The sequence below is a fragment of the Monodon monoceros genome, unplaced genomic scaffold (genome assembly GCF_005190385.1).
Source record: "Monodon monoceros isolate NGI ecotype Baffin Bay Population unplaced genomic scaffold, NGI_Narwhal_1 Super_Scaffold_5, whole genome shotgun sequence".
NCBI lineage: Eukaryota > Metazoa > Chordata > Mammalia > Artiodactyla > Monodontidae > Monodon > Monodon monoceros.
This window is the reverse complement of record NW_021703782.1, coordinates 24,479,144-24,540,756: the sequence shown is the minus strand read 5'-3', so window position 1 is coordinate 24,540,756 and position 61,613 is coordinate 24,479,144. Positions and strand designations below refer to the sequence as shown.

General features: G+C 49.2%; 1 protein-coding gene across 6 annotated transcripts; it reads right to left on the bottom strand.

Annotated features, from left to right (window-relative positions):
* Positions 1 to 1,091: 1,091 nt before the first annotated feature.
* Positions 1,092 to 36,147, bottom strand: FGD3 (FYVE, RhoGEF and PH domain containing 3). 6 transcript variants are annotated; one of them, XM_029201927.1, is made up of 18 exons: positions 35,964 to 36,143; positions 35,686 to 35,814; positions 34,560 to 35,079; positions 24,727 to 24,816; positions 23,882 to 24,018; positions 22,144 to 22,300; positions 20,581 to 20,719; positions 19,940 to 19,998; positions 17,031 to 17,177; positions 16,594 to 16,686; positions 15,310 to 15,389; positions 13,902 to 13,932; positions 12,872 to 12,979; positions 11,752 to 11,814; positions 3,539 to 3,661; positions 3,100 to 3,240; positions 2,298 to 2,444; positions 1,092 to 2,035 (listed from the first exon to the last, which is right to left on the bottom strand). In XM_029201927.1, exons 3-18 carry the CDS (start codon positions 35,028 to 35,030, stop codon positions 1,793 to 1,795), a joined length of 2,229 nt encoding a protein of 742 aa, XP_029057760.1. In that variant the 5' UTR covers positions 35,031 to 35,079; positions 35,686 to 35,814; positions 35,964 to 36,143; the 3' UTR covers positions 1,092 to 1,792. The 6 variants fall into 6 exon arrangements, with proteins under 6 accessions (XP_029057760.1, XP_029057762.1, XP_029057764.1 ...); XM_029201929.1 differs by having other exon boundaries at positions 35,686 to 35,781; XM_029201931.1 differs by lacking the exon at positions 35,686 to 35,814 and having other exon boundaries at positions 35,964 to 36,147.
* Between the last annotated feature and the right edge of the window lie 25,466 nt (positions 36,148 to 61,613).

The window sequence follows — 61,613 nt, the reverse complement described above, 5'->3', positions numbered from 1 at the left end:
AGAAGGAGCCCCACTGAGCCCCACGCTCAGTCAGTGCATGAGGCAGAGAGCAGAGCTCCGAGGGAGAAGGGGCAGGCCCAGCGGGAAGAGGCCGGCTGGGCTCCAGGTCCCTTCAATGCCTCTGACACCTGCTGTCCCTGCCTTGGCTCCATGGGCAGGGACTTTGCTGTATTTCCTTGAGTAAGAGCACGGTTGGAAGGGCCTGGCCTCCCCTTCCCAGTGGGCAAGTTGCTGGTATCAAGCAGCTTCAGAACACCCACTGCAGGGTGGTGAGCTCTCACAGATGCAGGATTGAGGCCCAGGTATGCAGCAGGTATACAGCTGCAGCAGCATCCAAGCATAGCAGGGTGGGTATGTGGGGGACAGCGCTGACTCATGCCTAAGCTCACCTGTGCCCTGCCCACCTCACCTGGGTCTCTACTTTACCCGTGTCCTGTCCTACCTCACCTGGGCCCTGCCCACTTCACCTGGGTCCCAACTCACCTGTGCCCTGAGCACCTCACCTGTGCCCTGTCACTCCTTGCCTGGGCCCCACCCCTGCCTCACCCATGACCAGTCATCCATTTCTGGTTCCCACAATGACCCTCTCAGCCCACAGGTATGTGCCCTGCAAGTCTGCCCATGGCTGGGCAGTGACAGGCATCCCTTCAGGGTGCCTTGCGGATGTTAGAGGGATGGGGGTCCCAAGGGACTGGACACCCCTCAGTCATCAGTTCCTAGGTCCCTCTGCTCTCCCTCAAGGCCCTCGGGGCTCTGGTGCAAATAGACCTTCCTGACATCTTTGTGAGTAGCCAGCACTCCCACGATCCCGTATCTAAGTCTGGCTCCACTTGCTACAGGGGCAAATGGCCCTGTCTACCTCACTAGCATGACCAGGGACACAGAGCAGGTCTCCAGGCATGGCACCTTGTCTGAGGCCCCCCTGTCTAATGCCGCTACATCCTGGGGCACCCACAGGGGTGTTACTTGCACCCTGCAGGCCTGGATTGGGGTCCAGGGCATCATGACCGGCTGTGCCCATCTGTTACCCTCATTCTCCAGCCAACCAGGCCCACTGTGGGGAGACCCTGCCCCAAGGCTGCGTCCACCTGTTGGCTGCCAGCATTTATTTATGTAGATAAGCACTGTCCACCACCGACCAGGGGAGGCAGGCACAAATCTCAGGCCACAAATCACGACGCCTGGGTGGTCCCCCTGTAGTTTCGCAGCATGGCTATTCAGGAACCCACCACTCGCTCCCTTGGGCATCTCCAAATGGGGTGGCAAGCTACGAGGTGGCACAGGGTGTGCCCAGTCCCCGGGAGAGGAAAGAGGAGAGAGGAGGAGTCCAGGGGGCCAATATGGTTCAGCTCACATGGATGTAGATGGTATAGATGGGTGGGCAACCATCAGGAGGGGTGGCATGACTGCAGACATCCACCAGGTGTCCCTGGGCACCACCCATGAGCTCCTTCTGTCTTCCGGCGCAGATGACCCCTCACTGCCCACTCGGAGTTTTCTTGACAGTCACCCCACGCCCCACTCTGGGCCACACTTCTGGGCCTGCAGGCAGAGGCCCGGGTCTTTGAGGGACGTGCTGGGTGACCCTGGGCAATTGGCTGCCCCTGTTTGGGCCTCACTTTTCTCCTCTCTGACATGGAGGAACCCTCCAGGGCCAAGTGCTATGTGGCCTGTTGGTCCCTCAGCAATCCAGGCTCCCTTCATGCCTGCATGTGGCCTGATGCCACCTCTCAGATGAGTACAGGCCCTGCCACGGTGGCTGTTCAGCTAGGAGACACGGCAGAGACTCAGCTCATGGGGCAGCTGGGGCCTGGGGCTGCTGGGCCCCTGGGCTGGCCTGGGCCAGATGCCCGTGGGCTGCTGAGCTCAGGGCCTCCAACCACTGCTGCTGCAGCTCGGCGGACGGGGCACTCAGGTACAAAGACTGCTGGGCCTGCTGCAGCTGCCACATGTGTCCAGCATCCAGCCTCTCTGCGGGGTCTGGCACACTCACCCTGCAGCCAGAGAGGGGGATGGCATGCAGCAGCTGGCCATCCTGCAGGAAAGGAGAGGAGCGTCAGCACTCCGGCCTCTGGAGTCCTGGCATCACTAAATGGCCCCACAAGTGGGCAGCAGAAGGGTGATTCTGGACAGCCGGGGAAACTGAGGCCCTAGGGTCACATGAGCCACCCACCACGTGGGGTTGGGCCCAGGCTGCATGGCTCAGGCCTATCTGGGCGCCACGGGCTTGAGGCTGTGGGCTGCCGGAGCAGGGTGGACCCCCACCCCCAGTGCAGCCCAGCGTTCAGAGGACACACCTGGCTGCCTCCTCGAAGGTGCAGCACCAACTCCAGGGAGTCCGACTCAGAGATGGCAGCCCACACCTTGCTCCAGGCTGTGCCGCCATCCGACACCAGCAGGGGGCCACAGAGCAGGCTGGGCGGGGGGTCCACCGTGGCTGGCTTCTGGGGACACAGAGGACAAGTCAGGTGGAGTCTCCCTTGTAAGAGCCACTCTCCAGGAAGCACCAAGGCTGAAGCTCTGGGGGGAGAGAGGAGGGGGAGACAGACTGGACAAGGCCTGGGCCAGCCTGAGCTTCCCCAGGGTCACTGCAAGGCCACTTAGGATTGGGCTGGACCTTCTAGGCAGTGAGACCACAAGAAGGGTCAGGACAGAAATAAAGATAAGGTAGGAAAAAATGGAACAGCAGGGAACCAGAATGTGGCGGCTGTGGATGATTTCCCTGTACACATACACACCTCTCACACACAACATCACACACCACACACATTCACATCCTCCAGGACTATGAGGAAATAAGTTTCTGTTGTTTAAGCTGTCCATCCTGTGGTATTTGTTACACAGCCTGAGCTGACTAATGCACCATCTAACTCCTGAGTGCAAATGGTTCCCAAGCTCTCGGCCATGACTGGATCCTAAGAGCCCAACACGCACACACGTGATATTTGGCATTCAACTGCTAGCTGCTCTCAGTGGCCTATGGACCCAACTGAGCCCTACCAGTCCTGGTCCCAGGGAAGGCGACAGCACTAGGAGCACAGTCTGTCAAGGCTTCTGGGGTCTTGTGTCTGGAAGGCTCACCAGCCCCAGCCCACCCACCTCTGTGCTCTGCTTGGGCTCCAAGGGCTCCTCGAGGCTGGGGCTCGAGGGGGCCACCGGCTGGGTCAGGAAACACTCTCGGCAGACACGGCTCTGCCTGCCGTTCTCGGCCTTGAACTCGGAGCACTTCCCACAGATGACCTGCAAGACAAGGGCACCTGTGACCCCAATGCCCAGGGACAGAAGACTATCCAGAAGGAGGCTGGAAGGAGAGGTGTAAAGGCCTGTGGAGGGGAAGGGCTTGTCTGTGAGCCATGGGAGTTGGGAGCCTTGTCCACAGGGCAGAGACCCCAAGTCTGGCCCCTGCTGGGCCTCCAGAGCCTGCCTTCTTGCTCAGAAGTTCCAGGATCCAGGGGTCTGTGTGCATGGAAAGAAGATTTGGAGGAGGAACTAAGCACATGGAGGTCCCAGCAGCTGGTCTCCTCCCACCTGGACTCACCGCCCCGCACAACTTGCAGTGGTGCTTCCTTTTGGTGATGGAGTTGAAGGTCTCGCCGCAGCTGCTGCAGCCCTGCTTCTCCTTGTCACGTCTGGTCTTAGACGACCCTCTCCTGGGCTCAAGCTGTGGGAGGCAAACGGCTGCAGTCAGCTTCCCAGCGCATGTGGAGTGGCAGCTGTGCGATACACAGGCAATGCACATACAGGGCAAGAAAGCCGGACGTGCAGAAGGGAATTAAGCAGGAGCCACCCTGGCCATGGCCCCCTGCCCAGCCTCACTCCCCAGAAGCTGCCCTGCTGTCACACGGGGTGAGATTCCAAGGGGAACAGGAACTCTATGCTTGGAATGACTTGTCCCACCATGGAGGTCAGTGACTTTGCGTGTCTGCAAAGATAACAACCGGAACCCACACTGGGGGAAACGGTGGCTGCTCTGCACAGGAGCCCAGACGCCAAGGACTGGGGTGTCCGCACCCAGCATCCAGCCAGGTGGCCCTTGCTTCCATGCTCTGCCCTTTATTGGACCCCAGAGCATGGTCCCTGCTCCATGCCAGGCACTCAGAGGTGTGCAGTTGCCCGCCCAACACGTGTGAGAGCACTCTCCAGGGGTGGGAGCAGGGTCAGGGGCTGGACTCCCCTCTCTATCTCCTCCGATGCTGCCTGAATTTCCCACAAAAGAGGGCAGTGATGAGTCCTTTCAGCAAGACAATGGGAAGTCATGAAACATGGTGTGTGTTCAGAGAGGTTAGAAGATCTTTAAGACTAGTCACAAGAACACACTATAAAATGCTTTTACTTCTTTTTTGTTTGTTTGTTTTCTTTTACGTTTAAACAAGCTGTTTTGTGTAAGGTTTCTCAAAAAGTTTTACAAGAACCACATCAAACTCCTTGGAGCAAAAAGGAATTGGAGAGTGGCAGGCAGCAGTGGGAGAGAGGTTTTCATTTTATTCTATCACTTTACTTTTTTTTTAAAAAAAGTATTTATTCCTTTTTTAGTTAAACATATTTACAAATTTTAAAAAATCTAATGCAGTCTAAAACTAAGGAACAGGTATATAAATCATACATGGGAGGTAGATGTCAAGGCGACATGTTGGAAGACTGTTTAAAGGTGTCAAGTTATATTGCTAAGGGAAACAAGCAAGTTGCAAAATAATGTACAGTAGCGTATAATGTTTATACCAAAAAGAGTACGTGCATGAAAAGAAGACTGGAAGGAAGCACACCTGATGATCTTATTGGCTGTTTGGGGCAGAGTAAATCTTATCTACTCTTTTATCTGGATTTTCTCAAGTGTTCACCAAGAACAGCTTGTGAAAGAGGAAGAAAACCAATAGACACGTAGAAAAGCAAACCAGCCACTCACTGACCAGCCCCCCTAACCCCCCCACCTCCTGCCTCACATTCCCATTGAGGACTGTGTTCCCTCTGCACTGTGGACAGCGGTTTGAGAGCTGGGTGAGGGAACCTATGTGGTCCACTCTGGCTGCCTACCCCTGGCCATAGTGACATCAGTCGTGTCCAGGACCCCAGCCCCACCAGATGCAAGGGCTTGGGAGGTGAGCAGGAGGCAGGAGGGAGTGAAGGTGGGAGTGGGCACCGACCATGCAGGGTGAGGCTGGGGTGGGGGCTCAGTAGCGCTGTCTGATTAGGTTTCCCCATATGATTAGGAGTGGTGCAAGTTGGGGGACAGCTCCCAGGCCCTTGCCCTGCCCCTCATCAGCCATGAGACCCTGCACAAGTCACTTCTCCTCTCCAAGCTTGATTTCCTCATCTGTAAAGTGGGGTGAGGAACCGCCCCTGGCCCTGAACCCCATCACAGCACAAGAATCCTGACTGGTTTTGCTGATTGCCCTTACATGTTACCATGGCTCTCAGGAAATGCCCCGTTGTTTGATGAAACAGCTTTCTAGCTTTGAACCAACCCAGCCCCTTAGCATTTCCTCTCTGTGTGGGTAGGGGGCGCTGGGGTCCCAGCAGAAAACAGAGTCAATTCACCACAAACTTAAGATTTTAAGAAATGTCACAGATATGTATCAAATTCCCCAGAATGTCAGAGCTAGAATGGCTACTGGAAGTGCTTGTCTCAACCTCTCCCCTGCACAGATGGGGAAACTGAGGCCCAGAGACAATTTTTCTGTTTAAAAGAGAAACACTTAAAGTAAGTTTAACATTAGTGTTTCTGAGCAGAATAAAATGAGGTCTGAGATTTGTTTTAAAATATTCCAGAAGAAAGAAGAGTATGTGGGGGTGGGGTGAGGATAGGGGTGGAAAGACAGGTAAAACATGAACAGCACAAAGTTGAAGTTGCTCCAGGCTGGTGTGGGGGGTCTCGCTGTCTGTTATTTCTACTTGTGTGTGTCCAAAGCTTCCCTAATAAAAATTTGAACAAAATAAGCTAAAAATATGTATAATATAAACTCTGCAAGTTTAAGGAGAAAGAGATGCACTGGTTGGGGGTGAGGGAGACAGAAGGGAGGGGCTTGGGCATTGGAGGCTGTTACGGGCTGAATTGTGTCCCCCAAAAGTCATAGTTTGCAGTTCTAACCCCCAGCACCTCAGAATGTGACTGTATTTGGAGAGAGGGCCTTTAAAGAGGTGATTAAGGTAAAATGAGGTCACTAGGGTGGGCCTTAATCCAATATAACTGGTGTCCTTATAAGAAGAGGAGATTAGGACATGGTCACACACAGAGGCAAGACTATGTGAGGACACAGGGAGAAGATGGCTATCTACATGCCAAGGAGAGAGGCCTGTGAACAAAAAAAGAACAAAGAGTGCCACTCATCATCCAGTTATATAAGGGTTAAGATGCACCCACTGCAGTCACCCACGACAGTGCACACCCGGGAGGGAATTCAGGATGAAAAAAACAAGATGAGGCATTCTGTGTGTTGGAGAAACAGGCCCCGAGATAGAGGCACATCTCAGAAAGAATTTCAGTGACCCCAGATTCTTGCATCTTCCCATGCAGAGAAAATCACTTAAAAGTATTAGCTTAAGATATCTGCTCTTTGTGATATAGCAGGAATCTTTTACCAAAATGTATGCTTGACTACATGTATTTCCTAGCCAAAAAATTCATACATATACTGGCTCCTCCCCTCCCTCTTACAAGCAGTTCCTCAGAGCTGTCTCCCAGGCTATAGTCCTCAGTAAGATCCTGAGTAAAACTTAAACTCAACTCTAAGTTGTGTGTTTTCCTTTAAGTCGACAGGCCTCAGGAGAAACCAGCCCTACCAACACCTCGATCCTGGACTTCCAGCCTTCAGAACGGTTAGAGAATAAGTGTCTGTGGCACTTTGTTAGGTAGCCTGAGCACACTAATTCTGGCCTATGCTTCCAAGCTCTGCTGCCTCTGCTCATAGACCCCACTGTGGGCCCCACCACTGTGAGGCCAGTGCTGGCCCCCTGGTACGGGGAGCCCTGGGACCAGCTGGTGCCTCTGAGGGTGATAGGGACGCTTGCTCTGTCCAAGACCCCATCACCCTCCTCCTCCATCTCATGACCCCTGACCCCATGGACACTGGGTGTAAGAAAACCTTGGGCCCCCTCTCGGTTTATTCCATGCAGCTCAGGACCACAGAGCCCTGTGGGTGGAAAATGGGTGGCACAGACCCGACAAGCAATACTGACGCTCCGCACAGCCACATGCCTTACTGGAGGCCACCCCTGTCACCCGGCCTTGGCTGCCAGCCACACTCTAGCCCTGAGGCACATCTGTCTGCCCCACTCAGGGCTCCTCCCCTTGAGACCATCTCTCAGGACTGCTGGGGCTCAGACATGAGAAGAGAGAGGAGGGGCCATCCCTGGGTCTGCTGTGGCCCAGGAGCCTCAGCCCTCTACCAACCTTCATGGTGACCCTGCCATGCCTGTTTTCCAGGTGAGGACACCAAGGGCACTCGAGGTGGGAGTGGTCAGTGGCAGGTGGCTGGATCCGCGTCTTGCCTTCAAGCACTTACATGTGCTGCAGAACCTGGGCTCTCCAGACCCTGCCAACAGCGCTGCACAACTGCTGAGAACCCAGAGCGGCCCTGGGGGCTACTGGGGCATCCCTGAGGGGCAGGGCTGCCCACAAGATGGAGGAGAGGCTGTAGCGGGTCAGGGGTATGTGGCCAAGAGCTCAGGTGCTGAAGGTCAGCAGGGACCCCGTCCTGGTCAGAGGGACCAGAGGGCAGTTCCTAGAGCCGGGCATCTTAGGGCTGGGGCTTGGAAGAGCGACCCATCCTGGCTTCCTTTTTTTAGGCTGCAGTTCGGTGATCAGACAGGGTCTGAGTACCAGCTTTCTTGGCTGGGTACCAGCTTCCTCGGTGCTGAAGGCTGTAAGCCACCATGGCCCATGCTTGATGCAGCTCCCCCAGGCAGTTCCCGACACCGAGGGCTGGTGACCAGGTGGCTGAGGTGAGCCCACCTGCAACGTTGAGGACAGGTCTTCCTGGCCAACCATACTTCCTTTTTGGATGAGGATATAGAATAAGTCAACCAAAGGGAGGGGCTCAGATTTTCTTTTTGGATGTGGAGACATTGGAAAGGCCTGGGCCAAGTCTAACCAGGGAGGTGTGGAACCGTGGCTTCCCTAGTAACAGCCAAGCGACTTCACCCAAAGCGCTCCAAATGCACAAGCGTGGGCCTGGGAGGTCTGTGCTGAGGGCCTGTTTTATTCAATGTTTTCTCTTCAGCAGATTCACTTACAAAGCAGGGAAGCAGGAGGAAAATTCAGGTAAGAATTGGGTCCCAAACAGTGGCCCTGACAACCAGCCTCAGAAGATGGAGCCACACAGTTATCATCAGTCCTAAAGGGTGTGGACATAGGCCCGGGTCTTAGGCCCGGCCCTGTGGTGGGTGCAGCCCAGGCCCTCTGCCCTTCACAGGCAGCCCTGTCCTGGGCTTGGGGTGGAAGGGCAGCACTAAGTTCGTGCATGCTGAACGACGGGTGGCAGGGATGGGGCCTTTCACGACATCGTGGAAGGGTCCATATGTTGCCATGGTGGCTCTGGAGCCCAGGGAGGCCTTGACATTTCTGTGCTTCCGTGAAGAGAGACACAACTTTTGCAGAACGGGGAAGTCTTTGGATTCTGCAAGACTCCCTTGCAAAACTTCCTGGTTTGGGTTTAGCTTTTCTTAGGAAAGAGGGCCTAGTGGGAACTGTGCGTCTGAGGACAGCACCAGGAAATCAAATGAGCACATCAAGAGTGAGTGTACATTTCCTCTCCAAAAGCTTACATCTGGCATGTTGTAGCAAAGATCACTCTTTCTAGTGTCAGAATTAAAACCCACTTTGGGGTACTTTCCACAAATATCCACTGAGCACATCTCGGACTCGCCCTGTATGGCAGGAGCTTCACTGAGCTGCCCTCCTGGGTCCACCGAAACCTGTGCTCGTCAGAAACACAAATGAGAAAAACCATGGCCGGGCCATGTGTGCCGGGGCCGGAGCGGCAAGTCTGTTGCTGACAAGCGTTTGTCTGTTGCAGGGCCTGGGCCTGGCTTGGGGTGGATAAAGGAACTGGGACAAGGAGGCCTGAACTTAAATTGTGATCCCAAGCATCTGGCAAGTCAATGATGCTTCAGAGCCCTTGGAAGCCTGAGCCCCTGGGTAGAAGAAGGTGGGGTGGCCTGCATATCCACTGGCTGAGCGTTGCCATCGATGCGCAGCAAGTCTGCAGCCTGGCCTGGGCAGACCCCTGGACTGCGCTGAGGCCCTGAGCCTCAGGGGCTTGTAGCTACCTTTTCACCTGTCAAAGGAGTTGGGCAACCAATCGGAGGGGCACCCGAGTGGCCAACAGACACCTGACACAGCTTCTCTCTCTCTTCTCCCCACCCAAGGGAAGGTGAGGGCAGAGGGGGAGGAGTTGCCCAAGGCCTCATGTCAGGACCCACTCCACGTGTTAAAACATTAAACATGTGACCTTCAGGTCCCTTCCAGCTAGAACATTCTCCGATGGGCACTGCCTGTCGTGTGTGCCAGCCCCACCTCCTGCTCCTCTGTCTCTGCCTTGGCACTGGATCTTCCTCAGCCCTGTCTCCCTGACCACACAGCCCACAGCCACTTCTACTTTACCCTGCATCCATGGACTGAGGCCTGCCTGTGGACTCACCCTACAAAGAGTGGGGGTTGCTCACGGCCCTTGATGCCTTCCGGCATGCCCCAGGCCAAGGGTCGGATAGCAGAGGGCCCTGCAGGGGGTCCAGCTCAGCTCCTCTGCAGAGACAGGGAGAAGCTGTGCTTCATGCAAAGGGCCATCATGGAGGTTGTCAGAGACCCTGGCCAAGGGACCCTGGAGCTGATTGGAAAGCTGAAGAGGCCCCATGTGTCATTTTTCTCTGGGCAGTTAGTTACACAGATGAAACTTGAGTGTGCAAGCTGCTTTTCACGATGTTCCTAGACGTTCCAGAAAGGAGCCCAATAGCACACTGCCAGCCTCACACGCACAGTCTGGTGATTCAGAAAGCTGATGCTGGGTCGCTTCATGTGAGAAACACTTGTCAGTGACTCTGGGGTCAGCTGCGAGGGCTTCACAGATGAGGCCTTGGGGCACAGTAGGCATAATTGAGGCATTCTGCACAGAGGGGATAGCAGGTGCAAAGGCCCTGGGACATGGCCAAGTGAGGGAGGCCAGGGCATGGTGGGGGAGGGTGGGCTGGAAGGAAGGCAGGGCCAGACAGAGCCACAATGCAGGAAGCCCCTCAGGGAGTTTGAGGGGCTGTGACAAGACCATCTCTCCCCTGCTGATAATGCTGCCTTCAGATTTCCTGACTGAGTTCAAACAAATTAGCACAGACTCCCTTTGGTTCTCGCAGTGCCACCCTGTGGCAGCAGTAGCACTCAAATAAGGGGGTTCCCTCCTCTCACTTGGTCCCTGAAGCCCATCATGCCCTAGAAATGCTCCATCCCTCCATGGGAGCCCAAAAACTCCTCAAGGTTTTCCCAGTGCCTGGCAGTCAGAGACGCATCGGGTCAGGGGTCGTGTGGTGACCTGGCAAAGCTTCTGCTCTTGTAACAGAGCAGGGGACTGGAGCATCTGGGCACACCTGTTCTGGGGCCTCAGCTGGGGCCCAATGCTACCCAGCAGCATGGATTGTGTGGGAGGAGGGGACTAGTTTTCTTACTAAAAATCTAAGCCAGGACAGGAACATTTACTCCCCGTGATGAGCTAGACATCCGTCCCTCCCTCTGCTGCTGTCCCAGGAAAAGTCAAGTCCCACCACAAGGCCTTTGAGCAAAAGGCCAGGTCTCCTCACCTATCAAGCCCGTTTCCTATTCCTAAAATGGGTTGACCCTAACAAGTGCCAACCCAGAATGGCTGTGATGACCAGCAGGGTGGCCCTTGTAGCCAGGAAAGAAGGAGCTCTGCAAGTTGGTGCTAAATTCAGGCAGACTTTGCTGTCCAACTGGGGGGCACCTGCCACCAAGGGAGTGCTGGCCCAGATGAGGGATGTGAGAAAGAGAAGTCAGGGGGAGGGAAGGAGAGGCAGGCCTAGTGGAGAGAATGTGGGGGCAGTTCCGACCTACCCATGGAAGAAGTTCCCCTTTAGGAGCAAACCCCCTGTTAGGGGTCAGGCTGGGGCTCAGGCCTCCACTCATTCCTTCTGAGCCTGGAAAATTCAGGGATAGGGCAAAGCGAAGATGCCCAGGAGAATCCCCTCTCAGGATACAGGGCACAGCAGCTCCTTGGTAGTCTAGGCTTATAATTGTCATCAGACTTCACGACTATTAGGCCCAGTGGTTAATAATGATGCTTCCCTGTACTGGATACTCATTGCATGTGAGGCGCACACATTTACCCTGTTACTAATCTCCCAAACTGACAGAGCAGGAGGGACTCGGGCATAGTCCCGTGGCCTGGCCCTGTCAGGGTGGGGACATGCACACAGGCTATCTGACCCTGGACCACGCCTTCTCCGCCCACACTGACTGAGCCTCCTGAGGGCCAGGTACCGCCTTGACCCACATTTCATCCAGGCATACTTTACCTGTGGTAAAGAGCACAAGTCTTCAGAAGAACTCAGCTGCGTAACCTTCACCCACCCAAGGAAATGGACATTTGGGTCCCAGCGGGCTTGCCCCAGCCCTCCACCAACAGGCCCCAGAGGCCATCACTGTGAGGACCCAGGTCACATGGAAGGGGGAGGCTAAACCCTCACCCTCAGGTCACCCTGGTCTGACCCCAACTTCCACCTCCCACCCCTGTCAAAGCTGGGGGGGTCACTCACCCCTGCAGCACCCCCTCCACCAGTGGCTACCGCTGCAGGCACCTCTGAGTTGGCGCTCACCATCTGGAGGGGACAAGACAGCTGGCATGAGCAGAGGTTCTGTGGCCACATGCTGACATCCAATGCAGCGTTGGAATGCCACCATTCCTTCTGTCTGGTCACAGGGTCAGGAGGAAGACTGTCGGGGCCTGGTGTTTGCTATGACTTTGGGAATCTGTCCTCCCTGGCCTGAAGGCATCTCAGAAGAGTTATCATTTCCCAGCTGGGGTGGAGGGCGGTAGGCAGGTATGAACCTCCTTGAGGCCCACCAGGCCTAACCAGCTGCATCACACCACGTGAGGTGGCCCTGGCCTCTAGCTTTCCTCAGGCATCTGTGGAGAGCTCGGTGCCCTGCCTTCTACGGTCAGGCTCTGTCCCTGCACCAACTTTAATGGCAGGTATGGGGTGGGGTGGGGGGTTCTGTTTCCAGGTCACGTCTTTTCAAAGTAGGGGACAGTACTTTCCCTGCCCGGTGACAACACAAAGTTTTCTTCTAAAATAGTCCAGAAAGCAGACAAAATGGAGACTTGATGCAAATATTAAGTGGATAATGAGGTGGCCTGTGGCCCACAGACCAGTGAGACCACAGGGAGGGCCAGCCCGGCCTGGTGTCTGGGACTCAGGGCTGCTCAGCCAGGCTGGGCTGGGTATCCCTTAGCTTCAGGGATGTCCCTGAGGCATGGAGTGAGGGACCCTCACTGTGAAGTCACGTTTGGTTGTACCTAGACAGAGGGGATGGCCAAGGCCTAGGGGGGACCCATCTGGCCCTGGGTGGGGATCCTGCTTCCTGGCTCCCCCCAGGCCTGGGGACAGCTTCCCATGGGGAGCAAGCTACCCCTGCTGATAAGATCACAGCCCCTAGGTGCATGTGATAGGACAATGCCTCATGTAGCAGCTTTATCCAGGCCTGTCTTTCCCTCCCTCCTGTCCAAGCGTTGACCACCCCAGCTATAAGGTACAGGCGTCCCCACATGGATGCTCAATAAAGGTGGGCATGAGGAGAGCATGGGGACCAGCTTCCCCCCCAAACACCAGTCCTTGTGCAAAGGGCCTGGGTTGCCCCAGGGACACTGGCACTCACAGGCGGGTCTGGAGTGAGGGAGGAATCCTCATTCTGGCCGAAGGAGCCACTGAAGGCCTTGAAAGTCTGGCTGTTCTGCTTGTGCTTCTCAATGGTGGCCTCAATGACCTGAAACAAAACCACAGAGAACAAGGGCCCTCAGAGAGCATTCCAGGAGGGTGAGGACAAGGGTCCCGTGGTCATTGCGTTTTCCCCTGACCAACAGCCTCACATGTCCTCTGAGATGAGGAAACAAGGCTCAGGGATGTGCTCAGTGACTGACCAGGTGCCCACTCCAATCTCCATGGGTCCCAGTGCCACCCCACATGCAGTACTCCAAGCCACGGGCAGATGCTCTTGGAACATTTTATATGGATTCGAGGCCATGTTTCCACTTCCTGCAACAGCATTCCCATCTAATATCTGTTTGAATTTCCTTTTTCTCTTCTCACTCAGATTTCTGTCTTATGAATTTTGGGAGCCACTAATGGTGGCTAACCATCACTAATGGTTAGCGTTTGGCCTGGTGGTGGTCTGCCAACCCCGGTCACTGCCTTGGCCTCCGCTCTGACGTGGCCCTCCTGACCTGTGTCCCTACCATGGCTGGTTCTGAGCTGAGCCTGCTCTGGCTGCCCCAGGACACTGCCTGGCCTGTCTTTGGAAGCACAGGCTCCGTCCTGGAAGTCAAGCTGCTCGTCCTGCAAGACCCACCGCTCCTGCCAGCCATGGAGAGAAGGACAACACGGACCCACCTTGGAGCTGCCAGACAGTGGAGATCTTCCCCAGGGTGAGGGCACCTCCCTACATGTCCACCTCCAGGCCTTTATGTTTATTTGTTTACTGGGGAGCCCCAAATAAGAGAATGGATTCAAAGGTTTGTGGAGTCCGAAGGTGCTTATAAACTTGGCCACCCCATCACTTCAAGGTGGATAGGTGGGTGGGTAATACCTGGGGGGGACACGGGGCCATCCCATCCCTTGCTCCAACATGAAATGGCCATACCGCTCAAGAATTTGGTCATTTGGTTACTTTAAAACTTTAGGAGCTTCACCTGAATCCATTCTTTCTTTTCCTCTTCTGTCCTATAAAAGCCAAAAGAGTATTTTATTCATTTAGTCTTGGATACTGACTCTAAACCACCTGATTCCTCTCAGCCCTGAAGTACATGCCTGTGCTGCTCACTGCCTGGAAATGCAACTCACGGCTTGGGAGAGCGGCCCCAAAGGCTCTGGAACACTGTGGCCAGTACCACCAGGTGCAGTCAGGCGAGGTCAAGTGTGGCCAGGTGGAGTTAAGTGTGGCCTTGTGGGTGCAGGTGGGGTCAGGTGTGGCCAGATGAAGTCAGATGTGGCTAGATGTGGTAAGCTTGGTATGCAGAGCCCTCTGCAGTGGATGTAAACCAACGCTTCGGTGGGCCACAATGGGTCATTGCAAAGATCTCACGTCATTGGCGGAAGTGAGAGATGGGCTCTCCCAAGCCCCGCCACAAGTCACGCACCATCTTACAGGGTAGTGTGACAACAACCACCAAAATTTAAAGTGGACATGCTACCCTTTGGCCAGCAATTTTACTTCAGGAATCTACCAGATGGACGTAACGACACATATGTACGAAACTTCGTTCATGGACACTGCTTGCAGCACCATTTGCGACAGCAAGACCCCAGAGGACCTAGGTGCCCGTCAATGGGAACCAGCCGACGATCATATTGGAAAATTATGCTGCTTTAGAAAATGGTGCTCATATATGGGATGATTTCTGATAAATTAAATGAAAAAAGCAAGATGCAGAACAGACTAGATAGAAAATGGTCATCTGTGATTTAAAAAATAGATACAGGGCTTCCCTGGTGGCACAGTGGTTAACAATCCACCTGCCAATGCAGGAGACAAGGGCTCGAGCCCTGGTCTGGGAAGATCCCACATGCCGTGGAGCAGCTAAGCCCATGCGCCACAACTACTGAGCCTGCATTCTAAAGCCCGCGCGCCACAACTACTGAAGCCCATGCGCCCTAGAGCCCGTGCTCTGCAACAAGAGAAGCCACCGCAATGAGAAGCCTGCGCACCACAACGAAGAGTAGCCCTTGCTCACTGCAACTAGAGAAAGCCTGCGCACAGCAACAAAGACCCAACACAGCCAAAAATAAATAAATAAATTTATTTTTAAAAATAAATAAATAAAATTAAAAATAGATACATATGTATGGGGACAGAAATTCCGGAAGAATACTTCAGAGATGGTTAAGAATGTCTGCTGGGGGTGGGGAACAGGGTGTGGGCAGAGGCTTAATTTTCATTGACTTCCCCTTAGTACTGTTACATTTTAAACCACAAATAAGCGAGTAAAATGAACACAAACACATCGAAAGTTTATCCAGTTTAGAAAAGGAAGCCATCTGCTAAAATTTCAGGTCAAACATATTCACACAGCAGCAGACACCAAGGCAGCTGAAACCTACCGAGTTTGTAGCTCCAGGGACCTTTTCTTTCCAGTTATGATGAATGTGTAGGCTGCATTTGACTTGACGACATCCTGCACCTGAAGGCATACAACAAAGGACAAAACAAAAACAGTAGGTCACTTTTAGCAGGTCCTGAACTGCGGACTCACACTCTCAGACTTGGAGGTCTTTCCCTGAGAAGGGTGGGGAGAGGTGACCCAGTGAGTCTGCAGGGAGGTGCTCGGCTTAGGGTCATGGTTGCTGCGGGCCACTCCATGAGTCAGTCCATGGTGGAGGGTGGACCACCGACCTGCTCAGGCAGGGCTAGAACCGCTCATTCACTGTTCTTGGAACTGTGCCGGCCAAATCTGCCTGCTCTCAGGGCTTCCCAGGAAGTCAGCCCCAGTGCCTTTCCCCACAAAGGTACCCACAGGCACTCTCAACACAGGGATGGGAATCTTAGGAGAAGAGCCAGGAGGATCTCCACTACCCTGCCGGGGTTTCTGAGGCCCCATGGGCAGGTACCTTCTATCTGCAGGTGTCTGCAACAGGGAGCCTTCCCTCATCCCCTAAACACTCTACTCCCACAGCCCTTGGCTGGATGTGGCCCACAGGCTGGCCACTGTCAGAAGGGATTTTTTTGTATCACTAATGCAACACTTCACTTTTTAGAATAAAGAAATACTTTGATTTAGCCAGTATTTTTGGAGTGCCCGTTAATTCAAAGCACTCTCCCACAGAAGAGGGGGACTGACTCCAGCTCCAGCAGCCCCACAGCACGAGACATCAATGGACGCAAGGAATAGGGACAGCAGGGACAACAGGTCATCTGGACCTTGGGTACAAGTGCCTGCAGAACCTCATCTGGGCTCCAAATTGGTGCAGGAGTGGAGAGAGCATGGACCAAGGACAAGGGAACAGGCAGGATGGGCACCCCATCTGCATTCACCCCAAGTTTCCCTTAGAGTCTGTAAGTGGGGCCCTTAGGGCTGACTTCACAGGGGACAGGGGATGGCCCAGGTCCTGGCATTGCCCTTCATCCCGCCAACATGAAGCCGGCAGCGCACTGGCAGGTAGGCCAAGTGGAGGGACAGGGGATCCTGCCCATTCAGCCCAGGATGCTAGGCCATGGCGCCCTCAGAGATGTTCCCCCATGCCTGGGTCAGGATAGAAGCAAGGCTCAGAGAAGTAGGCAGGCAATCAGTTGCACAGCAGTGAGTACTTTGGTGGCTAAAGCGCTGTGTCCCTACACCTGCTCTGTGCTTTCTCAGGGGAACAGATCGGTGGGAGGGGCTCACCCACCTGGAGGTCGGAAATGTCCATCTTCTCCCGGACACTGAACTTCTGGCCCATGAGCCGCAGTTTGGGCACACAGTAAAGGATCATGCTGTTGAACTGCGATAGTGACGGGCACGTATGGGGTGAGGGGCAGTTGACTCCACAGAGGAGCACCCCAGGGAGGAGGTGGGGCGTGGCTCTGGCAAGAGTGGGCAGGGCTAGGCGGGGCTGGGCTGAATGTGGGAGTGGTGAGGGCACGCTGGGGGTTGGACTGGGGGAGTGGCTTAGTGGTGGGGCGGGGCTCTGCAGCTGGTTGGGCCTGGGTTGGGTGAGGGTGTGGCTGAGTGGCTGGGTAGGCCCAGGCTCTGCCGCTGGGCTGGGTGTGGCGTGGCAGGGGCGTGGTTCTGCCGCTGGGCTGGGCAGGACTGGGCAGGGCTGGGTGTGACCGGTTGGGGGCTCACCAGGAAGAGGTGGCGGTCCTGGGTCGTGCCATTCTTGGCTGATAGCTTCTGGATGTGGCCCTCCTTGATCAGCTCGTTCGCAGGGTTGACGATGTCCTCCTCCCCACCCAGTCTCTCGTATACCTCCAAGAGCTTGTGCATTTTCTCCTGAGAGGGACACGGGGCTCAGGCAGCTGCACCACCACAGGGATTGGAGGCCTGCCAGGGCTGGGGACCCAGTGGTGTGTGGAACCCTGCCCTGCAAGTGTGGTCCAGAACCAAGGAGGGACCACGATCCTGCTGACAACTGTGGGAGGGAAAACACGGGCCTTGAACAGAGGTTCACCTTGCAGAGAGTAATAAATAATAACAACAGTTAGCACCATTGCTATGTGCCACACCCTGTTCTAAACACAATGTGGGTATTAATTAATTTAATTCTAGCACCCGCCTTAAGAGGCAGATGCCATTACTATCCTCAATCTATAGACAGAGAAACTGAGGCACAGAAAAATCAAGTGAGTTGCTGGAGATGTCTCAGCTAGAGAACTGGGACTGGCTTTCTTAGCCTCCACAGTGAAGGGCATTGGGTCAGAGGAGATACGCTGGGCAGCTGCAGCTTTTGCCCTGGACAGTCATCCCTTCTTGTGGTAGCCTTACCTGGTTTCCTGCTCCACCCTCAGATGGCCCAGGGCCATGATGAGACCAAACCTCTGCCTATTTGCAGGTCATCGCCCTCTGTTCTCGAGACTGGTTGTGTGGTCATATGGCCAACCAGCACCCTTGTGGTGTGAGGGGAGAGGGTAGGCAGCTCGTTGCTCCAGCTCTGGGCCAAGAGGCCACAGGCCCTGACCAGGAGCTTGAGCCAGGAATGAAGGAGTGAACTCAGCAAAAGGCAGAGCTGAGCCTACAGGAACCTTAACCCAGCAACAAGGAACATGGATCCACCATGCTACAGCAGCCACTGCCCTTGGACCTGACCAATCTTAGCCTGCACTCCCTGGAAGCAGGCTGGTTTGGTAGCTCTTCTGCCTCTGGTATGGAAACAGGTGGTAGATGTGGGCATGGGAGCAGGAGGGGGAGCCAGCATGGAGACTGAGGAAGAGCAGGCTAGGCAGGGCCAAAGGGCCTTGTGTGTACCAGGGGCTGGGCGTGCAGTGGACATGTAGGAGAGCTTATGTGTGTACCTGTGAGGCAGTGGCAGGCCAGGAGGCTTCTGGACAGGGAGTGACAAGATAAGCAACCCACAGAAAGCTCTGAGTAGAGAAGTACAGACCAGAGACCAGGGAGATTGGAGGTGGGGAGGCAGGGGTGGTGGTCCAGGTTGAGGGGATTAGGGATGGACAGGTAGAAGCATGAAGAGGGTCCCATGAGCACACATTGATAAGCCTTCCCCCACACCTGACCAGAGCCCCCTGCCGGTCACAGAGGCCTCACCAGACTTGGAGCGAGAACTGCCACACAGTGGACATGCTATTGTGGGACAGGAGTCCACCCCAAGCCCCTCAGAGATGTAGGCCCATGGGGGCTCCTCCATGGGCTCTGTGTGAGCTCATGACCACAGAGTTCCATGAAGCAGCTCTTTCTCCTCCGTTAGATTTAGTCTCGGGGAGGAAAAAAAGGGGAAATTAGATAAAAAGTATCTAGAGTGAAATGTCACCTGTTTAGGTTGCCATGGGTGCCCCACTGTGGGCCTGACCTCAGGCGCATCTGGTCTGGGGGCTCCAGACCCAATCCCGGGACAGGCAGGTAATGAGGACACAGAACGTGGACCACACATAGCAAGAGCTGCCCCAAAACAGGTGGCCCGTCTCTCATTTCTCCTTTTTGAGAGATGTGGGGGTCAAAGAAATATTTCACTTTCTTTTTCCTCTCAAAAAACAACAGTGCCCATGTGAAAGTAAATAGGTCTCAGGACTGAGGGAACCAGGGCTGGGTAGGGACTGTGGCGGCCTGGAGAGCCGGCCCACTTAGGGGGCACCTCGCCTCGTCCCAGGTTGTAGTGTGGGCCTGGGGTTTTCAGAGTTTTCCAGTAAAGCCAGGAATTTGGATTCTCCTGTGAAATGACCTGATCTCTAATTCTGGACAAGGATTTAGAAATTCTTACACCATGTCCAGGCAGTGTGCAGGCCAAACAAGGGCCTCTGAAGACAGGGCCCACTGGGTCAAAAGGCATTGGTATGAGCTAGGAGGCCTCCCCATCGGCAGAGCCTATTACTCGGGGGGCGTTAGATCAACAAGAGGACACCATCTCCTCCACCTTCAGGCTGTATTTGGAGGTGGGGCCTTTGGTAGGCGATTAAGTTCAGATGAGGTCATGGGCATGGGGTGGGGGAGGGGTGGGGGCATGATGAGATTAGAGCCCTATTAAGAGAGACACCAGAGAGCTTGCTCTCTCTTTTTGCCATGTGAGGACACAGCGAGAAGGTGGCTGTCTACAAACCAGGAACCAAATCCGCCAGCACCTTGGTCTTGGACTTCCAACCTCCGGAATGGTGAGAGTAAATGTCTGCTGTTTAAGCCGTCCAGTCTACAATACTTTGTTAGAGCAGCCCCAGCTGACAGAGCTTCAGTGAGTGAATGAACGAACAAATGAATGATGCTGACACCAAGAGCTAACACTAAATTATGCCAGGTCCTGTTCTGAGCACTTCACGTAGAGTGATTTAATCCCCACAACAGCCCAATGAGACAGATTCTGTCAGTGACCTCATTTAACAGATGGGGAAACTGAGGCATGGAGTGCTATATAACTTACCAGCAATCACCAAGCTAGTAAGGGACAGGCCTGTCTGGCTCTCAGTGGAGTCTCTGTCTTCCTGGGGGACAGGTGGGTGAGTATGCATGCTGACAGTGCCTGGCCCACCCTGTGCCCTCCCTGCCCCAAACTACTGGTCCCTTGGGCATCTTCCAGGGTCGCCCACACTCACCATTTTCCGAATGGCAGCGTTGGAGTGGTTGGCAGCTGTGGAGATGAGCTCCAAGGACCCTGCAGGAAGAAGACAGAGTCAAGCTGCAGGGCGCCTGGTGGCTCCACCCAGGTAGTCGCCCCACGAGGCTTAGTGTCAGGTTCTGCCCTGCTCCTGCCCTTTCCCACGGCTGTGCCAGGCTGCTCATGAGACCTGGCCCTGGGTGTGGGGATGCGACCCTGCAGATGCATCCCATTTGCTGGGGGTCCGCTGGGGCTGGCATGCCACTCCCCTGTGCAGACCTTGCCCCATGCTGCCTGCCAGCTGCTGCCCATGCACCAGGAGCAGCCTTGCCAGCCCCATAAGGTCCTCCGTGAGGCCTAAGCTCTGCCAACACTTAGCAGCCCCCTCCACAGAACCATCATCCACCCCTCGCACTGCAATGGGGGCAGGGGCGGTTTTCCCTTACACTCAGACTCTCAGTCACCTCCTTGTTTAGGGGTCACTTGGAGCTCTCTCCGTCTCTCTGTCTCTGTCTCTGTCTATCTCTTTGTCTCTCTCTTTCTGTCTCTGACTCTCTGTCTCTCTCAATGTGGATTTTCAGCAGGGGCCCCAGCTCCCACTGCCCAGGAGCCCCTCAGCCTGTGGCCGGCTTGGCTCACTCTCTGCATCCTTCCAGTCTGGGGCATCCTCTGGGAGCCTCTTCAGATAGTCCTTGAGCAGCAGCTCGTAGCGGGGGACCCTCTGCACGGGCTCCAGCATATGGTGCTGCAGTGTCAGGTTTCCGCACATCTCCTGCTTCTGTGGGGAGACAGAGGCAGTGTGGGGCACCCGTGGACACACATGTGGATCCCCCAGGAGGCTGCCTGGAGGACTGTACCCAACTGGCTGCAGACCACATCTTACAGCAGAGGAAACTGAAGTTTGGAGAGGTTGAACGATGGAGTAAGGAGCTGGACCCCAGGCAGGCCTGGTCTAGACCCAGCGCTGGCCTTTTTATACACATCCTCATTGGAGACTGTTCTGTGGGGACAGCTGGGAGGGCCCAGACATAAGTGAGGGGGTGAGCGTGCAAGGAGTGCAGGCAAAAGGGGAGAAGGAAACACTCTGATAGTATCAGAGCTATCCTCTCTGGGGAGGGACAGGGATGCTGAGAGATGCAGGGGGATCTAGGACCCTACGCTGAGAAATCATGGGTGACTTGATTACAGTGGGATCTGGGGAAAACACAGAAAGTTATCAAGGGGCCACCCCAAATCCGAGCCTGGCCTCCAAACCCTCAGCACAGGAGGACTCTGTGCCCATTAACCCTTTAGGGTACAGTGAGGAATGTAGGTGCACGTATGCATGTGTGAACACATATGTATGTACACATATGCACATGTGCCTATGTATTACGTGTGCACATGTATGCATGTATGTGCATGTGGCACATACTTGAAATATTTTTTAAAGAATTACTTTATTTAAAATTGGTGAATGTGGCTAACTAAAACCCCAAAATTTTGTATGGAAAACAAAATCATACATAAAGTTAAAAAATAAAACATCAATGGAGAAAAATAATTTGCAACACATTTGACAGTTAACAGCTGACATTCTTAACATATAAAAACCTCATGAATCAGTAAGAAAAAGACCAACATGGCAGTAGACAACAGCAACCAGAGGTGTGAACAGGCTGTTTGCAGAAAAAGAGAAAGAAAAGATCAATGCAACATTTTCCTAAGTGCTTCCACTAGCCATTGAGAGATGCTGTGGAGGGAGACCAGCATGTTTGGATCCAGGTCCTATTGAATAATAGTTTCTGATGACATAGATCGCACAAACTTTTTTTTTTTTCTTGCGGTACGTGAGCCTCTCACTGTTGTGGTCTCTCCCGTTGCGGAGCACAGGCTCCGGACGCGCAGGCTCAGCGGCCATGGCTCACGGGCCCAGCCACTCCGTGGCACGTGGGATCTTCCCGGACCGGGGCACGAACGCGTGTCCCCTGAATCGGCAGGCGGACTCTCAACCACTGCGCCACCAGGGAAGCCCTGCACAAACTTTTTGAGCCACGATTTCCTCACCCATGAAATGAGAATGATGATTTGTCCCTGGAAGTTATTTTAAGGATCAAAGCATCCATAGAGCATCTGGACACATCCCACAATTTTACGGATTTTCTCCATGTTGAAACACAAAGCCAGCACTGTGCCCATGAAGCAGAGGTGGGACCGCCCTACCTGGATGCCTTGGACAATGTCCTTAAATACCGGTGAGCGCTGGGTCCAGGTGCTCACCAGCTCCACGGCCCGGTCAAAGTTCTTGACGTATTCACCATACATCTTGAGGAATGGGGCCAGCTTCTGCAGGATGTCTCCGAGCCGGGGGTTTGTGTCCCTTTGTGGGGGAGTGAGTGAGATCGTCAGGCAAACAGCTCCACTGAAGTGCCAGGGTGAGACAGGGACTTCACCAGGGAGCTATGGGACAATGGCCTGACTCCCAGCTCTGTGTGATGGTGGGCAAACTGGTCACCTCCCCTAAGCCTTACTTTCCTTCCCTGTATCACATGGGATGGAAAATAGTGTGTTACCTAGAGGATCATGTAAAGTACTTCAACCATGCAGTCATAGAACGATTGCTCAAAACCAGGAGTTGTTAGTAATAATGGAATCACTTTAATGATGAGCCACAGTTATCAAAAAGAATCAAGAAAACCCCATTATACTTCTTCTATATGAGCAAAGATTAGGAACAGTGGGGCAATCTAACTCTGGCAATGTCATGGGAAAGCAGCACCGTGTAATAATGAATGGTTTGGACAGGGATTTGGAAATAAATTTCAAGGAGCAGAAAATATATTAATAACCTTTGACCTTAGAACTGTGGGAGATTTATCCTAAAGAAATAATCAAAAAGAAGAAAAAAAGGCATATGCATAAAGTCACCCTCCGCAGCATTACTAGGAACATGCACTCAGAGGCCCACCACCTGTGAAGACGGATGGGCAAGCTTCTGGACTCTCGCACCCTTATTACACAAGGAGTGTCTGTGTGCTGACAGTCACTCCAGGGCCTTGAGGAGAAAACTTATATCTAGCAGGTGTGCACTGCATCAGCCAGAAAGCCAATCTAGCCCTGAGCTTTAACCTCATGGCCTTGGACACAGTATAACCTGCTCTGCAGGCGGAGCATGTCTTTCTAAATATTTACAAATTGCCCTGGACCCCTGCTGAGCCTTGCAGGTGCAGGGACAACCCCCAATCAAGCCCCCTGGCCTCTGTGCTCTCCCTGGCCTGGCTGCAGCTTGGAAATGGCCTCTTCTCTTACCACAGAACCACACACTGGCTCAAGCCAGGCCAGTGAAGAGGGGAGACAGCAGAGACCCCAAAGCAAAGCTGCAGCAGCACCCAGAACAGAGGGGGAAGCACATAATATGGAGAATGGCAAGCTGGGGGCCATGCCTGTAATGTTTTATTATCATTTCTTACAGCTGGGCAGTCCCTCTGCCACAAATGAACGGAAGCGGCAGAGGGACAGAGGGACAGCCCTCTGGGGACACTGCTGAGGAAGAAAAACATCTCATTCTTTAAAGCAGAGGTGCAATATACACTAGGGGGGAAAATAAACCAATAAGCACTGTCTATTCACTGGTGTTTGCAGATGGCAAACCTCATTTAAATTCCACAAAGCCCTGAGCAGGTATTGCAGATGAAGAAGCTAAGACACTGAGAGGGCTTGGGGTCAGGGTTGGCCCAGGACCCTACAGAAAGAGAGCCCAGGGCACTATGAGACAGGCTCCCCAGGTGTCTCCTGGCTTTTGGGCATACAAACCCCAGATTCAGAGGCTGCTTGGCAGACAGTATTCAACAAAACCACTGCAACAGTGTCACCATGACCCTCAACCACCAAGGGCATTGGAGCCAGACTCCCTGGGAGATGCCAGCCCCTACACTTCCCAGGCACCATGAGCTGCACTTACCACTCATTCATGATCCGTGTCTGCAGCTCAGGAAGGAGGAACTTCCCGTGGAAGCAATAGATGGAGGAGATGTTAGAGAAGATGCCTGTGGTGACTTCCGAAGGGATCCCTGCTTCCATCAGTCGGGTGCAGAAAACCTGGGCACGGAGAAGCCCATGCAGTGGTCACTGAGTGTGGGTCACTGCAGATGGTTACGATCATGCTTCTGCTGCAGGTATGGGAGCTCAAGAGAGGCTGCCGTTGCCTTATGTTTTCTTAGTGAACCTTCCACTTCATCAAACTGGCTCAAAGAACCTTATGGTCTTAAAGCAAGCTTACTTATGGTTAAGAATTGGGGGTGAGGCAGGGACAGTCCCCTCTAGATGGGGACAGGCCATCTTTCTTCCATCTTCCCTTCAAGGGAAATGGATGGTCCTGATTTCCTTTCTTTGCTTTGTGAGCTACAAAGAGAAGAAGCACCTGTCAAAACCCAGTTTCTGTTGCAGTTTTACTTCCTGTGCTCATAAACCCCACGTTGCCAGGTGGACAGGGAGAGTGCCACCCACTTTCCCAACTATTTATGCAGGAAGATGTCCAGAGGCCATTTACATGCTCAGATAATTTAACTGCCAAGAAGAAAAAAACCCCAAGGTGACAGGATGAGACCATTGCCCCAAAGCCACAAGTTCTGAAAGCAAAAACTAAGACTTTCTGGAGGAGGCTTAAATTTGTCCAAGTTTTAGTATTCACGTCAGTCATACTCCAACTGCAAGCCCTAGCCAATGCTAAGAGAGAAAGTTTGCCTCTGAAACTGTCCACTGAAACTCTGGAAGTGGACAAAGGCAGGCCCAAGCCAGGAGGGCTACCTGGTCTAGCAGGTGTAGACGCTTCACGTAGGTCTCCTCAGTATGCAGCAGCTCCTGGGCAATGTGGAGCAGCTTCTGGGGCTCAGCGCACTGTAAAGAGAAGAGCCATAGCTCACCTAGGGAAGATGAGTTTTGGGGAGGCAGCATATGACAAAGGCTACCCGCTGTATGCCAGGGATGACCAGGGGCCCCAAAAGACCAGAGGAGGCTGCTGGGACTGGGATGTGGGGCTCAGTTCTCGCAGATGGAATTTCCAGGGAGGTTTCTGGGGAAGACATAATAGTTTCTACCAACCCCCCCAAACCTTCTGCAGCCCAGAGAGAACTCTATCTTCCCGGGGCTTTAACTACAGAGGAGCTGCAATAGCCACATCAAAATATATTGTGGAGTGACATCAGCAAGGTGGCAGATTAGAAAGCTACAGGCCCTCCCAACAGGCACATGAAAAGATGCTCCACATTGCTAATTATTAGAGAAATACAAATCAAAACTATAATGAGGTACCACCTCACACTGGTCAGAATGGCCATCGTTAGAAAGTCTACAAATAAGAAATGCTAGAGAGGGTGTGGGGAAAAGGGAAACCTTCTACACTGGGAATGTAAATTTGTGCAGCCACTATGGAGGTCCCTCAAAAAACTAAAAATAGAGTTGCTATATGATTTTGCAATCCCACTCCTGGGCATACGTTCCGACAAAACTGTAATTCAAAAAGATACATGCACCCCAGTGTTCATTGCAGCACTACTTACAATAGCCAAGACATGGAAACAACCTAAATGTCCATCAAAAGATTAATGGATAAAGAAGATGCGGTACATATATACAATGGAATATTACTCAGCCATTAAAAAGAATGAAATAATGCCATTTGTAGCAACATGGGCTAGAGATTATCACACTAAGTGAAGTAAGCCAGACAGAGAAAGACCATATGATATCGCTTATATGTGGAATCTAAAATATGACACAAATGAAATTATCTATGAAACAGAAACAGGCTCACAGACATAGAGAACAGACCTGTGGTTGCCAAAGGGGGGGGGAAGGGATGAATTGGGAGTTTGGGATTAGCAAATGCAAACTACTATATATAGAATGGATAAGCAACAAGGTCCTAGTGTATAGCACAGGGAACTATATTCAATATCTTGTGATAAACCATAATGGAAAAGAATATTTTAAAAAATATATATATGTATATATATAACTGAATCACTTTGCTGTGCAGTAGAAATTAACACAGCATTGTAAATAAACTATACTTCAAGAAAATACATTAAAAAAAAAAAAAGAAAGTTATAGGCCCTCCTTCCCCCACACATGAGTTAACAATATACACACAAGAATACCTCTGTGGAAACTCTGGAGACCAGCTGAGAAGCTACAGCTTCCAAGGCATTGTAAAACTAAGAAGAGATTCTATCAAATAGAGAATGAAAATTGGCATGTTTGGAACACCCTTTTGTGTTCCTCCCCCACGCAGCATAGCACAGCACAACGGGGAAGAACCGCCCCCCCCCCCAACTAGGGCTCCTCCCTCAGGATGGAAACAAAGGAGTGAACTGTGCATCCAAAATTTTGGCTCATCTGGAAGCTGCCTGAGGGACTGGTTTCTGTCTTGCCTGATTTGGAATGCTGTCATGACCAGCGCCAGAGTTGGAAAACAGAGGCAAGCAGCATGTTAGAGCTGATGTTCTGCAGGCAGATGCCAGGGGAGCAGGAGATCAGAAAAATTTTAATAGGTCTTAGAAATTCCAGCCTGATTGGCTAAGGTTTTCCCTGCACAAAGCCAGCATGCAAAGACTGGAGAGATGGTCGTTTTTCAGATGCTCAAATTCCAGCAAAAACTTACAAAGAAATAGGGAAACATAGTGTGATTAAAGGAACAAAATAAAATTCCAGAAACCAAACCTAAAGAAACATAGCTCTATGAGCTGCCTGTAAAAAATATTAAATACCTGTCATATAGATGCTCAATGAACTAAAAAAGAACACAGACAACTAAGTGAAATCAGGAAAGTGATGCATGAACAGAATATCAATAAAGAGATAAAAACTATTTAAAAAAAAAGAGCCAAACAGAAACTCTAGAACTGAAAATTGCAATAACTAGGCTGAAAAGTTCAAGCTAGGTCATTTGAAATCAGAAATCAGAGAAACAAAAAGAAAAAACAATGAAGAAAGCAAAGAGAGCCTAAGAAACTTATGGGATACTACCCAAGGGACCAATATATGCACTTTGGGAGTCAAGTACATCATACTTGAAGAATTAGTGGCTAAAAATGTCCCAAATATGAGGAAAGAAATGGACGTATGAATTCAAGAAGCTCACAGAACTCCAAATGGGATAAATCCAAAGAACCACACTGGGACACATTATAATAAAAAAAAAGGGGGGGTGGGAGGAGTGGGATGATATATTTAAAGTGCTGAAAGAAAAATAAAACTGTCAACCAAGAATATGTATCCAGCAAAGCCATCTTTCAAAAATGAAGAAGATGATACCAAAACCAGATAAACATATTACAAAAAAAGAAAATTACAGGCCAATATCACTGACAAACATACACACAAAAATCCTCAACTAAATACTAGCAAACTGAATCTAACAACACATTAAAAAGATCATACACCATGATCAAATGGGATTTATCCCAGGGATGCAAGGATTCTTCAATATACACAAATCAATTAATGTGATACACATATTAACAAATTGAAGAATAAAAACCATATGATCACCTCAACAGATGCAGAAAAAGCTTTTGACAAAATTCAACACCCATTTATGATAAAAACTCTCCAGAAAGTGGGCATAGAGGGAACCAACCTCAACATAATAAAGGCCATATATGACACATGCATGAATGGTGAAAAACTGAAAGCATTTCCTCTAAAATCAGGAACAAGACAAGGATGCCCACCCTCGCCAACATTATTAAACATAGTTTTGGAAGTCCTAGCCATGGCAATCAGAGAAGAAAAAGAAATAAAAGGAATCCCAATTGGTAAAGAAGAAGTAAAACTGTCACTGTTTGCAGATGACATGATACTATACACAGAAAATCTTAAAGATGCCACCGGAAAATTACTAGACCTAATCAATGAATTTGATAAAGTTGCAGGATACAAAACTAATGCACAGAAATCTCTTGCATTCCTATACATTAACATGAAAGATCAGAAAGAGAAACTAAGGAAACAATCCCATTTACCATTGCAACAAAAAGAATAAAATACCTAGGAAAAAACCTACCTAAGGAGGTAAAAGACCTGTACATAGAAAACGATAAGATACTGGTGAAAGAAATCAAAGATGACACAAAAAGATGGAGAGATATACCATGTTCTCAGATTGAAAGAATCCACACTGTGAAAATGACTATACTACCCAAAGCAATCTACAGATTCAATGTAATCCCTATCAAATTACCAAGGGCATTTTTCACAGAACTAGAACAAAAATTTTACAGTTTGTTTGGAAACCCAAAAGACCTCAAATAGCAAAAGCAATCTTGAGAAACAAAATTGGAGCTGAAGGAATCAGGCTCCCTGACTTCAGACTATACTACAAAGCTACAGTAATCAAAACAGATGATACTGGCACAGAAACAGAAATATAGATCAATGGAACAGGGTCAAAAGCCCAGAGACAAACCCACGCACCTATGGTCACCTAATCTATGACAAAGGGGTCCAGAATATACAATGGAGCAAAGATAGCCTCTTCAATAAGTGTTGCTGGGAAAACTGGACAGCTACATGTAAAAGAATGAAATTAGAACACTCCCTAACATACACAAAAATAAACTCAAAATGGATTAAAGACCTAAATGTAAGGCCAGACTGTATAAAACTCTTGGAGGAAAACATAAGAAGAACACTCTTTGACATAAATTGCAGCAAGACCTTTTTTGACCCATGTCCTAGAGTAATGAGAACAAAAACAAAAGTAAACAAATGGGACCTAATGAAACTTAAACCTTTTGCATAGCAAAGGAAACCATAAACAAAACGAAAAGACAACCCTCAGAATGGGAGAAAATATCTGCAAATGAAGCAACTGACAAAGGATTAATCTCCAAAATATACAAGCAGCTCATGCAGCTCAATATCAAAAAAGCAAACAACCCAGTCCAAAAATGGGCGGAAGATCTAAATAGACATTTCTCCAAAGAAGATATACAGATGGCCAACAAACACATGAAAGGATGCTCAACATCACTAATCATTAGAAAAATGCAAGTCAAAACTACAATGAGGTATCACCTCACACTGGTCAGAATGGCTATCATCAAAAAATCTACAAACAATAGGACTTCTCTGGTAGCACAGTGGTTAAGAATCCACCTGCCAGTGCAGGGACATGGGTTCGAGCCCTGGTCCAGGAAGATCCCATGTGCCACAGAGCAACTAAGCCCGTGCACCACAACTACTGAGCCTGAGCTCTAGAGCCCGTGAGCCAAAACTACTGAAGCCTGCGCGCTTAGAGTCCATGCTCCACAACAAGAGAAGGCACCACAGTGAGAAGCCCACACACCTCAATGAAGAGTAGCCCCCGCTCGCTGCAACTAGAGAAAGCCTGTGCACAGCAACGAAGATCCAAAGCAGCCAAAAAGAAGAAGAAAAAAAAAACGACAGACAATAAATGCTGGAGAGGGTGTGGAGAAAAGGGAACCCTCTTGCACTGTTGGCAATGTAAATTGATGCAGCCAGTATGGAGAACAGTATGGAGATTCCTTAAAAAACTAAAAATAGAACTACCATATGACCCAGCAACCTCACTACTGGGCACATACCCAGAGAAAACCATAATTCAAAAAGATACATGCTCCCCAATGTTCATTGCAGCACTATTTACAATAGCCAGGACATGGAAGCAACCTAAATGTCCATCAACAGATGAATGAATATAGAAGATGTGGTACATATATGCAATGGAATATTACTCAGCCATAAAAAGGAGCAAAATTGGGTCATTTGTAGAGACATGGATGGACCTAGGGACTGTCATACGGAGCGAAGTAAGTCAGAAAGAGAAAAACAAATATCGTATATTAATGCATGTATGTGGAATCTGAAAAAATGGGTATAACCAATCTTATTTACAAAGCAGAAATAGAGACACAGAAGTAGAGAACAAACATATGGATTCCAAGGGGGAAGCGGGGGATGGGATGAATTGGGAGATTGTGATTAACATATAAACACTATTGATACTACGTATAAAATAGATAACTAATGAGAACCTACTGTATAGCTCAAGGAACTCTACTCAGTGCTCCGTGGTGGCCTAAATGAGAAGGAAATCCAAAAAAGAGGGGATATATATATCTATATAGCTGATTCACTTTGCTGTACAACATAAACTAACACAATGTTGTAAAGCAACTATACTCCAATTTATAAAATAAAAAATAATAATAATAAAAATTTTTTAAATGAAGAAGAAATTAAGACTTTCCCAAATAAACAGAAGATAAAGAGTTCATTACCACTAGACCTGCCATACAAGAAATGCTAAAGTAAGTCCTTCAAGTTGTGAAAAGATGGTAGATAGCAACATGAAGCTGTACAAAAATATAAGGTTCTTCAATAAAGGTAAATGCATGAACAAATATAGTAACCTGTCCTATCATAATTTTGGCAGAAAATAACACAAAAAGGACAAAAACATTTAAAAGCTATAAATCTATGTGAAAGTGCATACTATATATATAAATACATAATTTGTGACATCAATAACATAGAGTATCTGGGAGGGGGAGCTGTAAAGGAGTAGTTTTTGTATATCATTGAAGTTAAGTATTGTTCAGCTTAAAATAAAATGTTATACAGATGAAAAGATGCCCAACATCACTAATTATTAGAAAAATGCAAATCAAAACTACAATGAGGTATTACCTCACACCAGTCAGAATGGCCATCAGCAAAGAGTCACAAAAACTAAATGCTGGAGAGGGCGTGGAGAAAAGGGAGCCCTCTTGCCCTGTTGGTGGGAATGTAAATTGATACCTCCACTGTGGGGAATAGAATGGAGTGTCCTTAGAAAACTAAAAATAGAACTACCATATGACCCAGCAATCCCACTACTGGGCTTATACCCTGAGAAAACCATAGTTCAAAAAGACCCATGTACCCCAACATTCATTGCGGCACTATTTACAATAGCCATGATGTGGAAACAGCTTAAATGTCCTTCGACAGATGAATGGATAAAGAAGATGTGGCGTATTTATACAATGGAATATTGGCCATAAAAAAGAACAAATTGGGTCATTTGTAGAGATGTGGATGGACCTAGAGTCTGTCATACATAGTGGAGTAAGTCAGAAAGAGAAAAACTAATATCAAATATTACCGCATATACGTGGAATCTAGAAAAATGGTACAGATGAACCTATTTGCAGGGCAGGAATAGAGATACAGGTGTAGAGAATGGACGTGTGGACACAGGGGAGGGGAAGGGGAGGGTGGGATGAATTGGGAGATTAGGTTTGACATAAATACACTACCGTGTGTAAAATAGATAGCTAGTGGGAACATGTGGTATAGCACAGGGAGCTCTGCTCAGTGCTCTGTGATGACCTAGATGCGTGGGATGGGGGTGGGTGGGAGAGAGGTGCAAGAGGGAGGGGATATATGTATACATATAGCTAATTTACTTTGTTGTACAGCAGAAACCAACATAAGATTGTAAAGCAATTATACCCCAATAAAAAGCAGATGGAAGATCTTTAAAAAAGTAAAATACTATAACTTTCACTATTTTATGTAATTGCAATAGAAAAAATATATAGAATATACACAAGAGGCAATGAGAAGGGAATCAAGCATATTATTACAAAAAATCAATTAAACTTAAAAAAGGAAAGCAGTAAGATAGGGACAAAAAGCTACAAAACATACAGAAAACAATGAAGAAAGCAATAGTAAGTCCTTCCCTACCAGGAATTACTTTAAATGTAAATGAATTAAACTCCCCAATCAAAAGACATGGATTGATTGAACGGGTTAAAAGTAAAATCCAATTATATGCTACCCACAAGAAATTCACTTTAGATTTAAGGACATACATAGACTGAAAGTGAAAGATGGAAAAAGATATTTCATGGAAATGGTAAACAAAAGAGATCACGAGTGGCCATATTTACATCAGACAAATGAACTTTATGACCTTTTTTTTTTTTTTTTTTGCGGTACACGGGCCTCTCACTGTTGTGGCCTCTCCCATTGCGGAGCACAGGCTCCGGACGCGCAGGCTCAGCAGCCATGACTCACGGGCCTAGCTGCTCCATGCATGTGGGATCTTCCCGGACTGGGGCACGAACCCGTGTCCCCTGCATCGGCAGGCGGACTGTCAACCACTGCGCCACCAGGGAAGCCCCAGACAAATGGACTTTAAATTAAAAAACCATTACACAATACAAAGAAAGACATTATATAATGTTAAAAGGACCAATTCACCAAGAAGGTATAACAATTATAAATATTTATTCATCAAACCTCAGAGCTCCTAAATATATGAAGCAAACTTTGGCAGAATTGAAGCAAGAAACAGATAGCAACAGAAGAATAGTAGGAGATGTCAGTACTCTACTTTCAATACTGGATAGGACATGCAAAACATCAATAAGGAAGCAGGGGATTTGAATAATACTGTAGAACAAATGAACCTAACAAACATATGCAGAATATTCCATATAACAACGGCAGAACATACATTCTTCTCAAGTGCACACAGAGCGTTCTCCAGGTCAAACCACGTGTTAGGCCACAAAACAAGTATTAACAAATTCAAGAAGATTGAAATCATATAAAATATCTTTTCCAATCACAACAGAATGAAACTAGAAATCAACAGCACAGAGAAAACTGGAAAATCCACAGATTTGTAGAAATTAGACAATACGCACTTAAACAGGAGTCAGTAATAGAGATTAGAACAGAGATAAATGAAACAGAGGGTAGAAAAACAAAGGGAAAAAACCAACAAAACTAAGAGTTGTTTTTTGAAAAGATAAACAAAATTAACAAACCTTTAGCTAGGCTTACCAAAAAAATGAGAGAGAACTCAAATAAATAAAATGAAAGAGGAAATATTACAACTGATACTACAGTTGAATACAAGGGATCAGAAGAGACGGCTCTGAAAAATTAAATGCCAACAATTGGATAAGCTAAAAGAAATAGATAAATTCCTAGAAACACACAACCTACCAAGACTGAGTCATGAAGAAATAGAAAATTTGCACAGACCGATAACAAGTAAGGAGGTTCAATAAGCCATAAAAAACTTCCCAACAAAGAAAAGCCCAGAAACAGATAGCTTCACTGGGAAATTAATACCAATTGTTCTCAAATTTTTCCCAGAAAATTAAAGAATAAGGAACGCTTCCTAACTCATTCCATGAGACCAGCATTATCCTGATACCAAAACTTTGGGGCCTTGTTGACCCTGGAGGGACTGTCCCTCCCAGGGTTCGCTGATCCCTAGAGATGTAAAGGATTCGCTGGCAAGAATGTCTTTCAAGTGCAAACCAACCCATCCAGAGCCCACACCCAACCACCTTCTTTATACTTGCTTTCCCCTATTCCCCTGCCCTAATTACGCGAGCTATCCAGGGAGAGCCCCTGTGCACAGAACCCACTGAAATTATTCAAACTGGCCAATCTTAAGACTGCTTACCCTGTCTCACCCATCCCTTTCCTCAGAAACCACAATAAAGACTCTACTGTAACTTATATAGTATTTGTACATAAACTATACTTCAATTAAAAGAATAAAATCATTACATGGTTAAAAAAAGACTCTTGCTCACAATTTCCACTCCCTCTGCCTCCTGCCCTACCCTGGTGCTTTTCCCTCTGGTTCCCCATGGTGTGGTGTGCCCCCTCCTCTCGGGAACTATGAGTAAATAAACTGTCTTTAAATGGCAGTCATCTCCTGATTTGTGGGCTTCACCATTCCTGAATAATAATAAAACTTAGCTTAAAACATGCCCCCAGCCCACTCGCTGAGAATTTAGCTTTCAACAGTGCAGGCCTGTGGCTGCCCTTTGCCCACGAAGCCTGCCTCTTGATGCGGCCATGTTAGTCCATACCATCTCTACCAGGAGCCAGCAGGTCTGACCCTGGCCAAATGCCACTTGTGCTTGTCTTGGGACCCAGTCACTTGCAGCTTACCTACGCTGTTCTCCTCCCATGCACAGGTGGTCTCTCTAAGCCGGGGCTGTCGGCTTTACTTCCATGTCCCCACAAGTCCCAGTGTAGAGCCCAGAGCCCAAAACGCTAAAGGGACACAGATGAGCTTTCTTGCAAGGCCGAGCCCCCACAGGTGGGCACGCCTGCTTCCCGGAGCCATCTGCACGGGGCTCCCCTCGCGTGCCTGGGCTCCCTTCCTGACTCTGCCACACACCATGGGAAACCCTGGGGTTTCCCCATTCATAAAAAAAGGTGACAAGCATGCTGTCTTCCTCATGGGGGCTCTGCAAGGCAGGCAGCAAGCACTGGCAAAGAGTGGTGGCAGCACTGTTTCCGCTAAGTTGGACCGCCACAGCCACCCTGGGGTGGGGTCCCTGTGCCACCGTGGGGCCATGGAACTAAGGCTTGGGAGTGAGATCATTGTCTGATGTGTCAGGGAGACCCCTGCCTGTGTGGTCCTTCCCCAGAGCCTGCCCATCAACCCGTAGCAGGGGCTTCTCTGAGCATGGTGTCTGAGTGTACACCCTGCTACTGGCACCAGGCCTGGGTGATGGCCCTGTAAACCTCAAATACCCTCAGAGGAGAGCTCTGCAGCCCCTGACACCTGGGACGGGAAGGTGGCCTACCTTGGCTGGATCCGCGTCAGCCCTCAAGGGGCTATTCTCGGGGTCTGGCTCCTCACTGCTGCCCTCGCCCATATCGCTATCGGCCTCCTCCCGTGGGGCCTTGCCACCTGGGGCTGTCTCCAGGTGCAGCCCTTTGATGGTGGGGCCTGGGCCCGCCTCGCTGCCGTCCTCGCAGGAGAAGTGCTCGCCGACCACGCTGCAGGAGGGGCTGTCTATCCCGCTGTCCCGGTTAGGGATCTTAGCGCCGCTGCTGGGCTCACTTACAGAGCCCGTGTCCCCCGCAGAGGCCTGGCTGCCAGGGCTCCCGGAGGCAGGGTCACCACAGTGGGCTCCAGGCCCAACAGGGAGCGCTCGGAGCTTCCCCGGGTCTGTGCTTGGATGCTCCAGGGAGGAGCTGCTAGGCCCAGCATCTGGCTCCCCCCAGGTGGCAATGGGGGCTGGGGGCATTGAGGACACCCCTCCTGGCTCCATCCTCAAAGTTGAGTTCTCTGAGCTCTGTGAGGGGCTGGCCGGGGTCTTCCTGTCAGGGAGAAATGAGCATAGTCAATGCCAGCTGGGCCATGGACCAGCCCCCAGGTGGGGCCCTCTGGAGAAAATCAACATGGAGGAGGGGGGCTGGGTCTGAGTGTGAAGTGAACACCCTGGTCAGCCTCAGCTGGGTCCTGACTAGGCAGGCTTTGGGGCAATGGCAAGTGGAAAGCATTTTATTCTAAAAATAAATTTCTTCATTAAAAAACGAAGGAAGAGAGAGAGGGAAGGAGGGAGGGAGAGAGTGAGAAAGAAGAAAGAGAGAAAGAAAGAAAGAAGGAAGGAAGGAAGGAAAGAAGGGAGGAAAGAAGGAAGGAAAGAAAGAAAGAAAAAAGAGAGAGTGAAAGAAAAAAAGGAGAGGGAGGAATGAATTCTGTAGCGTGAAGCTACCTGCCCCTCAGTGAATTCAGAATATATGTGTAAACGAGTAGCAATAACCACCATGAGCACAGTGAATCGGGTCTGTTCTGTGCTTTGGCGTCCGTGGCACTCTATCCTACCATGTAGCTCTGAGGTGAGGCAGGATCCCCATCGAGACCCTCCCTCAATATCACTGTCGATATTCTGTCTGACAGGTGACCTGTCATTTTCCAGAGACCTGGAGGCTGAGGAGGCTGGATCTTGGTTCCCAATTCCTCTTCCTGCTAAGCACTGGAGCTACTTCATGCCCTCACATGGTGCCTCTTCTGGAAACCTTCGTGGAGGAAAGACACCTTCAAGTGTCAGTCTAGGTGCACAGAGAGGGTCAAAGGTGAGACTAGACTGGGAGGAGATTGACATTTCCCCAAATCTTCCACTTGAACCCCCAGTGGAGCTGCAGAGGAGGTCAGGGACCAGGAGCGGCAGTCACATATTCCTGGGCAATAGGTGGGTTACCTGAGGCTGTCAGACTCCGCAAGGACACTGAGGTGGAAGGGTGGGTGCCAGGCTCCCTGCTGGCTGTGTTCCGGGTCCTTTGAGTTGGCCAGGCCAGGCCTTGCACAGGGTTGGAGGGCTGGGGGGATTTGCTGAAAATCTTTTTCTTGCCCAGCAGTTTTGAAGTGGAGCAGTTCAGGAGGTTCTAAAAAAAAAACGTGAAAGGAGAATGAAAACCACCTTCTCCACTGGCACTTGGAGCAGCGTGGGTGACAGACCCAGTGCTCAAGGGAGAACATGGAAGGGCATCTTCATGCCACCACCCAGTGCAGGAGACCCCCGGGCAGGCCATAGAGGTCTGTGGGTGGATGGAGCATGGCTGAGTCCCTGGCCCCCGTGCAGCAGCTTCTAGGCCCTGGCTTAAAACTGGGGCCAGAACTGAGCTTGTCCCCAGTCATGCAGTGACTCAGGGAGAAAGGGTCCCCTTGAGTGTGCAGTGCCCACTGTATCTGAGGAGAGCTGGCTGGCATCTCCACGTGCCCTCCCAGACACAGGCACTCACTCAGCTCTGCTGCCAGTGGCTTCTTCACACATTCCCTTCCTCCCTTGCTAAGCAAAATAAAGAACCATCGGTGGAGATGCAGTTTCCCCTCCCTGCAACACACACAACCAAAAAGGTGTCCTGAAGCCTGACCCTCGGCCACCCATGCAGCAGAAGGGCCTCCGGTCAGAGTGTGCTCAGAAGAGAAGCATGAGCCACCTCTGTGCGTGCGTGGCCTTGAGGGCTGGCGAGGCCCCAGGAGTCAAGCACCAACTCCAGCCCCTGTGATAGTCTCCTACGCTCTTGCCTTCCAGTGCAGTCAGATTTCTTCTGAGTGAACCTTTTTTTTTTTTGCGGTACGTGGGCCTCTCACTGTTGTGGCCTCCCCCGTTGCGGAGCACAGGCTCCAGACGCGCATGCTCAGCGGCCATGGCTCACGGGCCCAGCCGCTCCGCGGCATGTGGGATCTTCCCGGACTGGGGCACGAACCCGCGTCCCCTGCATCGGCGGCGGACTCTCAACAACTGTGCCACCAGGGAAGCCCTGGACCTTTCTTTAAGTGACACCAAAACCAGTGCAGGGTGCACATTTAGTATTGGCTACTACCACATTCTTAAAGAGCTTAATAGGGAGAAATATCAAGATTTCTAAACAGAAAATGCATGCTTTGCTACATTTTTCTCATAGCACAGGTGATAAACTCCAGTTTCCGGAAATCAGACATGACACAGCAGTCAAAATATGCCAGATGGAATGCAGGCCACGCTCAGCTTTGGTGTGTCCAATGCAGCCATCTGGTGCCAGGTGGAGCCTGCTGCAATCACACCTCAGGGATTCCTCCTTCTGGTCAAGATGGAATAACAGAAACTGGAGATACTCTCTCACTGGAAACAACCAAATCATGGATAAAACATATGAAACAACAGTTGAGAGACACCTTACACCAGGCAGCAAAGCGCAGTGCTCCTGAGAGGTGGGTACAAGTGCAGTGATCCCTCTCTCACCCCAGCTTCCTGCCCAGAGAAGGGGATCTCAGGTAGACCCCTGAGTAAGGAGACAGAGCTGGGAGTCCAGGAACACGAAGGCAGCTGGAGGTCACAGGATAGAGCACTAGAGAGAGAGCTGCACAGAGAGAGCGCAGAGAGCTGACAAGGGCCCTCGGAGATGGCTCAGTGCATGTGTGAGGAAACTGCAATGCTGGAGAAAGATCTACGTGAGAGGGTCAGAGGGAACATCACCTGGTGCTCACACAGGGCAAGGAATATGCCTGTTTCCACCAGCTAGACTGGAAACCCCAAGATCCACAGGGAGTTAGAGAACTTGGAAGGGTCTTGCCTCAGTGTGGGGCATACTTAGCCCCATGGTGAGCTCTGCTCAGGTCCCACCTAACAAATACTGATGAATTTTAACAGGAAAGTCCATCTGTTTACAAACGACTTAACTGCCTCCCTAAGCAATGCCTAAGGACAATTATAAGAGCACAAACATATTCAGCATCCAGTAAGGTGAGATTTATAGTGTCTGGCATCCAACCAAAAATTACCAGACACGGAGGGCAGGAATACACAACCCATAGTGAGGAGAAAAAGGCAGTGAGTTGAAATTGACCCACATATGATACAGTTGTTAGAATTACCAGACAAGACAAGGTCATTAAGGCAGCAGCAGTTACCCGCATTATATTTAAAAGGTCAGTAGAAACATGAAGAATAAAAAAAAGATGCAAATCCAACTTCCAGAGATGAAAACCACAAAGTGTGTGATCAAGACCCACTGGAAGGGACTGATGGCAGATTAGATATTGTAGAAGAAAAATTAGTGAGTTTAGAGAGACAATAGAAGCTATCTAAAATGAAAGAGCGAGAATGAATTGTGAGATGTGGAGAAACTTTAAGCAGCATAATATCTGTGTAACCAGAATTTATATGTGGAGTCTCAAAAAAGGAGTGAGCTTGAAAAATATTTGAGAAAAATAATGACCAAAATTGATACCAATTCTACACAAATCTTTCAACCATTGAGGGGAAAAGAGAATACTTCTGAACAACATGGATGAATCTAGAAATAATCATGCCAGGTGAAAGAAGACAGACAAAAAAAAGGCACCTACTTTTTTCTCATTTACATAGAATTCTAGGAAATGTACACTAACAGGTGCTGCCAGAAAGCAGACAGGGATGTTGCCTGGAAGGAGGGGTAGGTGTGGTGTGGGGGTTACAACGGAACACAGAGAAGCCTTCAAGGGGTGACAGCTATGCTCATCATCCTGGCAGTGGCGACACTTTCACAGGTGTATATGTGTATGTTGAAACGTCAAGTTGTACATTTTAAACATATACAGTTAATTGTATGTTGATTATACCCCGTGGAAGGTGATACCTCTGAGCTGTGCAAACTTGGTGAGTTGCTGACACTCACCAAGTGTCATTTTCCTTGTTACAGAAGGGACAATGAATCATGTAGAGGAGGGTGGTGAGGGGTGTGGCAGGCCCAGAGGCTGGGGAGGCTGGCCTGCCTGGATACCCTTCAAAGGGAGGAGGTGTGCCTTTCCTCTGGAGGCCCTTTAGCCATGACCATCTTATCTTCCAAGGGTTTTAGTGCAAGGGCAGCTGAACCATGCTCGGCCAGACTGGGAAGCCCAGGGCTCAGCATAAAGACATCCTCCAGGGAGCAGAGTACGTGGTGGAGGAAGGTCCTCGTTGCAGAGCAACCTTCCTAAAGATCAGGCGACCCTCTGATCTGATTTGGGAAGCCACAGGATACAGCCCACAGCCTCGCTTACCTCAGGACTGGTCTCCCTGCTGCCTGTCCAAGGCCAAAGTGAGTGCAGGGCAGGCCAGTCCAGTTCCAGCCTCCCCTCCACACTGCTCAGAGCCGGAGGCTAGGGTAGGGTTGGGGGAGAGGAAACACGTGTCCAAGGGTGCCCAACATACACACATATAAACACACACATGCCTCCACATGTGTACACACATATGCACATGCACACATACACAAATACATATAAACACATATCCAATTATATATACACACCCACACACTCCATGTGCCAGGAGATGTGCTGTGTGCTTTTGTACCCTTGCTCAGTCACAATCACCAAGGTGGGTGACATTCCATGTTTCAGACAAGGACGCCAAGGCTGACCCTGGCCATGCTGGCCTGGGGTAATCAGCACCCAGGAGCTGGGTCCCCCAGACATGCTGCTCTGAACCCCCTGGACTGGGCTCCGGGCTCATTCTGACATGCCCAAGGCCAGGGACGTGTAATCACGGAGGAGCCAAGGAGCATTTGTCATTTCTGTCTTCCCAGCCACTCAGCTCTCCCTTTAGAAGCCCTGAGCTGAGGGAGCCCACCCTAGGTGAGTTGAGCCTGCTGCCGAACTCAGGACCCAGGGCCCCTGACACCCGAGGCTGCCACCACCCAGCATCAAAGGCCCCAAACCTGGGACTGGGGGAGGTGTGGGGACTGGAGAAGTACAGAGAAATTAAATGTGCCCCACTATCCAGTGCGTTGTGGACCGTTAAGTGGCTCCATCCACAGTAGCCAGTTGGATGGGGTAGCATGAATGCTGTGGTGCCTGCCCTGGAGTCTCTGAACCACTTGGTAGCTGCCTGAGATGGGCAGGGATAGTCTTACAGATGGGCCACAAGTCCGCTCCACCTGCCGCTGGACGTCCCCACCTTGGAAACAGTGTAGGAACCCCCACTAAAACCACCATTATGCCCATCTCACTTGCTGCCTGTCACCTGGTACCCTGGAGGCCCCAAGTGGGCAGAGACCTCGGTGTCTTGTCACTGACATGGCTTAGTGGCCCCGGCACGTGGGGCCCCAGCTGACAGCTGGCAGCAGCCATCAGATGTGTGAACCTGAGAAGAAGACTTTGAAACAGTTCCAGCCCTCACTGGCGACAGTCCCAGAGAAACCCTGAGTGAGAGCCATGGGAATGCACCCCACGAGCCCCAGAATCATGAGAGATGACAATCCTTGGTGGGGTTGCTCTTTACCCTACCGTGTCCAGGTGGTTGGTTACGTGAAGGAGGTAATCCAAACAATACTGAAAGCACCATAGGGCAATACCAGAAACTGCTGGGCTGCACACACCTGCACGCAGGTTGCAGGCTGGGAGACAAGGCTGCAGAAACCCACAAGGCTGTATTAGCAGTGACAAAGCTCTGGCTGCGCTGGCCATGCCAGATGTAGCAATCAATGACATGTCAGCAAAGCTGCCCAGTGACCCAGGGGTGCCTGCACTCCAGTGTCAGGATCCAGAAGCGCAATACTTGCCTTGGGGCCTCAGCCTGGGAAGTGCTCTGGCTGCAGCTGGTACAGTCTGCGTTCTCCATCCTGTGTGCTGAGAACACAGAGATGGACACAGGTACTGTGGGGTGCCACATGCTTCAAAATTCGCTGGGGTCAATGGGACCTCGGGGCGGGATGGGGCCAGCAGAGTGGGGAGGAAAGGAGACGGATCAGCACAGCACCATCCCAGCTTGCTGGGACGCCCTGCTCAGATGTTCCCCAAACAGTTCACACCATCACTTTAAAAAGTTACTGTTATTTTTTTAAACCGCATGAGTGATGGGTCATTTTTTTTTAAAGAAAACTTAGATATTATGGAAAAACAGAAAAGAAGCAAAAGTTACCTGTCCGTTCTAGTACTGGGATACTGGTGAGTGGGCAGGGGCCTGCAGGCTGGACAGCGGGGGTGTGAGGTAGGTGGGGGTCCTAACGCTCCTAGGTGTGCTGCAGCTTTTCTTAGAGAAGCTGCATTTGTTTCAACACCAAATTCCAACATGAATCCCTTATGTCCTCAAGAACGCATTTCTCCCAGAAGAATTGAAAGCAGAGACTCGAACAGATGTTTGCCCCCTGTTCACATGTGAACAAAGGTTCAGAGCAGCATTTTTCACAGTGGCCAAAAGGTGGAAGCCTACTTCAACATGAATGAACCTCGAGGAAGTGTGTGTCTGGAACAACCCAGACACAAAAGGATAAATATTAAGATTCCGCTTGTGTGAGGTACCTGGAGGGGGCAAATCATAGAGACAGAAAGTAGAATGGTGGAGCTGAGACTGGGGAATAGGGAGTTAGTACTGAATGGAATAGATTTTCATTTTGGAATGATAAAAAAGTTCTGGAGATGCATGGTGGCGATGGTGCATAACAACGTGAATGTACTTAATGCCACTGGGCTGTACACCTAAAAGTGGTTAAAACGGTAAATTTTATGTTATGTGTATTTTACCACAGTAAAAAATAAAAAAGTTTTTAAAAAAAGGAATGCATTTCAGAAAGGTTTGCATAGAAAGTTCTGTAAATTAGGGTCAAAGTGACAGTTATTCAAAAGCACTGAAAACTTACTCCCTGCCCTGCATTCCTGTCACCCTGGGCCTCAAACCCAGGCTTTTTCTCCACTCACCCACCCGGAAGCCTCGAGGCCCACAGTGACGTGCGATTGTGGAGAGGCCTGGCCCTGAGCAAGAGCTGCCTGTAAACCTCTCACCCCGCTGTTGATGCATCGTCACCCTGCACTGCCCACGCTACGCCTCAGGAAACACGGCCCCCAGGGCTGGGCCTCGAACAGACCTGGGGTGTGGTTGGATGGTTGGGCTGTGGCCCACGCTCTGTGTGGCTCTGGCTCTGACCTCGGCCTCCAGACCGTCTTTTGGTCCCCCACCTGACGAGGTGAGGCTCAGAGACAGCTCATGGCCCAGCACAGAACATGGGTATCATTATTAGAGGCTCAATAAATGATTGTGGGGAAAATGCAGGATGACTTCCCGGTTGATTACACTCCTGAGACCACAGGTGCCTCACTGGGAGGGAGGTGGGAGGGCTAGAGCCCCCTGCCCACCAGGGAGGGTCAGCCAACTCCAGCTATGTAGAGGCCCTGCCTGGACTCCTCCTTGCTCTGACCCCAGGCCGTCTTCTTGGGCCTATGGGGGCATGACAGCCCCCATGGATTGCATGATGCATCTTTGGCTCTCCTGTGTGGATCCAGGGAGGCAGCAGCACAGTGGGCCTGAGGCCCTGCATCCAGAGCGATCAGTTTCTACCACTTATTGACCCGGTGACCAGAGATAAGCTCAACTTCCCCAAACCTCAGTTTCCTTGTCTGTAAAATTGGACCCAACAACAGTCCTGCAAAGGTTCTTAAAGCTTGAGGCAGTGCACAACACTCTACCCTCAACTGGCCATGTCATACATTTTTAGTGGCCCTAAATGACAAACATGGGCAGGACACCTCACCAGGGTGATGGTCTTCAGCCATTAGCATCGCCTGAAGATCCCAGGTCCCCTGTCACAGGGCCTGCTCAGCTGCAGTAGGAGTTGTGTGAAATCACACAATGAGCCCAGTAGTGATGACGTGTGCCCAGAGCTGGATTGCCAGAAACTCAGGGAACGCACTGGGTGCAGTGTAAGGAGCTATGACAAGAGGGGTTACATGCAGGGCTGCACTGTGCGCAGGGTGGTTGTGCCTGGGAAACAGACCACTGCACTGTTTCTTTCTTTTTTTTTTTTTTTTGGCTACGCTGCGTAGCATGCGGAATCTTAGTTCCCTGACCAGGGATCCAACCCATACCGCCTGCATTGGCAGCATGGAGTCTTAACCCCTGGACTACCAGGGAAGTCCCTGCACTGTTTCTACGTAATCTTTTTACTTATGTATTTACTTAATATTTTTCTTTATTTCCTATTTTTAAATTTTCTATACTTATTTCTGTTTCATATTTTGTTTCTGTTTTTATTTTACTTTCATCTAGAAGGAGTATAAATATAAACACTACAGACACTGTACATTACCATACATTAAAAGCAACTATAAAAATAAAGTCACAACCTTTGAAATAAAAAATAAATCCTTCCTTGCATAGGCAGGTAGATGTGTGATAAAGCAAATAGAATCTCAGGAGGGGACATTGTAAAATTCTTGGAGCTTTGCTGTATGTTTGAAATGTTTTGTAATAAAGCTTTTGGGGAAAAAAGTTGATCTCTGCAGTACCCAAGACCTCCAGGCCCACACTTGGGGTGGGGCAAGGGGGGCTCCTTGTTCCATTCTGACCTCCTCCATTGGGCACCCTGGGCTCACTACATACTTCTCTCTACTTCTGATTATGTTTGAAATTTTTATTTAAAAAAGTAATGAAACAAAACAGATAAGAACTTTCCAACAGCTTCCGATTGACACTGAAATCCTTGAGCACAGATGTAACTCTGCCGCTCCTTCCACACTGAGCCACCTCAGGGGCCTTTGCAAGGTGCTCCCTCTAGAGGAACAGCCTGGCGCAGCTCCCTGAACTCACTCCCTGCTCTGTGACAGGCCATCCCCAGATGAGGCCGCCCCTCCTCCATCTCCGCTACTACTCCAGGCTTACCCACACCTCCCACCTCCACTCCCCACTGGCTGCAGCCCACACAGGTGGAAATCTCACCTCCTTCACATGGTCCCCCACCTGGCAAACAGCAGGACTCAGTAAGCATGTTCGGTGAGAAAGTGAATAGATGAATTTGAATCGGCATCGCAAGCGGTCTTATTTCCCTTCTAATATGTACTTTTACATAACCATACAAAAATGTCCTCTGGCTGAGTCCAAATTTTGAAAATATAAAATGCAAATCAATATTACAGAAGGTCAAATCCCACCTCCTACAGTCCATCACTCGACAGCCCCACGGTCGTCTCATCTAACTTCACAGTGACCTTGTTAGGTAATTACAGCGAAAGGGACACCCAGACAATGGATTCACCTTCCTAAAGCCACACACCTGCACCAGCAAGAGCTCTGCGTCCTGGGCACCGAGGGGCTCCAAGTGGGCCCCACCAAAACCCCCAGAGCTGATGTGTAAGGACAGCCACCATCCACTTCACTGGGGACCTAGGTGACCAGTCATCACACATGGGGGCTCAGACAGAGGGGACAGTATCCCAGACAGATGGAACAGCATTACAGACAGAGGAAACAGCATCCCAGGCAGAGGGAACAGAGCCTCAGACAGAGGGAACAGCATTGCAGAGAGAGGGAACAGCATCTCAGACAGAGGAAACAATGTCCCAACAGGGGAAACAGCATCCCAGACGGAGGGAATAGAGTCTCAGACAGAGGGAACAGTGTCCCAGGAAGAGGCAACAGCAACTCAGGCAGAGGGAACAGTGTCCCAGACAGAGGAAACAGTATCCCAGGCAGAGGGAACATTATCTCAGACAGAGAGAACAGCATCTGAGGCAGAGAGAACAGTGTCCCAGACAGAGGGAACAGCATCAGATAGCATCAGACAGAGGGAAGAGCACAAAGCAAATAAGAGTCAGCCAGGCCATCCGAAGAGCTGACAGTGTGCCTAGGTGGGTGAGCCCAGAAAGGGAGGGGATGGGACCTGGTGGTTGGAGCCAGGATGGATCTCATAGCTGTGGGTAGCCAGGGGGTCATGCAAGTGAGTGACACCCCATCCAGGTTTGGATTTCACATCTCGGCTATGGTTAGTACTGCCCCAAGGTTACATTTTTACCCCTATGTTCACCCACTTTTTCATGGACCTGTTTCCTCATCTGTCAGGGGGGTCGTCAGAGCCCACCTGGAGAAGGTGGCAATGATGCAGCAAGGCAGGTGCTCCTGGCACTGGATCAGCGACTCTTCCATGGTCACTGTTCTGGGTCCAGGGACACCCGCCACCCTAGGTTCTCAAGGGGCTCCGGGCAGCAAAGCCTCACCCTTCCTCTGGGGCCTCACTACCACATCTGAGCTTTAACCCCAACAGACCCACCACAGTCCAGGCTTCTGTGTGTGCAGAGCATATAGCCTTGGCCAGCTTTGCGAGGCACTGCATATTTGGAGGTGCTGGTTTTTGTGCGGAGACAGACATCAGCCCGAGGAGCGGAACCAGGGCCTCTGGCCTCCTGCACCCAACCAGCTGGAGACAAACCACTTCCTCCCCCTCTGCGCCCGGCCCCACCCAGCCCCAGGGCCACTTGCCAGTCAAGCTGTCAGGCTCCAAAGGTTTGACTTTGCCCGGCTTGGCGTCTTGCAGTCCATGGTCTAGGGCAAACGGTGGGCCTCAGTTTCTCTGTGACCTTCAGTTTCCTCTCCTGAAAGAACAGCGGAGCGAGGTCACCCAGGGCTTTGTCTGAGGACTAATCCGAATAATAGCAGAGCTGCCCCAAGCACACCCAGCCTCCAGGGGGCTGTGCTCACCTCCGGAGCCCGGCACCACTCAGACCCCAGTTCACATACAGGAAAGCTAAGTGGTCGAAGCATCTGCCCAAAGTCACAAGCTGGGGGAGGGGCTGCAAGCCAAACGTCCCAGTTGGCCACGAACACCAGCAGGGCACCAGCCACCTGCTGCCCCATGCTCAGTTTCCCCTCTCCGGTGGGGTCTCAGAGAACCCCAGGCCCAACTTTCCACCTCCCAAGGGGACTCCACAGCACCTCACCGACTGCAAGAAGCTGTAAATGGGCTGATTGTCAGCAACCACAGGGACTCCCACACTACAAACCCCAGAGGGTCCTGGGAGCCAAGTGCTCTGGGTGCAGTCGTACCCTAGAACGTGTCCGCTCTGTACAACGGGCACAAACACGGCTGCCTCTGGTACCCCATGGCTGCCCATGAGCCTCCCCCAGTCTGCGAGCCTCTCACAGGTGGTCCGCCCACCACCCTGCACTATCTGGGCACAGTGTGGGATTCTGAGGAGACCCTGATGGGCTTGGCCTTCCTTCCTAGTAGCACTATCATGGACAGGCCCTGTCTGTCAGTACCTAAAATGCAGATTGCAGAGGAATCTTCTGGAGCCTCACCATGTGGAAAGGCCTGGCCCCCTAGGGGCCGTGTTTGGGACCATTCATCCGTCCTCCGTAGGCCCAGCCTACTCAGGGACCCTGGCCTCAGGTTCATCTTTGCTAGAGTCTAAGCCATTGCAGATGACACCCAACACTGTCCTGGCAAGTGTGCTTGTTTGCTGTTCGATGATGCCCACAATAACCTGACTTGTTACAACATGCCAGAGGCACCACAGGAAGACAAAGGGACACAAGACATCACTCAGCGCCATCACGGCAGCTTCCTGCCTTGAAAACATCCGACCCCGAATGGGTCCTGCTCTGAACTTCCCCTGACCCTGAAAGTACCCCTTACAGGACCAGCACAGCCTCTCAGGGCTGGCGAAGGCCCCGAAGCCAGCACCACTCACCTGTCTTCTGCGGCACACACACTTCTCTCCAGGACTGACTTCAGGCAGCAGCAAAACACAACTTCCTTTTGCTGGTTTTCGCAATATGGGTCACTAAACGACAGTGCATTTGCATTTCCGCACTATCACACATCCAAGCTCACTGGTTCTCCCCCTGCCTTATTTGCAAAAATACAGCCCAAACCGGCTGGAACGCTGTCCAAGGCCCAGGCCAGCCTGGCCTGTGTTGGTTTAAAGTTTAACAGGCTGCTTGGGTGTCCCTGAGTTGTTCTGGGCGTGGAGGCTGCAGCCATTCTGCCTCTGCCTCTGTGGGTTTTTCTAAGCAGACCTCCAGGCGCCTGTCACTCAGACCCTCAGAGTGGGATCGTCAGTGGGTTCAGTGCCTGAGCGGTGGGGCTGGCCCCAGACCACACAGGCAGTGGCCCCTAGATCAAAGAAAGGGCCCAATGGGCCCCCAGAGGCTTCTTCAGGTCTCCTTTGGTGGGAACGGTGAAAATGGCCACAGACGGTTGGAAAATTGAGAGGTCCCACTGAAAACAGATTATTTCAAGATGCTCCCAGGGGTGAAGCCAGTCCTCCACCACTTCCTGAGGAGACCTGTTCCACAACAGATGCTCCAGCCCAATCCAGCACCCACAAGGAGGGCTCCATGACTTCTAGGGTGAAGGTAAATATATAAAGATACAGGATTCCTACAAGGCTTAGACCACGAATTCTGACCTAATTTAAATGATGGATTCTTCATCCAGGCTTACATGCTTTTTGAAAAACAAAGCAATTTCTCTGGGCGTTAGTTTCCTTGTTGTTGCAGGGGTGTCACCATAGAGCCCCCCTCAGAGGCAGTACCTAACACACAGGGATCATGTGAGTGTAACGAATGAAATCATCGAAAGGGCCATTTAATGAGATCATTTCTCCAGCCCACCCTGACCTCCCTTGGCAGAGCACACAGCCATGTTTCTCCACGAGTTCCTAAGTGATGCCCACACCAGCTGGAGAAGGGACTTGCTTCCGCCCTCAGTTCTACTAAATATTTACCCGTTGTTTGGGAGGGGCTAGGCTGAGACATGCTACCCACTTTCACCTCCAGATAGTCTTCCTTTCAACCAAAGATCTGAAGAATTGTACAGCTAGGACTCTGATGAGCTCTCACTCACCTCCACGAATAAGTGCAGTGAAAGCCACCATGCGCCAGACCCTAGGAGTATGGCCATCCTGGACCCAGGCCCAGCTCTAGGATACATAGGTGCATCTCCCTCCAGGAATCTGAAGACCAAGGTGAGGATGAGTTCCATCTGGCCCCCAGCCTTTGCTGAGGTCTCAGAGTAGCCTGGCCAGAAGGTGACAGAAGACAGGGTGGCCTGTGTTTCAGGGGCACCTGGCTTCACATCCTGGCTCACAGGTTGTGTGACCTCCACACATCACTGAGCCCCTCGGAGCTCCAATTCTTCTCTTAAAATGGAGATAATACAGGATGCGTGGTTGGAGTTTTTGTGAGGAACGAGAGCCTGGCCTGTGGCAGATTGACCACTGGAATGCTTCCAGCCCAGGCTGGGAAGGACAGTGCCTGCCACCATCCTCCAGCACAGCCCTTCCCCTTGTTGACATCCCTCAGACAAGAGAGGGGCAGGGGGACTCCATCAGGACATGGAGACCCAAGCCCAGACTCTGCTGTACAGAACTGACCTAAGAAAGCAGAGATGAACCCTGACAGCACAGCAGCAGACCAGGTATAATGACCCAAAGGTCATGTGGTGGCGGGGCTTGGCCAAAAAGCAGAACTGGGGTGAAGTGCCCTCTCACCCTGAGATGGGGGTCTCCACTGGGGGGTGACACTATCCAACAAGGAGTGTGCTTGTAGCAGTCGGCTCCCAAGATGGTTCCTGGTGATCCCACTCTTCTGCAGCCATGCCCCCTTTGAATAGGGTTGACCCCGTAATGCAGCCAATAGGACACTGCAGAAATATCGAGGGTGACTTCTGAGGCCAGGTCACCCATCACATTGCAGCTTCTGCCTTTCTCTCCTGGGTCAGTTGCTCTGGGGGAGCCAGCTGCCATGTCATGATAGTGCTCAAGCATCTCTGAGGAGAGCCCCATATGTGGAGGAGCTGGGCCCCCAGCCAACAGCCAGCACCAACTTGCCATGAGGGAGTGAATTACCCAGAGTCAAGTCTCTGGGTAAGACTGCAGACTCACAAGAGACCCCAAGCCAGAGATAAACTGTATCCAAATTGCTGACCCACCAAAACTGAGTTGGTAAGTGTTTACGGTCTTTTTAAGCCACTAAGGTTTTGGGCATTTCGTTAAGCAATAATAGATAGATCTGTTATGCAATGATATAATATGGTCATCAGGAAATGGGCATCACCTTAAGGTCAGGGGGCATCAGCCCAAAGTGAAGAGGTGACTACAGGGTATTAATGGTACACATTCCTATTTCTCTATCCAATTATTTCATCAGTGACCCAATGGTCCAAATTGTTTCCTCAACCCTGAAGGGTTCCCTGGTAACAATGGTGAAGATTCTGTCATTCACTCTCGATGGCCCTGAATAGCTTCACAAATCAGAGGCTCTTCAGGGGAAGGCCAAGTGTCCCAAACCGTCCTCCCTCTGCCCATCCATCCTCCAAAGGGGATGCTCACTCCTCCCCCAAGCAGCTCACTGCACAGGGGGCAACACTGACCAGGAGGGCTGCCCCTACAGCCCCTGCTCTGCCCCAGAAACCCCCAGCCCCACCTACCAGGACAGCTGGCAAGGACCTGGGGGCGGCCCTAGGTCTGAGGAAGGCAGAAGAACCCTGAAAGCAGTCACCAAAAGGGACTTGTGTGGAACCAAAGGCTGGAGAGAACGGGTGAGCAGAGACCTTTCTACCAGGGGGAATGTTCACTCATTTCACTCAAGAGGTGATCCAAAGGGAGAGTGCCTCAGGCCAGCCATAAGAAACTGGTCTTGGGGACATTGAATGGGGCAGAGCCCACATCCCGAGGTGGGGCTGCTGCCTAGCTCTCAGCCCTCACAGAGGAGAGTATGGAGCAGTCTCTTGGAATAAGGGACAGGCCGGCGCGGAACCCAGGAAGGTCTTGTGATACGATTTATTTTGTGTTATGATTCCTACTCATCTTGTGTGAAACGCATAAGATTTAAGCTACATTAAGTAATTCAAGATGGAGTCACAGTGGTGAACGTGAATTTCCATACTGGTTGTTTTGAAATGTCCAATACAGGACTGTGAGTGTAATACACTGAGAGTGTAATATAGATAAGGAGCTTGTTTGGCAACATCCTTGGAAAGATTTCGGGAACAGAGGGGTGACTAATATAGACAAAACTCCCTGGGGTGTAACCATGACACCTTACTGACTTCTTAAAAGTTGAGACCACTGAACCAAATGACTTAAAGGCTCTTTGCTGGAGGACCCGCCTCCACGCTGCTGAGAGCTGTTCCAGATGGACCTGATGGAGGCTCTGTTGGAGCAGAAGCGACTTTCCACTCACGCTTGTCAAGACACCCGTTGCTGGACCAGAGACTGCTGCTGGTGCTGAGATGCCTCCTTCAGGGACTTGTCCCTGGAGTGGTTCATTACCCCCTTTCCTATTTTCTCCCTACTTTGACTAAGCTCGTTGTGTGTTGATTGTGTGCAATAAACCGAGTGATTCGTGAATTGAATGTTAGCTACGTTTCGTGTATCTCCAATCCCGTGATTCTTACCTGACTTTACTGTTGTGCCTTCAACAAACAGGTCTGTACGAAGAACAGTGGAAAGCGTGAAGAAAGAGGCCTTGGGGGTTAAGTCCAGGGTTTATGGAGTCTCTCTATAAATTTGTTTGTCTCTCTGTACATCTGTACATTAATTTCCTGCCCAACCCTGAACTCCCTGGTTCTCCATTCACTCCGAGAGTGCTGTGTCCCAGCTTGAGGAACAGAGGTCATCCAAAATGAGTATTTTTTTTTTTGGCGGTACGCGGGCCTCTCAGTGTTGTGGCCTCTCCCGTTGCGGAGCACAGGCTCCGGATGCGCAGGTTCCACGCCCATGGCTCACGGGCCTAGCCGCTCCGCAGTATGTGGGATCTTCCCGGACCGGGGCACGAACCCACCTCCCCTGCATCGGCAGGCGGACTCCCAACCCCTGCGCCACCAGGGAAGCCCGAAAATGAGTATTTTTATAGTATAAAATATTGAACATGAAATGGCCACATCTGGTTGTTTCTTATTTGCACTTCCTTGAGTGTGAGAAGTACAGGACAGTACCGCCTCCACTTTCTTCTGGAGAGTGAAGTGACCACATCTTATCACTCCCGACCTCCCCGGCTGATGATGGGCCATGTTGTCAGCACTGGACAATGGGAGCGACATGCCCCCTTCAGGCCTGGCCTCTCAAAAAATGCCCACGCAATCTTCCAGCTCCCTCTTCCCCATCTGCCAGGCAAATGCATGGAAGTCAGGCCAGGAGCTACCAGCTGGAGAGGACTGGACCCCAGACTGTCGACGAGCTAAGCTGGACCTTTGTCCCCCAGAACGCATTCTCCCTGGGGACCTGAGTTAGGGCTGGTCACAAGGAAATTTGCCCATGATCTGGGAGATGAAAGTGAATCGGTGCCTCCCTTTCTGAAAGTCATTGTGATTAGATGAGAGAGACCCAAACAGGAGTGCTAGCAGGTTCCAGCTCATCCCCATTCCTCTCTCTCTCTGTCCCACTCCGCATCTCCCAACAACCACCATCAACCCAGCCCCAGAAGCAGGGTCACAGCCTTCCTCGAGTATCTCCACCAGTCCCCCTTCATGGTTCTGGTCTGCTGGTAGGACCCTTCTTTCCCAGCTGGTATTTAGTAAGCACATGCCTGAGCCAGACTCTGCCTGGGCTGGATTTGTGGGGTAACTTGGCACCCACAGGCCCACCCCAAATGCTGCTCAGAATAAGATCAACCACCAGGGTGCATCCTCTGGTCATGCAAGGGTGTCCCTGGCTGTGGACATCTGATGGCCCCAGAATGTGCAGGATCAAATGTGTGGTCAGACCTCACTGAGGTTTTCCTGCAGACACAGAGGCCAGGGGACAGCAAAGGCACTAGCTCTGGGCAAAAGTCTCCTCTCACCTATACTGTATGTGTCATTGAGCTTTGCAATCATATCTAAGCCCCGTATGAGACTCTGATGTTTAAGACTCTTTCCCATGGGGACAAATTCAGAGTTTACTCATAGCCGCCAGCAATGGAAAAGCCCCTGTTAGAAAAGGGGGTGCCTAACCCACCTGCGTACATTCTGAGTGGACGCTCAGAGATCCCATCAAATCCTCTGTCTCTAAGCAGAGCAGAGAACAGAGCCTCCAGTTTCCTTGTCACCAGGAAGTGGCAGGGCTGGGGGTAGCCCTGTCTTCTTGCCTGTGCTGATCTGAGATGACCTAGCTCTTGCTGTCCTTCAGTGCTGTAGGTGCCAGCGACCTCTCCCAGGACACTCTTTTGAACCATCAGGTGGACACTCTGGACCAAGGGTGTTGGGCAATCGCTGCTTCAGTACTGGGCAACTTGGGAGACACACGGAGCAGCCACTCTTCTGGATCCTCCAAGAGCTGTCAGCCCACTGGTCTCCCATCAGAGCCCCTCAGCACTGCTGCTGGCCCCTGCATGCACTCCCTGCCCCACGGTCCTCTCTGTGTCCTTGGGGATCAGGCCAAAACCACACGCCAACACCACTTCAGTGTCCCTGATGGCGTATCCTGTGCCAACACAACGACCCAGAGCAGGCATCAACAAATCCCTCCTCACCGGCCAGGCAGCAGGCAATCCTCACGGAACAGCAGTGTGGAACCAAGAAAATGGCCTGCAAAGTGGTCCCGACCAAAGGGGAAAACTACCATTTTCCAGGACCTTTAGAAATGTCTTTCAGAACATTGAAAATCTCTCACTGTTGCTATAAATATAGAAAGATGAAAAATGGTAAAACCAACATTTATTCAATATGCTGTGACAAGACATTAGAAACATTAAGACAAGGTGTTTTATTTCCCTGTATAAAAACTTATACAAAGAGAACCTAATTCTCTCTTCTATCTTTTAGTAGAACTCTGGGCACATATAACATTAAAATCCAATATACTGCAAGAGTGAAACCTAATGTAAACTATGGGCTTTGCGTGATTGTGATCTGTCAATGTAGGTTAGTCAATTGCAACAAAGGTACCACTCTGGGGGAGGTGCTGGGGTTGTTAATGAGAAGGCTATGTATGTGTAGGGACAAGGGGTATGTGGGAATATCCCTTTGCCCTCTTAACGTTGCTGTGAAAGAAAAACTACTTTTAAAAAATAAAAGCTTAAAAAAATTTTTTTAAAATACAATACACTAAATATAAGATGGTACCCCAGATTGGATGCTGTGAAATCTGACTACAGACTGCAGTTTATGGTATTCTACCAATGCCAATTTCTTGACAAATGGAACCTGGTTTTGTAGATGCCCATGCTGGAGCAAGCTGGGTGAAGGGTATAGGAACTTGTATTATCTTTGCAGCTTGTCTGTATATCTAAAATTACTCCATAATAAAGGGATTATAAATTCAGTACTGAATATTTTAATGAGATGGAACAGTCCTGTTGCGAGGCCATGAGCAAGGTAGGCTTTCTCACAAAATCTTGTCTCTTATGGCATTTCACATTCTAAATAACTTCCTGGCTCATGTGTCAATCAGTGAGGCAGCATGAGGGACAAAAGGATGATAAAACCAGCTACCAGATGTAAAGTAATTTGTTTGCTGTTTATCAGATTTATACATGTGGAGTTAGATGAGTTAATCTGACACAACCTAAATTTGGTTTTATTCCAAAATGGTTCAGTTTTTTTTTTTTTTTTTTAAGATTCAGATGGCTGATCTGCCATCAGATGAGTCATTCTCCATCATTTAGTCCAAATAAGGGTATTGGGGGTGGGGGGTGGTGAGTGGAACTGTGGAATGATCCACAAGCCAGTAACTCTGGGCAAAGGGCAGGAATAGATAATCATAGAAAAGGAAATGTGAGTGGTTCTTAAACGCCTCACACATAATGAGAGAACTATAGATTACAGCCACACTGAGATACATTTTCTCCCCGTCAGATTGGCAAAGACTGGAGGAGGGGGGAGGTGAGGCTGTGGGAAGAGGCTCCTTCCACATGGTGGATGGGAGGGTGAAAGGACACATACGCCCTGAATTCAACTCTCCGGAAATCAGTTCTGCAGGCACACTTGCCCAGGTACACAACAACAGTGTGCCAGGTGGTTCCCTGCATCGGGCTGGTAAGAGCAAGTCTGGAAACAACAAAGACCCACCTAGGGAGGACTTGCTGATAAATCACATGGCCACCTGCTAACTGCAGAGAGAAATTTACACAATGGGGGGATCTGGCAAAGCCACCTCAAAGGATGATGCAGCTAGTCACTAAAATGAGATGACCAGAGCCTGAGTGACACAATGGGAAGTACCTAGCCACAAAACGTTCCATCCGTGAGCTCTGAAAGGTTTTGTTTTCAAATGGTTCTGACAAAAAAAAGTCTGCCTATGTATATAGAGAGAGGCAGCAAATATGGAGAAATATTGACACCTGGTGAATCAATTCTTACAATTTTTCTGTAAGTTTGAAAATGTTTAAAAACAGTTTAAAATGGTTATCTATAGAGAACAAGAGGAAAGGGATAAATGAAGATAGGGGTGGGAGTGAGATTTCTTTTGTAGCTTTTTGGTTTTTTTAGCCATATAACCATATAACCTAATTTTATTTTAATCATTTTGTAAGACTAAGATAATTAAAACAAACAAAAAAATTCTACTTCCTCTCATGGCTGTCTCTATGACAAAGCACAAAGCCAAGACATGAGATAGCACTCCACAGGCACCAAACACTGGAGGTTGGCTTGGAAAGGGTCAGAGTAGTGCCTGAGGTGCACCACTCCCCCACCCCCCACCACCTTGTGGGAGGCAATCTGGAGCTTCGACCAAAACAAGGATGACAATACACAGGTCACCCCCTTCCACACAGCTCTGCCTGTTCCAGGTGTCTATCCTTCATGTTCACACAGATGAGCAAGGACATGCAGTACAGTCATATTTGTAATAGGGGAAAATTGGAGGTGTTCTGGATGTCCAACAATAGAGAACCAGTTCAATAGATTACCACAGCACAGGTCTTACTATAAAATATAAAATGATTTAATTTATTAAGTAAAATCATTACTATAATAGTAAGATTAAATTAAATAAAAAATCAAGACAGTGTGATATTAGCATAGGGACAGAGAAATAGATCAATGGAACAGAATAGAGTCCAGAAATAGACTCACATTCACATGATCAAGTTGATTTTCAGTGAAAGTGCCAACACTTGTCAATAGGAAAGGAAAACCCTCTCAACAAGCTGGAATAAGTGGTTATCTACATGGAAAAATGAACCTTGACCCTCCACTCACACCACACACATAAAAATAACTGGAAACGAATCACACTCTTAACTGTGAACAGTAAAACTAAAAAGGTTCTAAAAATAAATAGGTGAAAACATTCATGCATTCAAGGTAAGCAAAGATTTCTTAGGCTATAAAAGGCACTAGCCATGTAAGAAAAACTTGACGAACTGAACTTCATCAACATGAAAAACCTGTGCTCATCCAAAACCTGTGCCCATTAAGAAAATGAAAATGCATGCCACAGACTGAAAGCAAATATTTGTAATACATCTATCTGACAAAGGACTTGTGTCCAGAATATATAAAGAATCCCTACAAATCAATAAGAAAAAAGACAAATGATCTAACAAAAAAATAAATTTGAGGAAAAGACTAAACGAAGCACTTGACGAAGAAAAGTTATCTAAATGGGCAAAAAGCACATGGGAAGGTGCTCAGCATCACCTTTATCAGGGAAATGCAAATTAAATTCACAATGAGATATCACCATGCCCTACCAGAATGGCTACAATGAAAAATACTGACAATACTAAGTGTTGACAAGAATGCTGAGCAAACAAAACTCACACAGTGCCGGTGGAAGCATAAAATTGTACAACTGCTTTGGAAAACTGCTTGGCATTTTCTTATGAAGTTAAACATACATTTGCCCTGTGACCCAACAATTCCACTCCTAGGGGAGTCTACCCAAGAGAAAAGAAAACATCTGTCCACACAAAGACCTGGTCACAAATGTCTATAGCAGCCCTATTCATAATAATTCATAACTGGAAAAAACCCAAACAGCCACCAACTGGAGAATGAATAAGTGAAGTGTGGTATAGCCATAATATGGAATTAAAAGGAATGAATTACTGATATACCAGTGATACAGATGCATCACAAAAGAAGCCAAGCACAAAAGACTAATTTAGATGAAGTTCAAGAACAGGCAGAACTCGTCTATGAAGTTGAAGTGTGGTATTATCTGCGGCTCTGTGGTGAGGGTGGGTATTAGTTTGCTTGAACTGCCATAACAAAATTCCATAGAAACAACAACAAAAATTTATTATCTCAAAATTCTGGAGGCTAAAGTCTGAGATTCATGTGTCAGCAGGGCTGGTTTCTCCTGAAGCTTTTCTCCATGGCTTGGAGATGACAGTCTTCTCTCTGTGTCCTTACATGGTCTTCCTTCTGTCTGTGTGTGTCTATGTCCTAATCTCTTCCTCTTATAAAGACACCAGTCATATTGGATTAAGGTCTACCTGCAAGACCTCATTTTAATTTAATTACCTCTTTAAAGGCTCAATCTCCTAATATAGTCACTTTCTGAGGTGCTGAGGATTAGGATTTCAACATATAAATTTTGCAGGACACAATACAGCCCATAACCTCCCTTAAGAATGAGAACAAGGCAAGAATGTCTGCTTTCACCATTCTTATTCATCAGAGTAGTGGATTCTCTAGCCAGTGCAATAAGGCAAGGCAAGGAACTAAAATGCATACAGAACAGGATGGAAGGAATAAAAACATCCATATTTACAGATGACATGATTGTCTACAAAGAAAATTCCAAGAATCTACATCATACTCACTGGTGAAAAGCTGAAACCATTTACTCTAAGATCAGGAACAAGACAAGGATGCCCACTCTCACCACTTTTATTCAACATAGTATTGGAAGTCCTAGCCACAGCAATCAGACAAGAAAAAGAAACAAAAGGAATCCAAATTGGAAAGGAAGACATAAAAATGTCACTGTTTGCAGATAACATGATATATACAGTAAGTCCCCTACATATGAACCTTCAAGATGCGAACTTTCAAAGATGAGAACATGCATTCCACCAATGTCAGGTGTGAGTGAAATTGCAGCTTGCTCTTTGTCTCCTATTGCTGATGATCTTTCAGCTCTACTATCTCCCACCTCCTCTCCCTCCTCTAGTCAGTAACTCTTCTTGCCTGTTTACTTGATGCCAGCCCCTGTATGCCAGCTGTTGTACTGTACTTTTCAGTTACTGTATGATTAAAAAGTGTTTTCTTTGTTTGCTTTTTATGTATTATTTGTGTGGAAAGTATTATAAACCTATCAAAGTACAGTACTATATAGCCGATTGTGTTAGTTGGTTACCTAGGCTAACTTTGTTAGACTTACGAACGCATTCTTGGAATGGAACTTGTTTGCATGTTGGGGACTTACTGTATAAAAAATCCTAAAGATGTAACTGAAAAGCTATGGGAACTAATGAATGAATTCAGTAAATTTGCTGGATACAAAATTAATATACGGAAATCTGTTGCATTTCTATACACTCACAATGAACTATCAGAAAAAGAAATTAAGAAAACAATCCTATTTACAATTGCATTAAAAAGAATAAAAATACCTAAGAATAAATCTAAACAAGGAGGTAAAAGACCTGTACTCAAAAAAACTCTAGATATTTTTTTTTAAACTCTAGATATTGATGAAAGAAATTGAATACAACACAAACAAATGGAAAGATATACTGTGCTCATGGATTAGAAGAATTAATATTGTTAAAATAACCATTCTACCCAAGGCCATCTACACTTTCACTGCAATCCCTATCGAAATACCAATGGCATTTTTCACAGAACGAGAACAAATAATTCTAAAGTTTGTATGGAAACACAAAAGACCCCGAATAGCCAAAACAACCTTGAGAAAGAAGAACAGAGCTGAGGTTATAAAGCTCCCTGACTTCAAACTACACTACCAAACTATAGCAATCAAAACAGTATGTTACAGGCACCAAAACAGACACATAGATCAATGAAACAGAATAGAGAGCCCAGAAATGAACCCACAATTAAGTGATCAATTAATCTATGACAAAGAAGGTAAGAATATACAATGGGGAAAAGATAGCCTCTTCAATAAATGGTGTTGGGAAAACTGGACAGATACATGCAAAAGAATCAAACTGAACTATGTCACACCATATACTAAAATAAACTCAAAATGGTTTAAAGACGTAAATATAAGACCTGAAACCATAAAATTCCTAGAAGAAAACATAGACTGTACCCTCTTTGACATCAGTCTTAGCAATATTTATTGGATATATCTCCTCAAGCAAGAGAAACAAAAGCAAAAATAAGTAAAAGGAGCTGCATCAAATTAAAAACTTTTGCACAGTGAAGGAAACTATCAATAGAATGAAAAGGCCTCCTACTGAATGAAAGAAGATATTTGCAAACAATATATCTGATAAGGGGTTAATATCCAAAATATACAAAAAATTGATACAACTCAACATCGACCTAATTAAAAAACGGGCAGACACTGAGGTTGCTTCCATGTCTTAGCTATTGTAAACAGTGCTGCAATGAACATTGTGATACATGACTCTTTTTGAATTATGGTTTTCTCAGGGTATATGCCCAGTAGTGGGATTGCTGGGTCATATGGTAGTTCTATTTTTAGTTTTTTAAGGAACCTCCGTACTGTTCTCCATAGTGGCTGTACCAATTTACATTCCCAGCAACAGTGCAAGAGGGTTCCCTTTTCTCCACACCCTCTCCAGCATTTATTGTTTGTAGATTTTTTGATGATGGCCATTCTGACAACAAATACCGTACGCTAACACATATATATGGAATCTAAAAAAAAAAAAAAAATGGTTCTGATGAACCTAGGGGCAGGACAAGAATAAAGACACAGATGTAGAGAATGGACTTGAGGACACGGGGAGGAGGAAGGGTAAGCTGGGACGAAGTAAGAGAGTAGCATTGATACATATACACTACCAAATGTAAAATAGCTAGCTAGTGGGAAGCAGCTGCATGGCACAAGGAGATCAGCTCCATGCTTTGTGACCACCTAGAGGGGTGGGATAGGGAGGGTGGGAGGGAGGCTCAAGAGGGAGGGGATATGGGGATATACGTATGCATATAGCCGATTCACTTTGTTATACAGCAGAAACTAACACAACACTGTAAAGCAATTATACTTTAATAAAGATGTTAAAAAAAAAAAAATGGGCACAAGACCCGAATAGAGATTTTTTCCAAAGAAGACATACAGATGGTCAACAGACACATGAAAAGATGCTCAACATTACTAATCATCAGGGAAATGCAAGTCAAAACCACAAAGAGATATTACCTCACATCTGTTAGAGTGGCTGTTATCAAAAAGACAACAAATAGCAAGTGTTGGCGAGGATGTGGAGGATTTACATTCCCACCATGCTCTGCTGGTGGGAATGTAAATTGGTGCAGCCACTGTGGAAAACAGTATGGAGGTTCCTCAAAAAATTAAATATAGAACTACCATATTGTACAGCAATTCCACTTCTGAGTATTTTTCTGAGGAAAACAAAAACACTAATCTGAACACCCCTATGTTTATTGCAGTGTTATCTACAATGGCCAAGATATGGAAACAACCTAAGTGTCCATTGATAGATGAATGGATAAAGATGTTTCATACACACACGCACACACACACACAATGGAATGTTACTCAGCCATAAAAAAAGATGAAATCTTGCCATTTTCAATAACATGGTTGGACTTTGAAGGTATTATGCTATGTGAAATCATTTGGACAGAGAAAGACAAACACTTGCACAAGTGAGCCCTGTGCCCGTACCCCTTCCACTCACTGGTCACATGGGGTACACATGCAGCAGGAACTGGGGGCACCTGTCAGACTCCAAGGATAGGACAAAGTGTCCAGCACTGTCATTCTCCTTTCCACAAGGCAGGCGAGAGCCACAGAAATGATAAACTCGCCGGGCGGGAGGCTCGGATGAGAATCCAACAGGCTTTGGATGGGGAGGCAACTTAGCTTTCAGGCCCCAAGACAAATCCTAATGAATATTCTACTTATCAATAGACAAGACCCAGGAAAGGAAAAGGGAAATCTTTCCAGACCCACAAAAACCTCGCCATCTTTGGGTGGTGAGCTTCTGGGAATTTTCATTCTCCTCTTAATGCTTCTCGGTAATATCTAAATTTCTACGAAGAACATTTATTGTATTTGCAATTGGGAGAAAAGCCAACCTATTTAAAAATAAGAGAATAAAGGCTTCTCCATTGCTCTTTTGATATTCCAAACCTCCAGCTATTACATAGTCAGAGCCAGCTGTCTCCACGTCTGTTTACGTATGGAAATTTTAATTTCTACTTAGCTGTCCTAAACCTCTCTTAGGAAAAATGCGGTCAAGAAACCCCAAAAGAAGGGACTCTGAGTGTAATTCTGCTTTCTGAAAACACGTTTTTACAAAAAGTTTTCTATGTTGCTCTAAACTGAAAGTGTGTTTTGTTCAAAGGCCTAAAATATTTCCTAAATTGGGCACTGCCTTGAACGTCACCCACCTTCACCAGCAGTCAGGCAGCTAGGAGGGTGAACAGGCCAGCACCTGGAGTCTGTGAGGCCACATCGTGGGCAGGTGACAGTGGGAGAGCCCCTTCACACCAACACAGGGCTACGGGGTGGGCAGTGAGGAGCGGATTGATCATCATTCACTTTACTTTCTTATTAAAAAAAAAAAAGAACTGCTCTAAAAATATTTGAGACGAAACTTAGTCATCTCAGCCAAGAGGAGCCTTTGGCATCGCACTGGAGAAGCAATCTCAGCCTCAAAGCCTTGGATGAAGTGGCATTTAAGAGCTTTCCAGAGAGCACAGGATAATTACAGAGAGGCCCTGGTGTGGGCTGCAATGACATTCAAGCCTGAAGTGGAAGCAACCTCTTATCTTTAACAAAGAGCTCTGATGATCTACACTGAAAGGAAAGTGCTGTGTCCGGGGTATGTTTTTTTTTTTAATCCTGTAAGAAAAAAAAATCACTGTGTAAATAGAGAGCTATATGAAGGAGTAAGACAATAAGAGTGGCTTTGCCCCACTCTTCAGGTCCAGGTGTCTGGATACAGGGTGATTCCAACATTGTTCTGGCAACTGCACAGCCTCAACCAGAGCATGGCCGAGCCCAGAGAGGTGCGGGGTCTCCCCTGTGTGCTCAAGATCAACCCACATTAGAGTTAGCCAGGTGGCATTTGCACAGTCACTTGGACCCTTCCTTTCTTGTTCAGCTCCTTAGTCTCTGCTCCTGATTAACCAAAGGCAATTCAGAAATCAACAGCTCTGCTTATTTAGAGGGCTTTGTTTCACGGCACTGCTGTGCTGGAGACTCTGGGAGAAGGTAACTAGAGAGAACTGGAATCTACTCACAGCACCACTGTCCTAGTGAGAAAGGAGGGAAGGGAGGGAAGAATGGGGAGAGGGAAAGGGAGGGGAAGGGGAGAGGACCTGAGTGTCCCTTAACAGAGGTCTAAAGCTGAGGGATAGTGTCAGGAAGCAATAGCAGGCTGGGAGCATCTGCCCACCCCCCTGCAATTGATTATTTCTTAAGCAGCATAGTTTATTTTGCAGACAAAATTTTTTGGAACTTGGTTTAAGACAAAGGATCATGGAGAGAATAGAGAACAGATGCCCCCTTTGCCATGGAAGATCTTAGACTCCCATACACGTGGGGAATGGGGAAGGGAGGAAGGACCTTCTCTGCA

Coding starts and splice junctions, on each gene's coding strand:
- FGD3 (XM_029201931.1), bottom strand. CDS start 35,030: ATGGAGCCAGGAGGGGTGTCCTCAATGCCCCCAGCCCCCATTGCCACC. Junction 24,817..34,559: donor CTGACGCGGATCCAGCCAAG/GTAGGCCACCTT, acceptor TTCTCTTTACAG/TGCGCTGAGCCCCAGAAGCT. Junction 17,178..19,939: donor ACGCTGCCATTCGGAAAATG/GTGAGTGTGGGC, acceptor TGTCCCTCTCAG/GAGAAAATGCACAAGCTCTT.